The sequence below is a fragment of the Diadema antillarum genome, unplaced genomic scaffold (genome assembly GCF_040938485.1).
Source record: "Diadema antillarum isolate AM-2024a unplaced genomic scaffold, OU_Dant_1.0 seq00000124_RagTag, whole genome shotgun sequence".
Taxonomy (NCBI): Eukaryota; Metazoa; Echinodermata; class Echinoidea; order Diadematoida; family Diadematidae; genus Diadema; species Diadema antillarum.
In genome coordinates, this window is record NW_027271204.1 from 2417532 (window position 1) to 2489620 (window position 72089).

General features: G+C 38.1%; 3 protein-coding genes and 1 pseudogene across 3 annotated transcripts; 1 reads left to right on the top strand and 3 right to left on the bottom strand.

Moving 5' to 3' along the window:
* Positions 1–6680: 6680 nt before the first annotated feature.
* On the bottom strand, positions 6681–8177 carry LOC139727290 (alpha-2,8-sialyltransferase 8B-like). The gene is made up of 2 exons (XM_071638244.1): positions 7759–8177; positions 6681–7116 (listed from the first exon to the last, which is right to left on the bottom strand). The coding sequence occupies exons 1-2, from the start codon at positions 8175–8177 to the stop codon at positions 6681–6683; spliced, it is 855 nt and encodes a 284-aa protein (XP_071494345.1).
* A 25336-nt stretch (positions 8178–33513) lies between these two features.
* On the top strand, positions 33514–35732 carry LOC139727291 (uncharacterized). The gene is made up of 2 exons (XM_071638245.1): positions 33514–33519; positions 34953–35732. Exons 1-2 carry the CDS (start codon positions 33514–33516, stop codon positions 35730–35732), a joined length of 786 nt encoding a protein of 261 aa, XP_071494346.1.
* A 2737-nt stretch (positions 35733–38469) lies between these two features.
* Positions 38470–40106, bottom strand: LOC139727293 (uncharacterized). The gene is made up of 2 exons (XM_071638246.1): positions 40057–40106; positions 38470–39634 (listed from the first exon to the last, which is right to left on the bottom strand). The coding sequence occupies exons 1-2, from the start codon at positions 40104–40106 to the stop codon at positions 38470–38472; spliced, it is 1215 nt and encodes a 404-aa protein (XP_071494347.1).
* A 1205-nt stretch (positions 40107–41311) lies between these two features.
* LOC139727294 (uncharacterized) lies at positions 41312–42326 on the bottom strand (annotated as a pseudogene).
* Between the last annotated feature and the right edge of the window lie 29763 nt (positions 42327–72089).

The following is a 72089-nucleotide window of genomic DNA, read 5'->3' on the forward strand; positions in this document are numbered from 1 at the left end:
AAAAACCGATAAGTCCATTTTTGAAGATTTTGAAGTACGGTCTCTGTCATAAAGTACAAAATAATACCTTTTACATGATATATTGGTCACTACATATAAACGTACATTTTTGAAGTTATGGTCAAAAGAAGCAAGAATTTTCTTATTATTCTCTTTATTTTTCTTGACCTTTAATCGCAAATATTTCCATTTGGAAAATATGGACTTATCGGTTTTTGCAAACAAACTCTTCATATATATATATATATATATATATATACTTGAGTATCAACACTTGAGAAAGGGCGGCGAGACGCTCGAAAATTTGTGTGAAGAAATAAACCGTTGGTGAATACAGCATGATCTTCGTTGCAGCTTTGTTACTTATCTTTTTATAAATATATTATATATATATATATATATATATATATATATATATACTGATTAGCGAACGTTTGGAATTCCTATCATTTTCGGATTAACGAACAGTCGTAATGAGAACCATATTTCATTTTCGAACTAACGGACATTTAAGTGTATCAGAATCTGAGTGTTTTGCAATAAGAACCTTCGGAACAATAAAAGGAACCTTATTTAGTTTCAGATTATTGTATTACAATAACTCAAGTTCCCTCGAAAAACTGTGCGTGACTCACGGAGCGAACACACAGTGATTGAAGCGTTCGCCCATGCAGAGACGCTAAAATTCTTGTTCTGCATTTACGAAAGCGTTCCGCATTTCGTTATAACGGATCACATTTCTTTTGTTTTTCTTTATTGGTGGTTCTCGGAAACGACTTCGTTATAACGAAAATTTTGTTATAACCGTGTTCGTTATAAGCGAATTGTTGACCATAGACTTTAATGGCAATAATTTTGGGACCAGAAGTTTTATTTCGTTATAACGAAATTTCGTTATAACCGTGTTCCTAAGCTGTAACGGGAGTGCACTGTAGATGACAGGTTCGAGTCCCACTGCATGGTTCCTTTTTTCCGACATGTTTATCAATTTACAGATCAGCAGTTGCGATCTTAACAAATTCTCATTTGTAGAGGGAGACAAACTGAAGAAACTCAAACCTGAGCCTTCACCTTTCTGAATAATATCTTTCTTTCATTTATCCTATGCCTTGTCCGCCTTGGACTACTTAACATAACAATGTCGGAATCTCGGAGCTTGGGTATTTGTTCCATGTTCATCGTGTCACAACGGCGTAGCCAGGATTTCATCTTAGGGGGGGCGGTTAGTGTGCGAGGGAGCGAAGCGACCGAGCCCGAGCGAGCGGAGCGAGCGAGGGGGGAAGGGTGTGGGAGGGGAGTGTCCCCCCTCCCACGGTAAGAACTTTTTGCATTTTGATGTTGTAAATGGTGCAATTTGATGCATGTTTTTGCGCGTTTTATCGATGTGAAACAGTCCCACTTGTTTAAAGTAGCAGTTTATTTTGATGTACATTATCATTGAACAATTTGCCTATAAAATGGTATAATTTAAATACACTTCTTGTATTAATTCTCTTCACTGAATATCATGAACGCGACTGAACCCGAGCGAGCGAAGCGAGCGAGGGGGGAGGGGAGGGTGTGGGAGGGGGGTGTCCCCCCTCCCACGGTAAGAGCTTTTTGCATTTTGATGTTGCAAATGGTTCAATTTGATGCATGTTTTTGCGCGTTTTATCGACGTGAAACAGTAAAACTTCATTAAGGTTGCAGTATATTTTAGTGTAGAGGGGAGGGTGTGGGAGGGGGGTGTCCCCCCTCCCACGGTGAGAACTTTTTGCATGTTATTGTTGCAAATGGTGCAATTTGATGCATGTTTTAAGGTAGCAGTATATTTTGATGTAGATTATTATTGAACAATTTGCCTATAAAATGGTATCATTTAGAAAATCTTCTTGTATTCATTCTTTTCACTGAATATCATGAACGCGACTGAACCCGAGCGAGCGGAGCGATCGAGGGGGAAGGGGAGGGTGTGGGAGGGGGGTGTCCCCCCTCCCACGGTAAGAACTTTTTGCATTTTGATGTTGCAAATGGTGCAATTTGATGCATGTTTTTGCGTGTTTTAACGAGTTGAAACAGTCCCACTTGTTTAAGGTTGCTGTATATTTTGATGTAGGTTATCATTGAACAATGTGCCTATAATATGGTATGATTTTAAATACACTTCTTGTATTAACTATTTTCACTGAATATCATGAACGCGACTGAACCCGAGCGAGAGGAGCGAGCGAGGGGGGAGGGGAGGGTGATGCATGTTTTTGCGCGTTTTATCGATGTGAAACAGTCCCACTTGTTTAAGGTAGCAGTTTATTTTGATGTACATTATCATTGAACAATTTGCCTATAAAATGGTATAATTTAAATACACTTCTTGTATTAATTCTCTTCAATGAATATCATGAACGCGACTGAACCCGAGCGAGCGAAGCGAGCGAGGGGGGAGGGGAGGGTGTGGGAGGGAGGGGGGTTGAAACAGCAACACTTGTTTAAGGTTGCAGTATATTTTAGTGTAGATTATTATTGAACAATTTGCCTATAAAATGGTATCATCTAGATAATCTTCTTGTATTAATTCTTACACTGAATATCATGAATGCTGTCTGTTCAGCAATCAAACAGAAAAAGCATGCACACGAGGGTGTAGATAGGGGCATATCCCCTCCCACACGAAGGTGATTTTGCGTTTTCAGACCTGAAAGTCAGCGATCTGGTGTAAATTTTTGGTGCAATACTTTTTCATTGAAGTGTTGAAATCATGGAATTTAGCTCTTATTCCGAATGTGCACCATCTGTATGTATAAAGTCTAATGAGGTAGAGCTTAGGGGGAGGGGGATTCCCCCTCCCGCTCGCGGAGTTTTTGCCTTTTTAGAATTGAAATAAAGCGATCTGGGTATAGCCACAGTCTACTTCTATGCATGGCGGAAGGGGGAGGGGGGGGGGGAGGGGCGGGCGAGCAGGGAGAAGGCGTGGGCGAGTGTTATCTCCACCCTTCCCTTCCGATGGAGCTTTTGCCTTTTTAAGGTAGAAATTGAGATATCTCGTATAGGCATATTTGATGGAACCAACATTTGGGAAATCAAAAAAAAAAAAAAAACTGATGGGGGGGGGACTGAGGGAGGAAAGGGTCGATTAAAAGGGGAAATTCCTCTTATACATGAGGGAACCTTGAGTTTTCGGAATATAAGTGATAAGTCTTGTGCACTCAGAATTTTTCATATTTTTTTTTTGTAAATGTCAAAAGTGTACTAAGCTAGGGAAAGAGGCACAGAGGGGGAGGGTTTGGGAGGGGGATACCCCCTCCCAAGCACGAGAGATTTTGCATATTTTGAATTGAAATTCAACGATCTGGTGCACACTTTGAGTGAAATATTCAAAAAGATATCTAATTTGATGAAAGGTTGCAAAGGAGACCCGCTTCATGTGCATGCATACAGTATACACGCATTTTTTTTCCGCCTCCCAAATCCCCGGTCCAAATCTTAGAGGGGGGGGGGGGGGGGGGGGCGACCGCCCCCATCGCCCCCCCCCCCCCCCCCCCCCCTGGCTACGCCAGTGCCGTGTCACTGCCGGCAACCAGGGACATCCTGGTGGCAGTGTCGCAGCCCGGAAAGCAGTAGATGACAGGTTCGAGTCCCACGGGTTCCTTTTTTCCGACATGTTTGTTAATTTACAGATCAGCAGTTGCGATCTTATCCAATTTTCATTTGTAGAGGGAGACAAACTGAAGAAACTCAAACCTGAAATTCTTTAGTGTTAAGTAACAAATGCTGTTATTTATCTCTGGATTTAATTCATGTTGTTATGACTTCATCATTTTTCTACTCTACTTACACTTTACTTCCAAGTTAGATTACATGCAGAACTTGCTAAAACTGATATCAGACTATAGGTACTGACTTAAAAGTCTGATTATAGATCGCGTTCGAGCGCTCTAGGGCTCACACCTGCAAACAAAATGGAATGTCCCAGACCCCTTCACAAATTCGTACCAAAGATACCAAAATAAATGAAGAAAAAAATTAATTAAAAATCAATGATGTAGTTTGGCAAAAAAATGAATAGCTGGAGATATTGAGTATGAATTCTTCTACAAATTGCATTTTGGTTGGAAGATGAAAGCTTTTCTGACGGAATTTGAGGTGACTATATTTCATTGGGTACGTGTACGGAAAATAAGTGATTTTTGGAGTGACAAGAACTCGTAGTCTGGCTTTGCGGATCCTTGGACAGAATTTGAGCCAAAGAACTCACCCTGGAAATTTGATGGATGAAAGGGTATATCTCACTTATCCAGGTTAGTGAAAATGAAATACCTCATTTCTCCCATCTATTTTACAGAATTTTTTTTGAAATTTGAATTTTAACACACGTCTCTATGGAGAATTATTTACCCGTGTGAGCCTTCTAAAGCGAACCAAAGCGAACTGAACCAAAGCGTACCGTACCAAACTGTACCAGATTTGAAGCGTTCGAGTGCTCTGTGGAGAAAGCGTACCTCACGAGTTATTTTTAGAAAAGGGCACGCATTTACAGAGCAGGTGTAGTGCAATACTGAACCAAATACCTTCTAAAGAGTAAGAGAAGAAATCTCCGAGACATTAAAGCCTTACAATAGTGGCGAGTGGTTTGTGCGGAACGAAGACGAACGCAACACGCTGCCTCCCCCCCCCCCCCCCCACCCCCATTCTGTATCAAAATGTCGTGACACCGAATGAGAATAGCGGCTAGGCGCTGGCTCAGTGGGTGCGCGGTCCGCGAACACACGCTGGACTCTAAATCACCTGACCCAAAATGGCTGTCCGAGCCACGAAAGCTTCCGATCAGTGCCGAATAGACGCACACTCACAGTGCGCATGCGCATGCGCATGAAGAGAGGCCAAAAGAGCCATGCATCTTCTGGCCTCTCTCCTCCAATCACCGCAGCTCGCGTTTACAATGTTTGTGTATGATGCGTACACACACACACACACACACACGTGTCTCCTTGGCAGCACTGTCTCACACGTTTATAGCGCTGCAGTCTGGCATTGCGCAATAAGCCAGGTCGGGGTTTCAGTTTAGAGAAAAAGGTCATTTGTACCAAGAGACGGGTTGGTTTTTAATTTCACTGAGATAAGCATTTGTAATGTTATGATTATTCATGTAATCCTATAAATGGTGCCTGCAAGTACATCCGCCTGACAGCAAGCCTGGTATTTGGCAATGTTATTAGAAAAAGTTTGTTGATTTAATGTATTCAAAATAGCACAATGAAATGGATGCTTCCCAAAGTGTTGATTGACAAACCATTCTGGTCACTTCATCTACTTAGGTTCATTCTTTGTTAGAATACGAGTTCCATATTGCTATGTTGGACAATCTGCTGCATTATGTCGCTTTGAATAGAATGAAGTGCCTATTCAACTGAGAAAAATGAAAGGTCATTTGTACCCATGTGCACATGAGCAATCTCCGAACTGGCTTATTGCACGCACAAATTTCGTTCTTTCGGAAGAGTTACACAATAACGTACCGTTAGGGGTTACGATCGTTCGAGTTTAAGATACCAGTGGAATTTTAGATGTCGTATCGTATAGAGTTACGTGACCCCAATTGTTAAAGACCGTGCACGCCTTGCCGAGCAAGCTACTCGGGCTTGATGTGAGGAGGGATTTTCCAGTACACATGGGAATTTCCCCGGGAGGACAAGAATGTTTGCGAGTTTCGCACTTGTTTCTTAACTACTAGACGCGTGTTAGTTATCTTATACTTGCGTGTATTCCGTGTGACCTGCCTGAGAGCTTTGAAACCGATCCGTTTTCTGTCATGAGCGACTTACAGGTGCTGAGAAGTACCTGCGTTGTAGTTGCCTGAGAGGTGCTGCCGGTAATGGTCTCCTACTGGTGTTCTGCTTGTACCTCTGCAAGAGAACCCGCACGACTCACTAGGAACAAGTTTTGATCATGCTGAAGGTCTTGTCATACCGTATCTAGGGAAGTTTTGCGGTTTGACTTGCGGGGAAACAAATTTGCTACTTTGAGCTCTCCGCAGTTGGTCCGCACCTTACAGTACCTAGCGCGTATCTCGCCTGTAGTTACCCTGAGGTGCTTACGTAAGTCCCATTTAAGCGCAGCCACGTTTTGAGGATGACCAAAACTTTTTCCGGGTGAGTCGCGGGGATACCCGGAGAGGTCCACTCAGAATGCCAGTAAGAGGCCCTTAGCGGCAGCACCTCGCAGGCAACTCCCATGCAGGTACCTCGCAGTCCCTGTATGCAGCCAAGATAATGACATTCTGTGGGACTTCTGCCATTCCTTCAGAGGAATTCCTTCACTGAGTTGTCAGCACCCACGCGACTGGTACACAGGTCACACAGCATACCCACAAGTAGAATTTAAGTAGAACGCGTCCAGCAAGTAAGACACATGCTCTGACTTGTCCAAATCCTCGTCCGTCGTCAGAAATTGTCCGGTATGCTGGAAAATCCCCACACACAACAAGCTCGCGTAGCATGCCCGGAAAGGTGTGACAGGACATAAACATGGTTGCGGGTAAAAAGATTTGCGTGCGCACCTCCAGGCGACGACGAGTGAGATACGTGCTAGGTACTGTCATGCGCGGGTCATCAGCGGGACCTCCGGGTAGTAAAAATTGTGTTCACAAGTCGCACGCAAAAGCTTGCCCGGAAAGGTGTGACACGGCCTTTAAGAAGTTAAGAAGTTTAAGAAGTTAAAGTGTTTCTGTAATGTTGCTTGAGACCAGCTGCTTGATCTGATTTTGATTTCATCCGGGCTCGATTTTGGATCGACCTAGCAAGCTTATAACCATCAAAATCACCCAATTCGTTTCCATTCAAATGCTTGTAGCGCTTGAATCTTTCCCTCAATAAGTCGTTTTTCCATTTTCCGCTACAGTCGTTGACGATTCGGAGGGCGCCCTTCTTGTCCAGTTCGAGGAGGACCCTGTACTCATCCGGAATCTTGTGGCGGTTGGTAGTGTAGTTCATCTTGACGTGTTCGTAGTAATGTGTGAACAAAGTGCGATTCGTCGGGTCTTTGTAGAACGGGAAAAAACCGAAGAGCTGAATTTGACAACAGAAGTGAGTGGCTGCTGCGTAAACCGCCACACCGGTGCTCGGAGAGCTCAATTTCAGAACTCTGCAAACGAAAAAAGAAAATAATACTTTTAAGTGACAAGTATGAATTATAATGTTCATGGTAAGTTACATTTCATTCGAGTGATAGGTCCCTAAGTCTTTTCCCGAATTTATTACATAGGTCAAAGGGTCGCAACGTCCCTGCCTTGTAACACGTAGACAAATACGTATCAAGAATTTTTTTGTCAACATCGTGTGGTCAATTTTGAATTGCTTGGACGAAACTTTTGCCATTCCATCTGTTTGACTTTGTCCTGTCGTTTAAAGTAAACTTCAATAAAACTTAAGTTTTGCTTCACACAAATTGTCCGTATCAACTTCTCTTTCTCGTCCGTAGTGTTTCATCAGTTGACAACAGATCGTTTCGGAGAGGGGGCACAGATGTTATTAGATTCGAATCTCTATTGAGTTTTGTTAGAGAGTGAGTGAATGAAAAGGTATAACGATTCGACTTTAGTAAATGACCCACAGTAAAAATATAGTATGTGAAGTACTTTTTTGTTTAAAGACACACAGTCACTTTATATGTTTCTGGAAAAAAAAATGTAATCAAAAACAAAAAAGCAAAGAACAAAAATAGAACATAATATATCCATGTCGGATTTCACAACCAGCCTTCCCGAAAACTATTCCATCTCCTCACTTTTTCACTTGACCCTTGAGTTCTGCCGGGCTGTAGGCAAAACCAAAGTGGAGGTTGTAAAAATTGCGAAACACCGCCAGCGCTGTTTTCAGACGATTGTTCTGGGCCATAGACCCGAAGTACCAGAGGATGCTGCCGTTCATGCGGCTTAAACTTCTCAGCAGTTTCCAACACACGTGTGGTAACCCGTCGAGAGTGATGTTGCCGTAGTTGTCTGTACAGTACGTCAGGTGCCTGTATTGTTCTGAATTCAACGTCATCAGATTGACTTTCGAACCGACGTCCGAAGCGAACTCGCCTCCAAACAGCGCCAGATTCATTCGGATAATGAGATCGGAGCTGTCGATGAGATGGCCGCATCTGCTATGCAACAGGACACCTGAGTTGCCTATGATAGCACAGGTCCGTTTTTCAGCCATGTTGGTAGTCTGATTGAGCAGCACTATCTCCTTGACGTTACTCGAGAATCGCATATCCATAGGGGGAATACCGGTTTTAAATAACTGAAGGGTTTCTGGCAACGTCCGATGCTTGGAAAACGCTTCTCTGGATAATACGTATCAGGAAAGATTAACGAACATTAACAACAGTCTACAAAAGTGAAAGTTGAAACTGAAACAAAGATAAGCGTGATAACAATATGATGAAGTTTATTGTTCACCTAAATAAAAATTAATCAGTCAACAATATGACATTATACCATGCTAAGATTTAGGTTTCAGACTTTGTCTTCATTACGGTTAAAGTGGCCTTGCAGCAAGAAGGGTTGATGTGTATGATAACATTGACTAGCCTTGAGGATATCGTAACGTCGTGCATTAATTCGCAATTCCTGTTTTTAAGGTATAAACTCGTCCTGCAGGTCTATAAGATAATGCTATTAACATCAAGTTTTGTTGTCGGTTTTTTTTTTTCACTTGAGAAAAACTGAATATGCTCAACGAGAGCACACGGTTTACGGCATGTCAGAGACGTATTGTTGGAATCATTGAGCTATATGTGTTCTCCAAGCGACACTTCAAGTCAACTTTACATTCATACAACTAATTCTACTTAAAGTAGACTTATACACGTCACAAAAAGGGGGAGATCACTGTTCTTTTTAATATACAGTGATAAAGATGTCTCACTTTGCAGGAATGTTCTATGGGACAAGTGGAAGCTTTTTCTTCAAAAAGACACTTTGAATTGATTAATTGATTGATTGATTGATTGATTGATTGATTGATTTTCTGCATTTCTTTTTCGTACATATAAAACGTCACACAAAGTTACGTGAGCAAAGTTATAGTGTTGCTTGGTCATACAACCCCTAACTGAAATAATTTCAGCTTATAATTAGCCTTTACGTGTAGATATTTGGTCTAATTTTGGGGGAGAGAGAGAAAAAAAAGTGATGAACCGAGATATCACAAAACTAAAACATTTATTGTTCCTAAGTCCAGAGGAAATATAAAAATCCCATAATTTTGTTTCTCAATGAAACACAATTTATTTAACATTAATCCTATTTTTTTTTACATTAATCCTATTTATTCAATATTAATCCCTATTTAACATTAATCATTACCCACACCCCTCCTGTGTGAATGCATTACCCGACTGGGGACGAGCATTCAGGGTTGTAATTAAACATTCACATGATTTCCTTTGAAGTTATTGGATCAGCAGACGGCGGCCAACAAACCGCTCCCACAAAACGTTTTATATACCATAATTTTTATTCTTGCGTTCATTGAAGGTTTTATGTCGAACTATCCTGCCTTATTCTTCTTTACGACACAAAGATAAAAGAACTCGCCCACAAAACAAAAAGAACAAACAGAGAAGAAGATGCTTAACCTATACGATCCATCAGCCTATCCGACAGATCCAATCCGACTTTCATTTCCATTAAGTCCTTTATGAAACAAGATGTATTCCTACTGGTAATGTGACAGTTTATTTGTTACAATTTGTCACAAGAATTACCATCATTTTGACGGTGTATTACCCATGTATACTGTTCAGAAATGATAGTAAAACAGGAATGAATGAATTAGTGAAATACTTGATTCTGATAGTAAAATAGCGTATATTTGTTGAATTTGAACTCATTAATGTCGCTATGTTAGATGTAATGGCAACTCTGACCTTTCATGTATGTATAAGAAATAGTTATTATAGAGTAATATATTATGTTAGGTAAATTGCATTTTTTAAAGATATTTTGTATTATGATATCATTTGTTTGTACAGCACAATGAAATTCTTTCCAAGTCTGAAATGCGCTAAAAAGAATGTGTTATTATCATTATTAGTACGAAAGCAGGAGACTCCCGTTTTAACGGATTCCTTCTGACTGACAGTTTTCTTTCGTTATATCCAAACAATACACTCTTAGAGACATACAATGATGATAACTTTGGGACATATATTTATACTTTGCTATAACGAGAATTTCGTTATAACCATATTCGATGTAACGGGAGAGTACTAGTACTGTATTGCAAACGCGTATATTATACACGATGGGTCTTGCGCTTTTTCTGCATTATATTCACCTCAATTTAGCTTTCTCTAGGTCCCAGTTGTCGCGACAAAGCGTCGCCTCCAACTGCTTTGGCAGTGCTCGAAAACCTGGTAACACACACAAGCAAAACATCAAAGAAAAATGCACATGAACAGATGAAAATAGACTGGAATTACAAGACAATATGCTGAATCTAAATTGAGACAAAAGGAACGGCGATTTGTATGTCCTGTGCACAATGAGTCTTACAGGTGAATTATGTGCGTTTTATGAATGAAGACATACGTTTACTCAAGAAGAATAGAAGTGGTCAATGTGTTTGGAAAGGGGTACCTGTGTGAACCAGCATAGAGAAAGTAATTGCAGCCAGAGATATTGAAGTTGGATTCGATGATACCTGCAGATTTCTGTCATGTAGGGCCTACCCACAAGAACGTACTGAAGTAGTACCAAAGGCGATTTTTTTTTATTCATTAATCTAATCATTTGAAGTGCGCATTCGTGGGTAATTTTCATGCGTGAGAACATTTAACTTTTTGTACTATTATATTAATCAGGTGGCATGAAACTTCCTTGATTTCGGAGAAAAAAAAAGAAGAAATAATTTGTGATGACGTATAAGCATGGTTTTAAGATCAGGCTCAACATCTGCTAACGATTTCAATCAAACTTAAGAGGGGGAGGGCTCGGCAAGCATAGGTGCGTGCGGTCCTGCTATAGTCGCGGCATTGAGCATAGCAAATTGAACCTTAGACAAACCTGGGAGTTCGGGGGAGTTTCCCGGAGAGATATAGATGTTTGATTATCCCTAAACTAGTTAATTTTGATGTAAAGACTAAAATCGGAGTTTCAGCCTTTCAACCCATTGATCGCACTAGGCATTTATGTAAGGCGCACATCAAACACTTACTGATTGTTCACGAAATCTTTGTCTACTTCCTTAAGATATATTTCAAATCATTTGTGTTAGTAGTTTCGGAAGACGTTGAAAACCTTTCTTACGTGGAAAATCAGAACACGTAAAAGGCATTTCGTATCTAGATACTCCATGATTTCGAAACCGTTCGATAGGTCTCTAACAATGTACAATATACAGCTGCAGTTCCTTTAAACTTTTAAAATCCTGTCCTTGAAAGAAAGTAAGCTGAAAGTTCAATACAGGGTGGCCCAAAAAGAACGGAACACCCAAGATCTTTGATTACAGCAATTTTATTGCAAATATATCATTATTTTGCATACTCTTGGAAAGACCATTTTTTCCAATACAATGACACCAAGTTCTTTAATTTTGGTTAATGCGTTGTGATTTTAGGACCATGTTTGTGAACCCTTGCAATTTTCAAAAAGTGATCATTTTGCACTCTCAGAGATACCGAAATCAATTTGGCTTGCCATAGAACCAGTAGCGTTCACAATGCGTGGAATGTGGACAACAGCTCTTTACTGCGAATGGAAGAGAGAGTGGGCGGGGCGGACAGTGTGATTGTCATTTTCCGTTGTAGTTGTATATGGGACGACATTTATGTTGGGCTCAATGAAATGCTAAATTTAGCTGGAAAATAGCGAGGTTAATTCCAGGGCATGACTGGTAGTGCTGACGTGAGTTCACGAGTGGTTTAGGAATAAAGCCCGTACTTTTAATTAAAGTATACATTGATAAATAGAGTGAGAATTCAGAATGTTGCTGTGTCGGTTTATGAAAAAATTTATGGAAAAAATGGCGGTGAAAAAAAAGATTGCCCTTCGCGTACTTGAACCCTTGTTCACAGAACCACCTAGGGTGCATTTTATTGAACTTGCTTGTTATGATTCAAGTTTTACTAATCCACTCATAGATTCAGGGATATTCTCACTGTACATGTATTCATCAATGCATACTCACAATTAAAAGTACGGGCATTATTCCTAAACCACTCATGAACTCACGTCAGCACTACCAATCATGCCTTGGAATTAACATCGCTATTTTCAGCTAAATTTAGCATTTCATTGAGCCCAACATAATGTCGTCCCATTCACACTACAACGGACAATGACAATCACACTGTCCGCCCCGCCCACTCTCTCTTCCATTCACAGTAAAGAGCTGTTGTCCACATTCCACGCATTGTCAACGCTACTGGTTCTATGGCAAGCCAAATTGATTTCGGTATCTCTGAGAGTGCAAAATGATCACATTTTGAAAATTGCAAGGGTTCACAAAAATGGATCTACAATCCTAACGCATTACCCTAACCAAAATTAAAGAACTTGGTGTCATTGTATTGGAAAAACGATAGCCTATCCAATAGTATGCAATGACATAATGACGTATTTACAACAATATCGCTGTAATTAAAACTCTTAGGTGTTCCGTTCTTTTTTGGGCCACCCTGTATAGTAGACACTTGAATTGTGATTCAGATGTATGCATTATATGCTTCTAGGTGTGATATAGTCTTTGCTTGTCTTTTAGCAGTGCATGCATATAAAAGTGATGACATTGTGGCTGGAGAGATAAATACTGCATTGGTTTGTATTCTGAGTTCGTAATGAAATCGTGAAGTTAAAAGCCCCTTGATTTTGGGTATGATTGGTATTCTGAGGATGTAAGTGACGAGTGATGTTAAAAGTTCCCCTATAATTATCTTAGGTTCGTCCCATCTATTTGCTCTTCCATCCGCATTCGATAAATCTAATGCGAATAAAGAAAACTGAATGGTCTTAATTCCGATAATCTTGATTAATGACTTTCGATATTCATAAATCAATTCGCTTGTCTCGATATGAATTTCCCTGACTGGATTGAGAATATAAAAGAATATCATCGATCGTTAGACTAAATTCTGATACAATTAAATGACTTTCGACAAATACACAAGTTAATGTGAAACTGAGCGGAAACATGTGTATCATTTTATATACAAATGAGAGCTTACTTTGCTATAGAGCTGCATTCCACGGTCAAATATCAGCCAAAATGAAACTTGGCCACACGATCATCAGGAGAGTACAGCACGAGACGAAACTACGAAACACGCTAACCTTAAGCTACTGCCCTTCTGCATTATTCATTGTATTGCTGATACGTTTTGTTACGCATTGTGAAGACAGTGGAGACAAAACTACTTTAACAACTTACGTGTAGTAGTATGGCTGCAATAATGTGTGTACACATGTAAATGGATATGTGCATTTACAATTATAATGGAGGAACCAATAAATCAAATCAAGTCAAATAAAACAAAATGAAAACTGACTAGCTGTCCTATTTTCAAAAGAAGGGGGCTAGGCATTGTGTATATATATATATATATATATATATATATATATATATGGGTATTTCCACAGTAAAAGGGTACTTTTCAAGGATGTCTCTTTATATTCTGTTTGCAATATGTAGTACCCCCAATACAATCTGATCTTCAAGAACACTTCAATGAGAGATAACTTTGCCCCCAAATTGCTTCAAACAAGCAATCTGTTAAAATGTATGCTACAATGAAAAAGTTTGGGTGATCACGTGTAACGTAGGACAGAAATCTATGCACTAACATAATTTATGAAGGTCCAAATATGAATGCTCATCAAAATTCTGTTGTTTTGCAATTGAATGGTGTAATTTTGATGAGAAAAGATAATAACAGCTGTAAAGTTCTATTGAAGATTGTGCTTTGTATGAAAATTGTGTAACATGGACAGATCATCTTTTTTTTTTATTTGATTTGATTTATTGGTTTCTGTATCATCATTGTACATATACACATTCATGTACAAACATAAATATAATAATATATATAAGTATTTTCTTGTTCATTGCCTGTGTACAATGTACAGCAAAAGTACAACAAAACATACTACAATGAATAATACAGAGGGGCTACAGCATAAGCGTAGCTTGATTTGCGTGCAGCCCCCGTAGCATAACATAATATTATAATGTACATCGGAAGGAGAATAGGAGGGAGGGATGACTTGCATAGAGATAGGATAGTTGAAAGGAGAAAGGGAAGAGATTTAATGTACATCGGAAGGAGAATAGGAGGGAGGGATGACTTGCATAGAGATAGGATAGTTGAAAGGAGAAAGGGAAGAGAGAGGCTTGTCTGCTTTCACTAAAGGTTTATACAAAATAAAATCACCTGTATCACTGATTAGCAAAACATGACAAAATATTTCTTCAACGAGGTACAGGTGGACAGTTGATACAGGTCATGGTCGGTTACATAATCATTATTACATAATGAATTAATTGTGTCGATATTTGTACGAAAGAATTTCGTGTATATAACAATGACAATGGAATTACTGATATTCAGATAACAACATCGTTTTTACAGCCTTCCCAAAAGAATACGTGGACTTTAAACTTCGAATTTCAGAAGGAAGAGAATTCCAAACATCGGGTCCGGTGTGTCTGACAGATTTCAGAGCCATCACTGTTTTGGGATTATACAAGTGAAACTTATCAGATTGTCTTGTTGGATAAGAATGTATTTCCTTATTTAATTGAAATAATGAGTAAAAAGAAGATGGCAACTGATCATTATGTAAGTGAAACATAAAGAGTGAGTTTTGCAAAAAATTAATGTCATTTACCTTAAGTGTTCTTAATTCTGCGAATAAAGGATCTGAATGGTCTCGATAACCTGAGTTGGTGCATATACGTATTGCTTTCTTTTGCAAAAGTAATATACTATCAATGTGGCTTTTTGATGTTGCCCATACAATGTTGCAATAAGAAATGTGCGATAATATCAATGAATTATATAACATAAATAAAATATTCTTAGGGACATAATACTTTAACTTTTGAAGTATACCAACATTACGAGATACTTTATCAGAGATATATTGTACATGAACATTCCATTTCATATTTTCATTTCTATATATTCCGAGGAATTTAATACTCTCTTTTTGTTCCAATAATACACCATCCACCATAATATTTAAATGTTGCATTTCATTGTTGTGCTTCTTGTTATAGAAATACATAAAATTTGTCTTTTTCAGATTAAGTGATAATCTATTACTCTTAAACCACATAGATAATTTCGGTAATTCAGTGTTAAGAGTTCTTAGGAGCGAATGAAAATCAGAATTGGAACAAAATACATTGGTGTCATCAGCAAACATAATATATTGCAGTGACTTAGATGAGTTTGAAATATCATTTACATACACTAGAAATAATAACGGTCCCAATATGGATCCTTGTGGGACTCCACATTGGATAGGTAATACTTCAGAGTTAACAGATTCATAGTACACATATTGCTGTCTATTTAACAAGTAATCTTTAAACCATTCAAGTGGAATGCCACGAACACCATAAGACTGCAATTTACGTATGAGGATAGTGTGGTCAAGAGTGTCGAATGCCTTGCTTAGGTCCATGAAAACACCGATGACATGTTTTTGTTCAGCTAAGGCAGTCGACGCTCTATCGTATAATTGGGCTAGTGCCATATCTGTTGAATGAAATTTCCTGAAACCATACTGGTCTTGGTTAAATATATCATATTGTGTCAAAAAATCATACAATCTGTTATATACAAGCCTTTCTATTACCTTAGAAATACTAGGAAGAATAGAAATAGGACGGTAATTTGATACAAAAGAAGAGTCATCTTTTTTATATATTGGAATAACTTTAGCAATTTTACATGCATTCGGAAATATACCAGTTGAGAGTGATAAATTACAAATGTACACTAAGGGTGTCAGTATACTACCAATAATCTGTTTTAAAAAATACGTACTCATTTCATCATGACCAGTTGCATAACTTGATTTTAATGAGTGAACAATGTCAACAATCTCACCATAATCTGTTGGTTTAAAAAATAATGAATTATCATTTGACGCACCTAAATACTGCGAAAAATCAGTTTGTGTGGGATCTATTTTTGAAGCTTGACTACGACCTATAGCAACAAAATACTCATTGAAACAACATGCTACATCCCTAGGGTTACAGAGTGTTTGACCGTCACGCATAATTTGAAATGTTGACATATTCTTTTGCTTACCAATAACATCATTAATAACTTTCCAAGTGGCTGACATATTTCCAGTAGCATTTTGAAAGGCTTCTGCATAAAACATCCTACGGGAAAGCCTTATAATTTGTGTCAATTTATTTCTATATAATTTATATCGATTAACGTTATCATTATTAGGATACCGTAAACTGCATTTATATAACATATTTCTTTTCTTTACTGATCGGAAAATTCCTTTTGTTATCCATGGATTTTTGATTTTTCTATTACTTTTCCTTTCAATTGCGGGGATATGTTTGTTAAAATAAGAAAGAAATATATTCCAAAACGTATCATAAGCAATATTTGGGTCTGCGCAAAGCAATACATCATCCCATGTCTCCGAGATTAAATCGTCGTTGAGTAATGATATATTTTCTGATGTGAATTTGCGCTTCTTCTTACTTTCTGTTTGCTTGACATGGGAATGTTGTATCTCGTCACAGATAAAAAATATAGGTAAATGATCAGATATATCACTATACAAAAGACCAGATTTCGAATGATCTGTGTCAATATTAGTAACAATATTATCAATCAATGTTGATGAGTTAACCTTCATTCTCGAGGGCTTATCTATAGTGACATTACAGAAATTTGCTTGCAAAATATTGCAAAACTTATTCTTAGCATTACTTCCTTGATTCAAAAGATCAATATTGAAATCACCCATCAAGTAAACATCTTTGTTTTCTTGATTGATCAGCTCTAATAAAACATCCAAGTTTTCCAAAAATAAATTACTGTCTGTATGAGGGGGCCTGCATACAACACAAAGTATTATATTTCTTCTATTACATATATTAATTTCAACACACATGCAATCAAATTCATTTCCGTTGTATATCAAATCAGGTCTTACTTTAAACGATAGCGAGTGTGATAAGAACAAAGCAACTCCGCCCCCTCGTCCGCATTTTCTATCAGACCGGACAACAGAATATCCATCAATGTTATATAAAGGGGGAGATTTGTCGTTAAGCCATGTTTCTGTGACACCAATAACTGAAAATTTCATATTTATCGCAGACAACAATAATTGCATATTTTCAAAATTTCTTTGAAGACTGCGAGCATTAACGTGTAATATACTGAGAAGATATTCATTGCTGGAAAATTCTGAATTAAACTCGTCAGGTAAATAATACCGACATTGGACATTTTTATGTGTACATAGATTTATTTCATCCATATTTTATATAGGGACAACATATTGACCATAACATGATCATAAATATTTGCTTACAAACTACTGAAAGCAGACAAGAAGGGAGCAAGAAGGGAGCATCTTGTAGAAGGGAGCAAGAAGGGAGACAAGAAGCAGACAAGAAGGGAGCAAGAAGGGAGCAAGAAGGGAGCATCTTGTAGCATTTTGGTCTGTCACCACTATTAAAAGTGAACTTCTCTTAATACCTTGTATACCTTATAATATACAAGGTTCGAAGAGATGATCTTTCCACAGGTCCAGGCCCTGGGTATCAGACCTAATAGGAAGGGAACTCTCTGAGTGGATCAATCTGGGCCTAGACTTCAAGCTGTTCCTTTTTTCCGATTTTATGGGTACGATGCCAGACAGCAGGGTAAGGTCTTCCGCATCGGTGGTTTTAAGGCATCCAGTGTCTCACCCAGGCAGCATTTAAGGCAGTGTCTACTTTGGCGGCATTAGCTGATCTACACCAGACGGAAGAAACATACTCAGCGGTTGAGAAGCACAAGGCGAGAGCCGCAGAATGGACTTTTATGGCATCTACTCCCCATGTGGTGTTCGTTAGCTTCCGGAGGATGCTGTTTCTAGAACCCACTTTGACCCTGGTCCTGATTATTATGTTTATTAACACCATACAGTTAATATCACTGTGAAAATTCATTCGGATTTTGAATTAAAATCAAGGCGGTTGGCATTTAATGCATTTCTGTATTGTGACATTACTATATTACTATACATATACATACTTTGAGGAATTTCTTGAACTCTTGCCACAGATTCAGTTTACAAAGAATGATTGATATCACGGAGTTGTATATTTTCAACAAACAAAAAAAGATCTTAAACTTATACTAGTCATTGAGATGAATGAATTCTGTAAATACTAGAAACACATTTAATACTGAGCTACGCACAGTATCAACATTATCATCCTCTAACAATTGATAGTGAAATTACATTGATTAGTTGGTTTTCATTGTTTTCTTTGTCGAGTGGAGAGAAAGGGTTGTTGGGGCCCTCCTCTCTATAACGTAAGCAGTTTGTTAGTCTGTCAAGTGATGGTTCCAATTTTGACACGACGTTGATTTATATTTTTATGGCAGAAAGTTCACACATTGTTTCTTGTATAGAAAAGCAGTGATCCGATCGATTGAGAGGACAACCTTTTCCAATCGTGATGGACTGGATAGCTTTCTCTCTTCCAAAGTCCATAGTAAATTTTAACATGATTCTGATTAGCCAATACCACCTGTCAAACTTGACCATCATGGATACGGGGCATGAATTTTGGGATAGGTCATTGACTTGTTCCGGTCTTTAAAGACGGAGGGGGAGGGGAACATGCCCAGGGTTTTATTGCAAATAAAAGAATGAGGGCAGGAAGGGTTTTGAATCAATTGGATGTACTATGAGAAAGTGAAAGAGTTATGAAGGTATACTTACGGTGCTTGTCTATCTCTATATAGGTATAGTAAGATCAGACTGTGGGATATGTAGCTGGAGGTTGAGAAACTTAATATTGGGGTTTTCAGGTAACGAGAATGTCTATTTCTTTCTCGACCATAATAAATTTCTTATGTCACGTTTTACATGCTAAGTAAAAAAAAAAAAAGCTCATGAGCTCGTCGCAACACCACGTGGTTTAATTTTCGTCGTCTTGAACTCGTGTAAATTTCTGCGTAGTGTCGAACTGGGCCTTTTGCAGTGCCAGGTTAAAATGTCACAAGTAAAAACGTCTGAGGTAAAAATGTCAGAGAGGAAATGTGCGAGGTAAGTATGTCAGAGGTCAAATATTTGGAAATTACAAGTGTTTCATTATTAAGTTTTATTGATGTTTGCCATTTTACTTTGTGATTTCTTTTCCTCCCTTTAATTTCACTTTTGTTTAACTTTTTTTTTCTGTTGTCTCAATACTCCCCTCCAGAAGTCCATGAAACCGGATTCCATCATGGTGGAATCCGATCGTATAGCAGTTCAGAATCTAAGATGTCAGAGATATTCTTAACTTTACTCGAAGCAATCTCCTCCACGCTTGATTTCTTATCTTGCGACCACCACGTATTATAGTAAATTCGCAATTCCAGCATTGTTATATTGACATATTAGTACTGTTCATGGTTTATTGAATTTATTCATTCATTTTCATCACTTTATTTTTTCATTTATTTATTTTCTCATTAATTCCTTTATTCATTTACTATAACTTATTTGATTATCAACATATTTAACGTTACTAGTATCCCCGGGATGAAAAAAAAAGATACTGGAATTTGAATTAAGATAGAAAACGATCAATGTACAATGTAAAACAAATAAACTACATTGGAGAAGAAGGAGGGGTGCTGCGATACTAGAAGCTGCAACCACCCCTCTCCCCTCCCCCCCCCCCCCCCCCCCCATGTGAAAATGGCGACATTAATGCTAGGCATCCGCAATGCAATAGTGAGTAGCAAGAATTTCCCAATACTGATAGTGTAAGTGCCGGAATATCAAATTTATCTCTTTTGTTGTTTTTGTTGTTATTGTTGTTGTTGTTGTTGTTTTTGTTTTTGTTCTTGTTCTTGTTCTTGTTCTTGTTGTTAAAAGGAGGCTCAAAGCATTGTATTACTCGTTTCGTTCTCTGGAAATAAAAAAAAAAACTCCAACAACTTGAAAAGCTGATAATCCGACAAAGTGTTAAGTGTCTCTTGCACTTACGTGGCTAAGACTTTGCTACATGTATTTTTAAAGTCATTTCTGTCATTATTATTCTTCATTCAGCCAAGCAAAGCATCACAATAATAGTTACATATATTATACTTTCACCCATAGAAATGAAATATAGTTAGAGAAGTAGCACATGCCATAGGCTTGGGTTCACAAAAGTCATTATTTTGATATAACCCTTAGGCACGTGAGCCCTCATGCAATACATTCCACCTCATACATAATACATACATGACAATCATAGAAATAAACACATTATCAAAATAGTCCAAAAATAGTGATTACATAACAACACATGAAATAAAATGAAAACAAAAATCACACACACTTATAAAATTTCATAAAACCTACTCAAAGTGCACCTGCATTCCATTCAGATACTCAATTCAAACACTGTAAAGTCATCGATACAAAATTAGAAACTCATACCAAACGGAGTAAATGAGTATTTTATGAGTATGATAGGAAAATAGGCACAGAAAAGAATGCTTCTAGTAATGTGAAAAATTATCTCTCATAGCTTAGGAATGGCGACCACTTGTAGAGATGTTAACTCGCCAGAATACCTGCCAAGTTTAGTGAAAACTTGATCATGCATTTTCATTAAGAATGGCAAATGAGAAAAATTTAACCCAAATTTGAACAAACGTGAAAAGTATACAGTTATATAATCATTATCAACTTACTAATAGCACTAACTTTGCTCTATTAGGCCTACTTCTGGTCTTAGAGATAAAAATTTGTAAATATTCCCTAAGACTACGGGCCCCTCATTTCGTGGCGTTGTGCAAATACAGGTACTATAAAATCATCGAAACAAAAACAGAAACTCATACCAAACGGAGTAAATGAGTATTTTATGAGTATGATAGGAAAATAGGCATAGAAAAGAATGCTTCTAGTAATGTGAAAAATTATCTCTCATAGCTTAGGAATGGCGACCACTTGTAGAGATGTTAACTCGCCAGAATACCTGCCAAGTTTAGTGAAAACTTGATCATGCATTTTCATTAAGAATGGAAAATGAGAAAAATTTAACCCAAATTTGAACAAACGTGAAAAGTATACAGTTATATAATCATTATCAACTTACTAATAGCACTAACTTTGCTCTATTAGGCCTACTTCTGGTCTTAGAGATAAAAATTTGTAAATATTCCCTAAGACTACGGGCCCCTCATTTCGTGGCGTTGTGCAAATACTATAAAATCATCGAAACAAAAACAGAAACTCATACCAAACGGAGTAAATGAGTATTTTATGAGTATGATAAGAAATTAGGCGTGGAAAAGAATGCCTCCAGCAATGTTAAAATTATCTCAGATGGCTTAGGAATGCCTGCCAAGTTTGGTGAAAACTTGGACCGTCATGCGTTTTCAGGAAGAAGAGGAAGGAGAGGAAAATGAGAAAAATTCAACCCAAATTTGAACAAACGGTGCCCCTTTTTAGTTATATATCTACTTAAATACTCATAGCAATAACTTTGCTCTATTAGACCTACTTCTGCTTTTAGAGATGAAGATTCGTAAATATTCCTAAGACGACGCCCCCCCCCCCCCCCCGATTTCGTGGCGTTGTGCCTCTGGGGCTCCAATGTAATGGTGCCCATTTTTACAGATACATACTCTCTATCACCCCGGCGATAATACAAGAAAGATATCAGGGATTTGTAATTCTTTCGATGAGAAAAAAAAAATGATATTCTTAAAATGTCTAAAATGTAAAGCTATCAATTTTTCATCTGGTAAAAATCACGCCGACGTAACACAAGTCTCTTTACCATACCATGAACAGAGCTGTGTGATATATGATTTGGTGGGGGTTGGGGGAATAGCCAGAATGAAATGAAGCAAAATTCTGAGAAATATTTCAATTTTAGGTCTGCCTCAAACAGTGCATGATATTGAATTTATACCAAATAGCAAGTTTTTAGTCATCACGTTCAAAGCGACCTGAAATAGACACGCATATATCAAATATTCTACAAAGATAGAAGGAAGTTATGCGTGTTTCGTCTGATAATAAAGCTTGTTTTCTCAACGTCAGACCCTCTTTAAGATGCACACTTGTTACTACCACCTCCCGGCTCCATGGTGGATCGAGTTCGCTGTATCCGAGACTAATTAGGGTATCACACGGTATACCTAGCGCCCAAACTCAAATCAGACCAAAAGCGCGCTCTGCAACCCGTGCTATAAAATAATTATATATACCTGTATATTATACAGGCTCGCAAAATTCTCCGTATCAGCAGTCAGTTTAGTTATACAATGTATATTTTTTATTATATTTTGGATCAAAAATTTGTCTTCCATTGATTGGTTAAAAGAGCTTCACGTGATTATAGGTATTTTGAACTATTTTAGAGTGTTAGTGTGTTCGACACTCCATGAAGTACTATTTGCAAAATGACGTCACTTTTATGACGACATTTTGCAAATAGTATATACTATTTGCAAAATGATGTCACAATCACCCTTCTTTACAATCAAGTGTACGTGGTCCGTCCACGTCCGGTCCCGAATTCTAGTGTTCAGGTTTGCAGCGGCCATACGAGCGCTTCGATACATGCGACGGGCAACTCTGGCGGTGCCACGGCTGCTACGTTTTTCAATTTCCGGTCTCTCGCACTGCTGCGTATTGCAGGCGCTGCGCTGCCGCCGCAGTGCGGCTAAGCCTAACTGCGACCAGCCCCAACACGCAGTGTTGCAGTGTAACTGTGTACACGGAGCGTCCCGGGGTTTATAGGCTAAGCCTATAATGATTTTCACTTTTTATTCAAATTTTTGATCCAAAATATAAAACAAATATACTTTGCCTAGTTTCGAGTTTCTTGTTAAAGCTATGGGCCTCGGTGACTCCAAACTAGTACTATTCACTTCGGGGCTGCGCCCCTCAGTGAATAGTACTGGGGTGGTATTCTGAGACCGTTTTATCTCTGTTGTAAGTCTGTTGTAACAAATCGGTATTCTGAACACCGTTTTATCTCTGTTGTAACTTCTGTTGTAACTTCTGTTGTAAGTAGTGTTTTATCTTGCGCACTCTTTGCCTGCGCATACCATTGTCTTAGGGTATGCGCACGCGCGTAACAGTGGGCGCAAACCTGAACACCCATTAGATTACACGGTATTCTGAAAACTGTTTTATCTTCTGTTGTAAGTCATGCCCCTTGCAAATTTATGCTTCTGAGATAAAACAGGGTGGAAGGTGTTATAACTCCGTTGTAACTTTCGTTTTAACTTATGTTAGATAGTGAGATTATTCATCAACTCAATATTGTGGTATGCGAGTTCAAAATAAAAAAGATATACAAAAAATAAAAACAATGTATGTACAGAAAGGCAAATGATATAGCAGTTTGACAAAACGTAAACTCATTCCACAATACAAAATTTGGTAACAGTAACATTGCAAGTACATACGCGTAGCATAATTATGCACATAGATAAAAACACAAACACATGAACAGAAAGGTTACCGGCACCGTCGACACTAACTTGTTTTAAGCACTATTCATTTCAAAAATATCTTTCAAAATATTAAATATTTTTTAATATGATTTCACTATCTTCACCAATAAGAATTCATTATCAGTACCTTTGGGTGTTTCAAAATATTTATTGCTGGGGACGGCGCGAATCCTAAGAAAAGTATTAGAAGTCTAAGTTAACAACAACAATAATAATAATAATAATAATAACATGGCATTTCAAGGGCTTAACTTAATTTAGAAGCGTCTAGTTCCCCATAAACCATGAAATTTGGGTTCCTCTTATGAACGCCAGATATCTTCTTATTTTTTAAACAAATTTCAAACAAAAAGACTTAATCTGAGATAGCTTTGCCTTCGGTGACTTCAGTAGCACTATTTTCTTCGGGGCTGCGCCCCTCAGAAAATAGTGCTCCCCGAAGAAAATAGTGCTACTGAAGTCACCTCATGCGCATAGTTTCAACCAGAGCCTCTCAGGCCTGGTATATTTGTATATTATTGAAGCTGCCCGCTCAGACAGTCCATCCGCGCTGTTCCCCACATGCCTGAGATTCGCAGGAAACAGCTTCATTTCAAGTTTTGAATTTCGGCACCCCTTCTCACATCGAGAGCCATGCAAATCGACGAACGACAACAGTTACACTGCATCCAAGCATTATTTTCAACCACTCAAATTCCTTATACGGACAGGCTGATAAATGGCATATTTCCCCATACTGGTATTACTCGTTCGTAATCTTGTGTGTGTGTGTATGTGTGTGTGTCCTGAGGATTGCATGCTTTGAACTACTCTAACATTTTTGCCTTTGTGCCAAAATGTGCCAAAATTTCAATCTTATTTCAATTTTTGTTTTATTTTGCACTTTTATCGCATTTTTAATTTTGATATCTTGTGATGCCGAGAACATCTTGCAATTTCACGGGTAATATAATGTATTAGGTGTGCGGTCGTGTCGGCAAATGTTTTGCTGAAGGTATTTTGTCCTATTACAAAGAATCATGAGGGTTTTTTCACAGCGCAGAATGTTTTTTTTTTTGTATGATGAAACATAATGTTGGAATAAATGACTAAGAGAATAAATGAGTGAATGGATATGTAAAAAAGTGTGAAGGGAATTTATCTATTGATAACTCTGTACAAGCAGTGGCGTATCTAGGGGGGACGGGGCAAGGGGGCACGTGCCCCGGGCCCCACTCCTTGGGGGCGCAATAAAAAAAAAATAAAAAAAAAACGAAGAAGAAGAAGAAAAAAAAAAGAAAAAAAAACGAATAAGAAGAAGAAAAGAAAAAAGAAAAGACGAAGAAGAAGAAGAAAAAAAAAACTCGCCCGGAAGGGGGTAGGGAGAATGGTGTGGGGGGGGGGGGGGGGGGGGGGGTTGCAGAAAACCAAATCAAACAAGATAAAAACAAAACATGATGATGACGCGGAAAAAATGACAATGTTTATTGTGTTCACACAAGAAGTCCATGTTCCGTAAGCTGATATACAAAAATTTTCGGCTCGCTCGCTGCGCTCGCTCGCCAAAGTTTATATAAAAAAGAAAGTAAGAACAAAACGTGATGATGACGCCGACAAAATAACAATGTCTATTGTGTTCACACATGTCCTTTAATATTTAGCAGGCAAAATGTTTCACTGAGCAGCGGCTGCAATTTCTTTCGTTCTGAAGCGATCGCCGATTTACATCAAAAGAGGACGCCAACGGTTTCGAACATATGGGGGGGGGCGCCAAAAAAAGAAAAAAAGATAAGAACAAAACGTAATGATGACGCGGAAATATACAAATTTCGGCTCACTCGCTCGTACTAATTTAGAGTATTTTTTCAAGTCCTCAGTGCGTTGGTATAAATCGTTATCTATAAGGTCGTCACTATATCTTGATTAGAATTGTAAGATTAGATAAGCAAAAAATGACAAGTATTCCATGTTTTGTAAGCTGAAATACAAAAAATTTCGGCTCGCTCGGTGCTCTCGTTCTCCAAAATTTATATGTAATATATATATATGTATATATATATATATATATATGTATATATATAAGAGAGATAAGAACAAAACGTAATGATGACGCAGAAATACAAATTTCGGCTCACTCGCCCGCACTAATTTCGAGTATTTTATAAAAGTCCTCAGTTTGTTGCTATAAATCGTTATCTATAAGGCCGTCACTATATCTTGATTAGAATTGTAAGTTTAGATAAGCAAAAAATGACAAATATTCCATGTTTTGTAAGCTGAAATGAAAAAAAAAAAATCAGCTCGCTCGCTGCGCTCGCTCGCCAAAAATTTATCAAAATTCGCTACATTTAAATCACCCTCAAAAGACCCCTTTTAAGTGCTTGAAAGAGCATATCATGTGGACTTTGTTTAAAGTCCCTATCGGGATGGGGTTGGGGTTGAACACTTTTTCAGAAATTAGTGGCGCAATTTTCGCGCTTGCTCCGGGCGCCGTTTTCCCTAGATACGCCACTGTGTACAAGAGTTAATAAGTTTTCAAATATAGATTGTCATCTATGGTCAACTTCACCAGTATGGGAAAAAAATCGATGACAGAATTCCATTGTTGGAAGTGGTTGGTATTATAGGTCCTGCATGGAATTTACTCACATCTTTCTTATATCGAGATTGTTCATGTTCCAATATTCAGTGATATTCAAAAACCACACGATGGAGAAATTTACCTGCTCAAAGACGAGAAAGTTCCTAAAGGAAGACGCTGTTCCGTTGTTTGTTTGTTTGTTTGGAAGGGTAATTATTATTCAAGGCAGCGAAGGGAATATCCAAAGGTTATGATGTCCACAGCGCTTAATCTTTATTCAAGACGGTGAAGGGAATATCCAAAGCTTATGATACAGTGTATATCCCTTTATCTAAAAAAAAAAAAAAAAAAAAAAAAAAAAAATTCCTCGTGGATTTTGCCGTATTTTTGTCTCGCCCACCGGAGGTGAAGGCGAGACTAAGGGATCCAAATGGCGTCCGTCCGTCGTCCGTCCGTCGTCCGTCCGTCGTCAGTCCGTCGTCCGTCACAAATGTTAAAGTTTACCTGCAAGACTCTCTTACGATGCATAACTTGGCAACTGTTACAGCAATGGCAGCCACACTTGGGTGATAGAAGCACTAGGGGTATCTTCATGTTATGGTGTTGTCGGAGGTCATGTGATGATGTCAAAGGTCATTTGAGGTCATATATTAAAAGAGTATGGGCAAGACTCTCTTTTCTATTTTAAAGTTTACCTGCAAGACTCTCCTTTGACAAATAACTTCACATAAGTTGCTTGGATTACAACCTAACTTGGGTCATAGATGCGCTGGGGGTACCTTCATGTTATGGTGCCGTTGGAGGTCACAGGATAAGGTCAATGGTCATTTGAGGTCATACGTTAAAGTTTACTTGCAAGACTCTCTTATCACACGTAACTCGACACATGTTGCTACAATGGCAATCAAACTTGGGTGATGGATGCACTGGGGGTACCTTCATGTTATGGTGCCGTAAGAGGTCACATGATAAGCTCAAAGGTCATGTGAGGTCATACGTTAAAGTTTACTTGCAAGACTCTCATCACAAGTAACTCAGCACATGTTGCTACAATCGCAATCAAACTTGGGTGATGGTAGATGTCTCTTGGGAAGTTGAAGGTTACCTCAAGTTCAAAGGTCACAGACAGGGGTCAACGAACTTTTAGGGCCCAATGTTAAGTTTTTAGGGCGCATTTCGTTATATGGCTTATAACTTTTGATCCCTTTGTCCGTTAGTGACCAAATTTGGATGGAAGATGTCCCTTGGGAAGGTGAAGGTCGTCACAAGGTCAAACGTCACAGACAGGGGTCAACAAACTTTTTAGGGCCCGATGTTATATTTTTAGGGCGCGTTTTGATGGTGGCTCATAACTTTTGATCCCTATGTCCGTTTGTGACCAAACTTGGACGGTAGATGTCCCTTGGGGAGTTACAGGTCATCACAAGGTCAAAGGTCACAGAAAGGGGTCAACAATTTTTTCGAGCCCAATGTTAAGTTTTTATAGCGTGTTTTGATTATGACTCATTACTTTTGATTTTTGTTAAAACCTGATGTATTTGTTGAGAGGGTAGTATGAAAACAGTATTATCCCTTTTATTAGGAACTCAACAAATACATCAGTTTTAAACAAAAATCACTCTGTTCATTTACAATATAATCTATTATGATAATGTAGGCCTATTGTAGTATACCAGTACATTGTTTTTGCATTATCTCATTGTTGGATGGAAATAAAGCGACATTGGCGTGGTATTAGCGTTTTCACCGTAGTGTTTTCACCGGAAAATGATGAATAATTGAAAAATACGGCAAAATTCACGAGGAATTGTTTTGGTTTTTTTTTTAGATAAAGGGATATACACAGTATCATAAGCTTTGGATATTCCCTTCGCCGTCTTGAATAAAGACTAAGCGCACCGCGTGATAGCTGTGGACATCATAACCCTTTGGATATCCTTCGCTGCCTTGAATAAAGACTAAGCGCACCGCGTTTACAACAGAACACCTGTGGACATACCACCGTCTGTGTTTCTAGTTCGGTGGGACATACAGAAGACAGTGCTCTTCTTTGTATAGCAGTTAGTTTCGATTCAGAAGTATAGGGATATAAAAAGGAAACCAAATTGGTTAAAAATTCATTTATTATGACTAAGCTACTCATTTGGAAATGCTATCATAGCTTGATAAGCATATCTATGCCCGACAAACAAAATGACACCAAAAAGGTTTTGCCACCTCAGGTGGTACCAATAACCCATTTTTCGGGTCTTGGCCCATGGACTAACTGTGGCGTTTGGCGATTTATCGATAGGTTTGGGCGGGTTGGTGCGTTTGAGCAGAATATGCGAAGTTGGCACGCGACTTAACAAATTTAATTTGTAGGGGGAGACAAACTGAAGAAACTCTCACTGAATGTGATGTCTGTTTGGAAATTATGGAGTACATAATTACATGTAGAGCTGTGAGTGAAATCTCTTGTACGGTTCATTGTATAACTTTTATAGTCCTTCGCCCAGACTGATGCCCTACTCGCGGTGGTACCCTCGCAGATTGATGCAAACTAATGTGGTACGGTTAGATCGAGATTTAGAAGTTCTATCTCACTCATCTGAATCTCAAGATGATCAACAAACTATTCACAATTCGCAATTAACTTCATCACATCACACGCACTGCAAAGCCTACAAAGTAACGGTGAATCTCGCGCATATCTCGAGCGCATGTTCCTGTGCACCAGTCAGCCAGTCATGCATATTACACGTCCCCAAAATCTTATATCTCCTTAACTTAATTTCTTACCGTATACTAAAAAAACATTATTTTGTTGGTCCTTTCTAAGTAGTGTGTTAATAAGAAGGAATTATTATTCAAAACACACAAAACTTTGTGCAGGATATTGTATACTTTTACGCCATTTACATGTAGGTATTGTACTTATGTATTGTACAATAACAAAACCGTTTCGGGTATTCAGGTACCTAAATGGTACAACATTATAACTTAATACGCCATTTAGGCTATCTTTTATCTTCAGGTGTGATGCCATTGAGGGATGCATATTTGATTTGCACATTATAGAAATATGTGTCGTGACACGCCATTTAGGGAAAGATGTTAAAAAGCGCGTGGATAGCATGCAGTTATGTTATGTCAGAGCACCACCCCGTCAAATTTCCTGTTCGGAAACACTGGTTCAAATTTGTATGCCTTCGGGTAAATAATTCTTCACATTAGACAGTAACAGGGATAAATCATCAATAATCTAACTGATTGATTATAAAATTGATGTTATGACAATACTTAGAATGTGTTGCGTATAGATATGAACACGAAGACAACCTTAGCGAGTAAGAGGAGTGTGCGAAACAGGACCATATGATGCAATAACGCCGGTATTATCCATTTTGAAGATTGACACAATACTTTCATTTTTTTTCTGTTATGTTGACCCCAAAATCAAGTCAAATGTATGATGTATGAAAAAATGTACATGAAATATTGTATAAAAGTATGTATGGAAATGTGTGTGAAAATATTTCTCCTATAACGATTTTTAAATGGACAAGAAAATCAATACATTTTTGAGTTGTTACATTTGTCAAATCAGACACTTGTATTGTCTATCACTGATACAAAAGCGTCATACCCAGCAAATTATGACATCTTCAAAACGATAGCTGTCTACAGATACGCAATTTTACCAACTCCATCCTGTCAAATTCGATGAATTTTCAGGGTTTTGAAAAATTGTACACACAAATGGCTCCGAGGAATAAATGATAAAAGGAAGTTATCAAAATCAATTAAAGTGAATGATAATCATAAAAAAATGGGGTGATAAACACACAGCTCTTAGTGTGCTTTGTAGACAAAATGAATATCGTTGACCAAAATTTTCTTCGAATAAGCGGCAAGTACAATAAATTCCTCTAAACAAAATCTGTAACACTAAAGAAAGATTCTTTTAAACTTTTATTTTTGGGTTCAATAATGAACGATCTAGATTAATGAAGATTCGTGTGCATGCTAATTAGGGGGTTGTAATAAATTCCATGACATTGACACCTCACAAAATTGCACGATCTTATGTGATTGTTATCTATATCACTGCTTCGTGAAAAGAACTGAAACCCCAGAATTCCTCATACTTATTTAACGTAAATTCTCAATGAATCCTCAGAATTTTTACTCCATGCACTCTTATCAGGGGCTATGTCAAAATTATGTGGAATGCATGCTTGAAATAACCAAAAAAGAAAACACCTTAAAAACGAATGAAATGACTGTTGTACAAGAGAGAGAAAAAAGTTTACTCGATAAATGCTGGTCGAAAAGCATTCTCCCAACAGTCAATTCGTAGGGAAACGGGTTTATATGGTTTTTTTACTTGCCATATTGCTGTAGAAGCCCGATATTGTGGTCCATGAGCATGACTGACGAGAAAATAAAAACCATTGTGAGTCCAAGCAAGGCGATAAAAATCCATCTCTGTTCCATGGTAAATCGTATCCAGTGGCTTCGGGAAAGGATAAGTATCGGTAGACCTCCAAAGAAATTCTCACAACAGCGTCGAACTTGTACTATACAGCTACATAGAATATCATCCTGCCATACCGCTCCACTAGACCGCGACTGAAACTCGACTGAGAATTCCAAGCAACTGTTATACTCGCTACCTTCGTGGTGGATTCTATATTGGTCAATAATGTGTACATGGACTTTTCTCTGGCCTTGACGTGACTGTCGACTTCTCAAACATTATCCCAGTATCTTTAGAGATGTATTTCCTTTGGACATCAGCAATACATGAACGTGAACTTCCTTATGTTTTTTTTTTTTTTTTTCAAATCGTGGACGCCTTACCATCAATGCAACAGTGCGAACGCCGGATTTCCTGATCATCGTCACTATAATGATGGCAGGAAGTAAAAGAGGACGCTTTATTAAAAAAAAAAAATGTCATCTTTTAAAAAAGCGGTATTTCAAAATCAAAAGTGTGGCCAGCTAAAAAAAAGTAAAAAACTAAAAACTAAAAACAAACAAACAAACAAACCAACGAGCCAAAATAGTATTATGCTAGTGAGCGGGCTAATCATGTTAAAGTAGCAAAAAAAAAAAAAGCGGTATTTCAAAATCAAAAGTGTGGCCGGCTAAAAAAAAATAAGAAAACAAACAAACAAACAAACAAACAAACGAGCAAAAATAGTATTATGCTAGTGAGCGGGCTAATCATGTTAAAATAGCCAAAAAATAATGCCAAACCATCTTAGACTCGTAAGTGTCATCCCACGTGCTCGTCACCAACGAGTCATACTGCCCACGATCTAGACAATGAAAAAAAGGGTCCATGAGTCATTCAGCCCATGGGACTTACAACCCAAGAGTGATACAGCTCACGAGTCCCACAGGCCATGAACTCGAGCTCATGGGCCTTATTTGCGTCGTGTCGAGCTGGTGGACCGCATAACTCCTTGGTCTATTTTACTTGGTCGAACTCGTGGACTGTATAACTTGTGGGCTGCATGACTGGTGGGTTGTTTGACTCGTGGGCTGTACCAATCGTAGCTGTATCATGGGTGTCAAACTAATGACGCGCATTCGTCCTGACGATTGAAATTCATTTCCCGACACACTAAAATCACGTAGAGCACTTTCTTCTTTCAACGTTATTCAATTAATTGATACACACGTTTGAATTGATTATGTCTGACATCAGAGTTTTATTTGAAAATGATTATTTCATTTGTACAAGGCTTCTTTATGATTATATCCATATGTGACCCTGCACCTCAAAACAAACAAAAGGTCGCCAGATATGAATTTTTAGTTAAGACCATATTCTGAAAGAACAGACTTTAAGCTTTAAAATGATGTATAACTCAAATCAAATGGACTCTCCTAACCTATCTAAATATTGGAAAGAAATCACAAACTCAGGAAAAGTGTGAACTGAGAAAAGAGGCTCTGAAGTACAGTGTCTATTCAAGCGCTTAATCTTTACCAAACCGTGCTGACTGTGCGATGAATGGGACAAAAAACAGGAAGTAAACCACCAGAGTAACAACAATGAAGGGATTATCAGACTAAACTAAAATTAAGCATGCCTCATTAACACATTCTGTCCATAATTAATGCCAACTTTCAAAGCAGTAGCACTATCCTTTCAAAAGTTATTAGAGTTGAAAGTGAAGAGTGTGGACAAGGTTTTTCAGAAATGAAAAAGGGATTCTAAGACACACCTAATCACACTATTCTACCAAAAACGGTCGAGTTAAACTGCTAAAAAAAACACACTTTCCTGCCCGTTTTATGATACCAGATTTTAACATAATGTAAAAGAAGACCCGCTCTATCAGAAAATATGAAAAAGTCATGTTCGGCTAGGTTGACCCATTTCACTTATTTTCAGTCCTTACGCAAAATCAGTGTGTGCGACTTTATGTTCGTTTTGAGGTGCACGGTCACATATTGTACTTCATTATTGATTATTGATGATCTTTTATTTAATCAGATTTAAAAGAAATTATTATAGACAATTATTTTCTAGGTAATTAAGTATAATTGTGAGGTCCATGCTCATTCACACAGCATGATGCACCTTGCACGATGACAGGCAAAATATTTTCCATCTCTTTTTTCGTTTCCTCTTCTTTTCACTAAACCATTCTCAGGCCACCATCATTTCAAGCAAAGGCTTATGATATGCGGTCTGCTGCATATTTCCTTCTAGTATATTCCTTATTCCTTTTTTTTTTTAAATATATTGATCAGTCGTCGCTGATAACAATTTGCAAGTTCTGTTTACATTGTGTTGTCAGGAATGTTGAAGAATGATCATCAATAATATCATTTTGTATTGAAATGCTGAAAATGCAGAAATCAAACCAAAACAAACCAAAATCAAAAAGAATATAAAATGAAGACGAAAAAGAGGAAGATATTGAAGTGAATAACATAGAATTACATAAAGGGAGATATATCAGTAGGATAGTCAGGCCCTTAACATAGGATTGGCAATGGATGGCTTCAAAATTGGAAATATATTGGACATTATTTCTATTCTAGAATTGATATTAGAAATTCAGCGATTTGCTGTTCACGTTGGTGGTGTATTTGGAAAATGTTCAAGTAAGACATATGTTTAGACTTTATGGTTATTTAACAAGATTGAACAAAATACGGTCGGGGTGGCATCTGACTTCAGGAGTTTTCTAGGTTATAACCAAGGATCTCAGCCTGTTTGTCCATATCAAAACATTGACTCTCAAAATAATTCTCACATAAAACACGATATGGTGGTAAGTTTGCATGCTCAGCTTGGTTGCACCAATATTTCTCAACCATACAGCGCACCCTTCAAAATCCTTTTCTTTTCTTTTTTTTTCTTTTTCTTTTTTTTTTTTTTTTTGGGGGGGGGGGGGGTCTAGGATAAGCCGAAAAATGACTTTCCTGGGCAGTTTTCCCTACGATTTGCGCAGAATATGCCTGCTGCTTGATACAGAGGCAGGTTGAAAGACTGGAAACGCGAAAGTTAACAGGAATCGTATATTGTCTTGTTTTGTTTCTCTCCCTTTCATTGTCATGCCTATCTTTAGTTTTATTTTCTGTCTGTTTTGTCCCTGTTTTCGTTCTTGTCCTTGTCATAGTCCTTTTTTATTTTCTGATTATTTTGCCTGACATCAGGATATCTACATTTTCATACATGGAGTCCTAGACGGATCTTGAGATGCCCTCACCTTCTAGAGTAATTCACAAATTTTACAAACTATGTTTTTTTTCTGTGAATTCCTCCTTTCGATGCAGAGTTATAAATTAAGATTGCATTGCTTACTTGTTTATTCATCCAAACCAGAGTTGATATCATTATAAAGATTCATGTTTTGTTGAAACTTACCTGATTCAAAGTTCCTTTAGATATCATGTACTCATGTAAGCGTTATGCATACTTTGTAATACTTTATATGGAAATAAAATCATTTTGTATTGAATGGAATTGAATTGAATCGTATAAAACGTACCGTAATACCGTACACGCGTACTGGCGTACGAATACACAGTACACGATTGCGCACACACAACACGAAAACAAAATAATTTCCATTGCCTTGAAGTGAAAACATAGTTCTGGTAAGGGATTGAGAACCCGTCTTTTACCATTCCATATTTGCGTGCAGTATATCGAAATGGATGGAAATGAGCTGCTTGGTAGAGATCTGCTCTCTCTGAGTGTTTTTCTAGTTGCATATGTTATATACAGAGTTTCCATCTCTGTAATTCCCTTTATCTTTATTTCTTGCATAATACAATGTATTTGTATTTTTTTTTCAATTTTATTCCGAAATGTAAATGACTTTGAATTGAAAAAAAAAAAAACGATCGATCGATAAATCAATCGATTAATCAAAAGACCACCGTTCTGGAATCGAGATGAAGGTATATTAGAGCAATATCATGACATTCGACGAGTAAGGACGTACAAACGAGTCTTCTCCTCCTCCCCACAAACTTTGATGCAAGTTACGGTAGACATGGCAACAGGTACGCGGATGTCTGCTGCAAGGTCGGTGGTGCCCAAAACCACAGCGCCGAAACCCACGGCAGTGACGAAGAGGCCGAGACCGAATTCACCATGTTCACCCCATAGCCCGGAAGAGTCTATGCCGTCAATCCGTGCCCTTCTTGAAAATCATATTCGGAAGATAGACGGAAAGTTACAAGACTTTGAAAAAAGCTGGAAGACCACGGGAAAGAAATTTCGGAGAGCCTGCAAGAAATCAGAGATTCGTTCAACTACCAAAGTCAGGAAACGGAAGTTTTAAAGGAGAAAGTGGCGGGGATGCAGAAGGAGTTCAAGGAGAAGGACAGAATTATACATGAGGAGATCGACCGACCAGCAACATATGTAGCGCGGGAAAACTTAGTTTTCCTTGGCATTCCACGGACATCGGAGGTGGAGAATGTGGATGAACGTTTGCATGAATTTTACGTCCAGAAGCTGAAAATTCCTCCTGACGTAGCAAGGGGAACTGAACACCAGAGAGCTCATCGGGTTCCCGCAGCGAAACAACTAAACCCCATCAAAGCCAGATATGTGAAATTTGCTGACAAGGTGCTAATTCAAAAACATGCACGGAATCTTAAAGGAAACGGGGACAAGATGTTCATCACAGACGACCTACCCAAACGTGTAAGAGAGGAGCGACAAAGCCAGATTCCAGCCCTGAAAGCAGCGAGAAGCGCGGGGAAATTGGCATATTTCTCACGAAGCGAACCAACCAAGCTCTATGTAGATCGCGTGTTGCCAAGGAAAGAACATCAGGAAAGTTTCATCATGGAAATCACAGGAGAGCCGCGGGCCCGGCAACGAGATCGCGATGAGAGAAAATCACCACCAGAAAGCCGGGAACTGCATTCACCAGCGATGCGGACCCCACCAAGAGGAGGGAATAACTCAAATAGCCCACGTATGATGGATATGGAGACAACAGCAACGGTACAAGAGGTCTCGTGAGTTTGCAGTAGAGCTGTATTAAACACTGATCTAGTTATGGCATATGGAACTTATTATGTTTGTTGCATACATGGTCAGAAGCGAAATCTGCGATGTAGATTTAAAGATATTTATTCACAGAAAATAATGCGATATATTGTGTGCTCATTGACACCAGGTGGAGAGGTTTTTGATGTCTAGTCAGTAAAGGGTTTATACCCTCATATTCCTTCTCATGGAGGACAAGACTGGGGAGGGGGGGGGGGGAGAGAGTGATAACTTCCTGGAAAAGGGGATATTTTGTATAATTATTTTGATTGAAACGAGTTTGTTCAAGGTTCATTGGTATAATTTTGTTCATATTTTGAGAGCAGTTTTGTGTATGTAAGTACGTAGTTGCTCTCTAGAGTTTGTCAAAGCCGTCGAGTCGATATAGATAAGATAGATACACGTGTATATGCAATATGTATGTGCGAGTGCATGGATTGGGGAAATCACTGGTTGCCTGATAAAATGTTCGGAGAAGAAGGGGAAGACTTTCTCAGTTCTGACAATGTCTGACAAAAGGAATTTTTGATGAAAATAATGGAAATAGATTGATATGAATGGCAGAAGTTATAATGCTTCTTACCCTTAGTGAGTCAGTTTTGGTAATAAGAAAATGAATATGATATCAATATTGAGACTATGGATTTAGTTCATTTACTATCTGGTATATTAGATGGGAGAAGAGATTTCATCGCCAAATTGGGAATGAATATGGACAGCAGAAAGTTGGTACTGTAAACGATAAGTAAAATGTGTGTTTTTTCGGGGGGGGGGGGGTTGTGACATCCGAATAGTATCATTATGTTTGTGCTGGGGATATAAAACGTATATCGTTTTAGAGGAGGAGACGGGAAGTGATCTGAGTGTCATTATCATTATAATGAACGCAACAGGGACAGAAACTTTATTTGGATGTTTGGACTTTGCTTGGTTTAACAACATGTTTATTGAAACATAATTTCACACATTTAGGTAGATTTTCTTGATGTTCGGCGCGAAATAAATATATATATATTTGATGTTGAGGATTTGTTTTACGAGTTTGGAAAATATATATACATAAGAAAGAACCTCATAAAAAGAAACGTTAAAAAAATGAAATTTTGTTTAAAATAGTTTTTGGAATGTATGCCTTTTGGGAGACACTACTAACGCTGTCATTGAAAGTGGTTGAAGGTGGCTTATGGTATTGGCGAGGAAATCAAATTTGTTTAAAGCAAATCAGATATAGATGTATCATAGGATTGAATGCATGAATCTGCAATGATGTCATATACTCATTTCTCCGTTTATTCAGTTCATTAGTTTTCTAATGTGATGTTCAGAGTTAGTTTGAGATCGGAAGATATGGACTGTCATTGTGTGTGTTTGTAATCATGATGGCACTAAGCCTGTAATAGAAGTGTGGAGAAATGTGACACGATGTACAATGTGTACATCAACTGTCTGTGATTATAAGATGGAGTTGTTTTGTTGGTGTTGACAGAAGTAATAGGTTTCAGAGTTACAGAGGTTTTCTTTTGATCTATTTGTCATTTTCCTCGTTAACAATCACAGCAATTCCTCGTAACCGAGGTAGGAACATTCTGGTTGGTTGCTTTCACGGCAGCAATTCATACAATTTTTTTTCTTTCTTCCGTTAAAGCAAATCAGATATTAATGTATTATAAGATTGAATGCAGGAAACTTGCAGTGATGTCATTTATGTGCTCGTTTCTCCGTTGATCAGAGTTAGTTTGAGATCGGAAGATATGGACTGACATTGTGTGTGTTTTGTAATCATTATGGCGTTGAGCCTATAATTCCTAAATTATGCGAATAAATGAAGTATAATTGGAATTCTATCAGTAATAATGAAGTACAAGATGAGGAGGGTTGCATATTCCTCGTGCTTTAGGCAGGAGCTTCACACAGGTGGAAGATTCAAAGTCTATTGTCATGATAATGAGTTTGAGTCTTCGAGTGTATATAAAGGAGGTGGATATTCCACGCCTCTCATCTTTCGAAGTGTGAACAAAGGACCTTTCCAACATCACGACTACGTACGTGAAAACAAAGACACCACAGTCATTCAATTCAACAGGCACATGCACTGTGTATTATGTTCGCCCTAAAGGGGCCTTGCGTTTATATGCCATTATCACTCATCAATCACAATCTCAACAGAATGATAAAACAGTTTCCGTGCGGAACAAGGGGAGGGAATAAGACCTGTTGTTATCAATGCTGTGTGTATGCAGCGTGTGGGCGGGACCCTCCTCATCTTGTACTTCATTATTACTGATAGAATTCCAATTATACTTCATTTATTCGCATAATTTAGGAATTCTATCACGTAATACTTCGTACAAGCTTCAGAGGGTTGCATAACAATTCAAAGAGCATCACGGGAACTGTTTTGTATGTCATACAGTACAGATGGCAACTATGAAAGAAAACACAGCTGGCGAAGTAGCATTCATGTGTATTTCTGAGCAGTTTTAATATTCGCACTTTCGTTCGGTGAGAACCACGACCAAAAAATAATAACATCAGTTGACAAGTTGGATAGCAATGCGGCAATACAAGGCTGTTACAATAATCTTGGTAATAACATTAAGTCGCTGTATATATGTCAGAGGTTATACATGAAGGCACTTGTTGTATACAATGTCAAACAGAACACATATCGCCACATTCAAGTTTATACACAAACGTCATTCACGATCGTCTAGGTCCCAAGATTTAGGATAGTGGACGCAAAATTTTGTTCTGTAGAAGGCTTAAAGTAGAACTCCCTAAAGGTTCTAGAGTTTGACCAGTTTGCCCTAGCCATTATTTCATGGATCGAAACACCGTGGCAAAAGGCAGCTGAACTGGCCGCACTACGATAGCTGTGGGCCGAGAAAATTGATGCATCTATCTTTGCTTTGACTAGAACGTTCTTTAACCATCTTGCTATTGTGGCGTTCGACGCCTTGTTGTGTGGTTTCCTCGTCGAAAGAAAAAGCTTTGTCTCCTTATTAGCCTGACGAGCCACTTCCGTTCGTTTGAGATATTCCTTCAGAGTGGACAAAACACAATTTTTTTCATTTGGAGTGTAAGCTGGTAATTCAACCGACTGGGGAGCGATCTTCGCCTTGGGTGACGTTGTCTTTAACAAACCCATAATTTGAAAACTTGCACATTCATCATTTACAGTCATGTACGATGTATCAAGAAGACCTAACGTCTGAACTCTTTGAGCTGAAACAAGAGCAGTAAGAGAAATAAGCTTTTCACTCAATTGGAGTAAATCGAGATTTTCATTAACATCTAAGGAACTTAAATAGTCCAAAACCTTGGAAACTTCCCAAGTGCTCGTGTACCTCGGTTTCGGAGGTTTCTCATTAAATATTCCCTTCATCAATCGTATGACAAGCGGATGTTTTGCAACAGAATAACCATTAATAGGTGGTAGCGCAGATGATAGCGCTGAACGATAACAGTTCACTGTAGAATAGCTCTTCCCCAAACTTTGGGAAGACAAAAAATTAACAACATGAACTATAGTTGGGTTAAACGGATCAAACGATCGTCTATTACACCAATGTAGCCACTGGGACCAAGCAGACTCGTACTGTTTGTTGGTATTTTCCCTCCATGAGCGGGAGAGAAGACGTCTAGCGTCCTCCGAAAAGCCTTCTGCTTCCCACTGTTCGCTGAGATGGTCCAGGCGACTAGCCTGATGTCTGGCAACGTCGTGGGGAGGGGCTCTAGACACCCCCGTGGGAGGAGAATGGGCGGGGCAATTAATGACTCGAGGAGGATGGGGTACCAGGGCTGGGCTCTCCACAATGGAGCGATGAGCAGCGCCATCTGGCAGCTGTCCTGATGTAACTGTCTTGTGCAGGACTCTAGAAAGAATGCAAATAGGTGGAAATAGATATGGGGTTAGCGAACTCCATGGTAAAGAAAATGCGTTAACAGCGCATGAAAGTGGATCGTGTTTCCATGACACGAACATCTGCAATTTGGCATTGTGTCTAGTAGCGAACAAATCAACATCAGGTGTAAATGACCTAGACAGAACCATCGCAAAAATATGTGATCGAAGGCTAAGTTCTTTGTTCATGTCCTTTCGAGACAGAGTGTCCGCCTCGATGTTATGAATGCCTGGTATGTAAGAGGCCGAGAGCCAAACATTCCTACTAAGGCACCACGACCACATTTCCCTTGCGATGCAGTCTAGATTTGGGGTATTTCCTCCCATCTTGTTCACGTAAACCACTGTTGTGTTACTATCCGATTTCACGTGAATGTGTGTATTGGTAGTTACATCACACAGCGCTTGGATTCCTCGATATGCTGCGAGGAGTTCAAGCTCATTAATATGCAAAAGTGATTCGTCTAAGTGCGACCACCTAGCTTGAACAAAGGAGCCGTCATTCTCACAAAAGGCTCCCCAGCCTGAATTATTTGCATCAGTGCTCACTGTCATGGATATGTCGGGCAAAGCTAAGCATGTCTGAAAACTTTCAATAGGCTGAGAAACCCACCAGACTATCTCCCGGAGCTCCTTTTTCCCCAGCTGGACATGAGTGTTGAAATTTCCGTTTGATTTCTTAAGCTCCTTTGTCTTGAACCATTCTAATGTGCGAAAATGCAGCCGCCCCGTAGGGATCGCATCAAAAGTGGAAATAATCAAACCAATAAACTTTGCCAGGTCCCTGATAGTAACTCGGTTTGACGATAACAGAATTCGACCGCAACTCTTTAATTTCACCACTTTTTCGAGAGCTAGACTAACTGTCATTTCAACCGAATTTAGCTGAAGACCCAAATAAATCAAAGCCGTCTTTGGTGTAGTACTTGACTTCTCGAAGTTGACTAGGAACCCTAAGTTTGTCAACAATTCGACGGCACATGTAGTATTTGTGCGCTCTCTTCTTGGGAACGTGCAAAAATGAGAATGTCATCCAAATAAATAACTGCACGAATTCCCTTACATCGAAGGGACGAAATGACAGGTTTCATGACTTTAGTGAAAACACGTGGGGCCGAGCATAGGCCGAAAGGCAAACAATTAAAACAGTAGAATTTTCCATTCCACGAAAAACATAGAAACTTTCGATGCTCATCAGCCATTGGAATTGTGAAAAAAGCGTCTTTCAAATCAATTGTCGTTAAATAATCGAATGGCGATAACAGTTCCTTAACATCTCTGAACGTTTCCATTTTAAAATGTTCATGTTTTACAAAGGCGTTCAGGTTCTTCAGATTGATAATTGGTCGGAGATCTCCTAATTTTTTAGGAACTGTGAATATAGTGGATAAGAAGGCAACATCTCCCTTAGCAATTTCGCTAATTGCACCTTTCTGGCAAAGCAAATTGACTTCTTTTTCGATGGCAGCTTTCTCCTCGTGGGAGAAAGGAAAGGAAAGGGAGTTTCGTGATTGTTTGGGAGTAGAATCAAAATTGATTTTGTAGCCAGTGATGGCATCAATTATCCACTGATTGGATGTTATAGCCGACCAAGCGTGTCTGAAGAACCTGAGTCTTCCTGCCTGGAATTGTTGATGTTTTGAACTTACTAGTTTTTTGAAGAGTCGTCACGGGCATTTCGCTGCTGGCCAGCAGTCTCCCGAAATCTCGGAGGGGGAGGACGAGAGATCGTGGCATGCCGGAACGATCTCTGTGGAGGTCCATGACGGTTGCCTGACCGCGTATCGCGGTAGTTGTCATACGGGCGAAACGCCGGACGTCTGCCATTCGTGAGGTTGCCGAAACGGCGGCGGTATCTTCCTAATGACGGGGCGATCTTCTGCCCCACCAAATAGGTATCTCCCACTGATTTCAATGTCGCCGAAAGGTCACCACCGAAAAGTGTCTGACCCACTGGCACGGTTCGGCTGCAAATTCCCCGATACTTTGGGTTGAAAGATGGCTTTAAATCTTCTCGGCGCTTCATCGAGATTTCATACGTGGCATGTCCCGCCAGCGTTATCCCATCCAGCGCCAATCGTTTGACGCGGCTCACATCAACTGCCCTCTTGTCGGCGGCATCATGAAGTTCTGCCAGGATATGGGCGTAAGGGATCATTCCCCGTACTACGGCTTTTTGAAGTTTTTGGGCTCGAGAGTCGGCCGCTCTAGCTTTGGTAGGAATGGACGCCCATAGCTGTTCATCGACAAAGGGGGGCGCACAGCGCCGGGACGTTTGCAGGCGTTAGATATTGCTTATCCAGTTTTTCGAGACACTCAGTCTTTGGCGGCATGGTCACGGCTTTTGTTAGCCGGGTAGAAAGTGCGTCGAAAACGGGCTTTCCAAGCACCTCGGGGCCATGACCATATAATTCGTCGTCAGAGTCAAAGCCAGTGTTTTTGTTCACTGGTGCATTGGAGAAAATCTCAAGGTCCGCTTCTGGGTCATAGCTGACCTGACGGCTGAGGGACGACACGCCTGATACAACAGACTCTTCCGCAAAGATGCTTAACAAGTCATCTTCATCATCCCGGCTACGCCGAGGATGCCCGCCGGCAGTTTGGGGCACATGCTTCGCATGCTGCCCGGCGGGATGTTGAGCGTCAGATGGTTGGTTGTCCATTAAAGCTGCTAACTGCGTTTTTTAACAGTTCGAAATCCGCCATCGACGGCACAGCAGCTGTGGACGGAACTGGGCCCGTCGACTGTCCCCCGACTTCCGACATATCCATAGTTGAGAAACTGCGTATGATAAGACGAAGACGTAACCTCCTGCCGTTCACACAAGAAAAAGATGAGAGGCGTGGAATATCCACCTCCTTTATATACACTCGAAGACTCAAACTCATTATCATGACAATAGACTTTGAATCTTCCACCTGTGTGAAGCTCCTGCCTAAAGCACGAGGAATATGCAACCCTCTGAAGCTTGTACGAAGTATTACGTGATAGAATAATAAGTATGGGGGAATGTGACACGATGTATAATATGCACATCAACTGTTTGTGACTATAAGATGGAGTCGTTTTGTGGGTGTTGACAGAAGTAATAGGTTTCAGAGTTACAGAGGTTTTCTTTTGATCTATTTGTCATTTTCATTGTCAACAATCACAGCAATTCCTCGTAACCGAGATAGGAACATTCTGGTTGGTTGCTTCATGGCAGCAACTCATACAATTCTTTTTTTTTTCTTCCGTTAAAGCAAATCAGATATTAATGTATTATAAGATTGAATGCAGGAAACTTGCAATGATGTCATTTATATGCTCGTTTCTCCGTTGATCAGAGTTAGTTTGAGATCGGACGATATGGACTGTCATTGTGTGTGTTTTGTAATCATGATGGCGTTGAGGCCTGCGTAATACAAGTGCGGGGGAATGTGACACGATATATAATATGCACATCAAATATTTGTGATTATAACTGGATAATATGGAGCTGTTTTATTTGTTTTGACAGCAGTAATATGAACATGATTTTGAAAGAGGTTTCTGAGTTACAGAGGTTTTTTTTTTCTCCTCTCTCTCTCTCTTGTGATCTAATTGTCAATTTCCTCGTCAAAACCTACCCAAGCAATCACAGCAATTCCTCGTAACCGAGATAGGAATACTTTGTTGGTTGCAGTAACTCATTCATTTTTTTCTTCTTTCCTTCTTCCTCTAACCAATGTTTTTGGACAACAGAGGTTGGGATATCATTTTTTTTTTAAGACATCATTATTCTTCGTTATCAGGTAATAGCATATGCGTTAATTAGGTTCCCCGTAGAATACCTACTTTTGACTACAATCTGTTCTAAATGGAAAAGAACTAATACAAGCGAGTTAGAACAATCTGCGCTTGTCGTTTTTTTTTGTTTGTTCTATAGGAAGACATTGTTACATAACCCATTTGGTGTGTAATGATTGCATGCAGATTGCATGCAGATGGAATCAATGCAAGTATCTATCTCTATGGGTGTGTCCTTCAAAAATAGCTGCACTGTTTCATTTTTGTAAGTTGATTGTTTGGGTAGGTTTTTATAGTCATGACCTCCCAAGGCGTTGCCCTCTCTTTCTTTTCTTTTCTGGCCGTGATGGAAAATAGGAAACTGGGCTAAGGCACGTTATTATGATGGCAGTATTAACGTCTTCTGTCTGGCCCACTAAAAGTTTGAATGGAAAACAAAACTTACAGCAGTGGAATTTTCACTGGCATTACAGCTAGAACCTCCTTTGGTGCGGGGACGTACTTACTATTTGTGGTAAAGTACAATTACGTAAGGCGTGTCCTTCTAAAGAATTCTTTTGCTTTGTTTTGTTTCGTTTTTGTTTTGTCATGCCCGTGGACCGATCTGGTTTCGGGAGTGGTGCGAATCGTTTTTATAATTATGGCCATGGGTCTTTCAAGAGCAATATAAAGCTGATGTACTGATTTGCTTAAGAAGCCAGGTGTTTAGTTATTTGTCGATCAAGAATGCATGTTCGAAGCTCTTTTGTATTGCAACTCTCTTGTAATACCACTGAAAACCCTTTTGTATCATATGTTAGTCAATGACCCCTCTTATTAGTAATCAGTTTAGCATGTTTGTCGCCCTCAAGCGCCGATAATGAGTATAGACACAGATAGATCGTTCTGCATAGTGCAGTAAATGGGATGGCAGGTGGTCAAGCCTTAATGGCTTCTCAGTTCTTTTTCGTACCTTTTGTTTCTTTTTGTTATGTCTCGATTTTTTTTCTCTTCCTTCTTTTCTTTTTGTCATGTCCTAGTTTAATTTGTTTGGTAGTCTGATAATGACTCCTGTCTGGTCGACAGAAATGTTCCTTCGTTTAAGAGAACAGAAGATACTAGATTACAATTATTTTCCCCTTAACACTGTGGTGTCTTTTAGTAGATTGTATATTGAACAGGGCGTATCCCTCTCGAGCTGTCTTCTTTGTCACAGCTATGCACAGTCCGATTTGGTCTCGGAGGTATTACAACTTCGTTAGCCATATCCCAGGGGCACCCAAGAGAGGAACAATACAAGGTCAAGCTGTATAAGTCGGGAGTTTGTTTTATTTTTTCTTCTTCTTGATTATTCTTCTTCATCTTACTCCTTTCTTCTTCCTTCAGATGCTGATCAAGTGTTATGCAGTTGTATAGGTATAGGGGAAATCATTGCCTGCGTCCATTCTTTGTAGTCCATGGGCCAAGAGCCGAAAAATGGGTTGTTGGTACCACCCGAGGTGGCAAAACCTTTTTGGTGTCATTTTCTTTGTCGAACATAGATACGCTTATCAAGCTATGATAGCATTTCCAAATGAGTAGCTTAGTCATAATAAATGAATTTTTAACCAATTTGGTCTCGTTTTTATATCCCTATACTTCTGAATCGAAACTAACCGCTATACAAATACGAGCACTACCTTCTGTATGTCCACAGGTGTTCTGTTGTAAACGCGGTGCGCTTAGTCTTTATTCAAGGCAGCGAAGGGAATATCCAAAGGGTTATGATGTCCACAGCTGTCACGCGGTGCGCTTAGTCTTTATCTAGAACAATGTACCGTTATCATATCTAAAGTTCCTAATAAAAGGGATTATCTATACTGTTTTTATACCACCCTCTCAACAAATACATCAGTTTTAAACAAAAATCACTCTGTTCATTTACAACATTATTAGTTATAATGTATTGTAGTGTACCGGAACACTGTTTTTGCATAATCTTTCATTGTTGGATGGAAATAAAGCGACATTGGCGTGGTATTAACGTTTTCAACGTAGCGTTTTCACCGGAAAATGATAATTAATTGAAAAATACGCTAAAATTCACGAGAAATTGCTTTTTTGTTGTTGTTTTTAGATAAAGGGATATACACTGTATTATAAGCTTTGGATATTCCCTTCGCCGTCTTGAATATTTGACTAAGCGCTGTGGACATCATAACCCTTGGATATTCCCTTCGCTGCCTTGAATAAAGACTAAGCGCACCGCGTTTACAACAGAACACCTGTGGACATACAGGAGACAGTGCTCTTCTTTGTATAGCGGTTAGTTTCGATTCAGAAGTATAGGGATATAACAACGAGACCAAATTGGCTTAAAATTCATTTACTATGACTAAGCTACTCATTTGAAAATGCTATCATAGCTTGATAAGGATATCTATGCCCGACAAACAAAATGACACCAAAAAGGTATTGCCACCTCAGATGGTACCAATATCTGGCCTGGCCCATGGACTATTGTCAGTGCAATGCAGTGGGAGGTTGGGGGGGGGGGGAGGGGAGAGAGACTCGTTTCGTTGGTTATGGAAGTGTACATGGACGTCCTTCAGGACTCCACGAATGTAAGTGTAATTGTGAATGTAATCGGTGTGAGTGAGTGTGTGTATAAGCGGTGTGTTTGTGTGTGTGCAGATGGTAGCTGTGGATGTATCTCGGAGTCAGGTGAATTAACTGTGCTTGTTCTGGCAGTACTCGTCTGTAACTATGGCTTGGGATGATTTAGATATTCGCTGTAATTTCCTTTCGTTGAATGTAAAAGGTATTAGGGATGAAAGGAAAAGAAAGAACATTATTAGCTGGTGTACGTATAAACAAGCAGATGTTGTGTTATTACAAGAGACGTATAGCTCTCCTGAAGTTGAAAAAAAAGTGGAGAGAGGAGTGGGATGGAGTGTCCTATTTTAGTCATGGTACACCACATAGTAAAGGTGTTTGGTTGTTGGTAAATGCAAATTTAAAATTGAATGTTGTGGATACAGATCAAGAAGGTAGATATATTTTGATGAAATGTGTTTTACAATTCAAGGTATGGAAATTGTCATTATAAATGTATATTTTCCAGTGAGGGGTAAAGAAACAGAGAGGAGAGACTTTCTGTCTGAACTTGAAAAGATTCTGCATCCTTTTGTTGATAAAGGAAATTTGATTATTATTGGTGGAGATTTTAATTTGATACGAAATTTTGAATTAGATTATAATGGGAGAGCAATGGTAAAGAAGCATACAAATTTTGATCAGTGTTTTGATAATTTTCTTGAGGAATGTAATTTGATAGATATATGGAGGGTCACCCATAATTTAGATAGACAATATACTTATCGACAGGTATTTCCGTTTATGCAAAGTAGACTTGATTATTGGTTTATTTCGAGTGAGTTGCATGACGTTGTAAAGGAATGCAAGATATTAACTTCTATTGCGCCAGATCATTCAGCAATTTTTTTGCAACTTTTGAATAAACCTAATGATGATAAGGAAAATGATAGGTGTTTTAAGGCGTCATATTGGAAATTTAATAACAGTTTGTGCAAAGATAGTGAATATGTCAGTAAAATGAAAGATGAAATAATAAAGATATTGGGAGAACTTCGGAATGAAATAGAAGATAAAAGGGTTTGGGGGAATTTTTTGAAAATGAAAATTCGTAATTTTACTAGGATATATTCTATAAATTTGGCCAAACAACGTAAGGAAAAAATTCAGAGAATTGAGGAAGAAATTGAGTTTTTACAAAATGATGTATTTTTAAGATTAGATAGTGATAGAATTACGTTGCTGGAAGATAAAAAGAAACAGTTGAAAAAATTTTATGATTACGTGAATGAAGGGATAAAAATTCGTTCAAGGGCTTCGTGGTATGAAGGTGGAGAAGGTGACTCATCTTATTTCAAACAGTTAATGGAATTGAATAAGAGGAAAATGATTGTTAAGAGTGTATGGGTTAATGATGAGGTAGTTTGTGATTCTAAGGAAATAATTAGAGAAATAAAAAGGTTTTGTAGTAACCTTTATTCTGAGAATTTTTATTTTATATTTGGTGATAGTAGACATTTTTTTCAAGATTTGCCAACATTAAGTAGGGATTCTATTCAATCCTGTGAGGGGTATATTTCTAAAAGAGAATGTGAAATTATTTTGAATCAGATAAAGTTAAATAAATCTCCAGGAAATGATGGATTAAGTGTAGAATTTTATATTACATTCTGGTCAGTGATAGGGGATGTGGTGTTGGACAGTTTTAATGAGGCATATAACAGAAGAGAATTGTCTGCTTCTCAAAAACAAGGGGTAATTACTTTGATTCATAAGGAAGGAAAAGATCCTTTATATATAAAGAATTACAGACCTATTTCATTATTGAATGTAGATTATAAGATACTTGCGAAAGTTTTGTCAAACCGTATTAAGCATGTTTTGCATGAAATAATTAATGTTGATCAAGTTAGATATATAGAAGGAAGAAATATTGGAGAGGCTATTCGATTGATTGATGATATGATCTTGTATACATCGAGCTGTGGTTTACCTGGTTATATGTTTGCTATTGATTTTGAGAAAGCTTTTGATTTGATCCGTCATACACTTTTGCAGAAAGTTTTGAATATATTTGGTTTTGGATCAAAGTTATGTAATTGGGTTGAAATACTGTATTTGAATAGCTGTAGTTGTGTTATAAATGGTAAGGAGTCTACTGGTTATTTCCCAGTACAGAAGGGGGTAAGGCAAGGAGATCCTTTATCCCCGTATTTATTCATTATGTGTATTGAAATTTTGGCACAGGCAATAAGGAAGAATTCTAATATTCATGGGTTAATGGTCGATAATGTTGAAATTAAACAAATTCTGTATGCTGATGATTTTACTTTATTTCTTCAGGATCGATATTCTGTTGAGGAGGTTAAAAGATTATTTGTTGTATTTTATCAAATTTCGGGTTTAAAAGTTAATAATGATAAAACGTATGTGTTGTTATTAGGTATTCCGAGGGAGGATTGTGTGTTGCCTTTTGGTAGAGTAGAACATGTGGTAAAAATATTAGGAATATTTTTTTTTTAACCCTGATGTTAAAGAAGTTATGAATTATAAGGAGATTTTGAGTAAGATAAAGAGATTATTATCATGGTGGAAACAGAGAGATTTAACGCTGATGAGGAAAGTTCAATTAGTAAAGGTTTTTGTTTTACCAAAGTTGATTTATATCTCTTCACTCATGGTAACACCTGATTGGGTATTTGAGGAGTTAGATAAGGTGGTGTTTGATTTTATTTGGAGGGGTAGAGATAAAATAAAAAGGAATATTTTGTATTTAGATTATGATAGGGGAGGATTAAAGTTCATTAATTTTCGAGTGTTTGTTAAAGCACAAAGAATTATGTGGATTAAGCGTTTGATTTCTGGGGATCATAATATGAAGTGGAAGTTATGTTTTAAGTTTTTCACTAAATCGGTGGGAGGTATTTTGATTTTTTATAGTAAGGCGATCTTAGGGTTGTTGAGGCTAACTTTACCAGAATTTTATAATGATATGTTGCAGGTTTGAATGGGAAGTAGAAGTTTGATTCTGAAAGAGGATTCAAAAAGGAATGAAATAATTTTTAATAATAAATTTATTTTGATTGATGGACATACAATATTTGGTAAAGAGTTATTTCTTAGGAATGTATATGAAGTCCATCATTTGGTAGATGTAAATGGGGATTATTAAAGGGAGAAGGGAGTTTTTAAGATTAGGATTTAGTGAAGAAATGATTGGAAAAATGTTTGAAATATTTTTAGTTTTACCGTCATCATGGAAGGGTACATTAAAACCAGAAATGAATATGGAGGATACTCAACTGAAAATTGAATTATATTTGCAGAATAAAATATATCATATACAGGATAATAAAAACGTCAAAACTTATTTATAAAGCATTGATGAGGGATGGAATTGAAGCATCATCAGCATATAATAATTTAGTTGGTTTATATAATTTTGAGGAAATAGATATTAGCTCGATTTTTCTAAGGCCTCGGAAGTCTACTCTCGATTGTAAGCTGCGTGAATTTCAATATAAAATGTTGTATGGTTTAATATATACAAAAGCTAAGTTATTTTCTTTTGGTTTTGTAGGAGATAACCAATGTACATTTTGTTATTCTGAGGTTGAGACTTATGAACATTTGGTTTTTTTTTATTGTAGGAAAGTTAATCAGATGTGGAAATTGTGTAGTGAAGTTTTTGTTTTACCCCAGATGCAAAAGTTAGATTGGCAATCTGTTCATGTTGGTATTAAAACTCAGGATATTGGAAAAGGACAACTTATAAACCATTTGATATTATTGATAAAATGGATGATATTTGTATTTTCGAAGGAAAAGAGCAGGCCCCCTTTGATAAGAGAAATTAGAGAAAGAATGTTAGAAAGTCGAGAAGAAGAAAGGAAATTAGCAATGAAACGAGGTACACTGGCCTTGCACAGCAGGAAATGGAATCAATTAATGACACGGTGATACCTATACTCCACATCTTTTGCTACCTTTTTGTGCTTTTTGTTGTTGAGTGTTTGGTGAACAGTTTCGGTGTTTGTGGGCGTGTGTGTGTGTGTGTGTGCGCGCGCAAATATGTGTGTATATCTGTGCTGGAGTGCGGCATACCTGCAGTATGCCTATAATTTAGAGGGGGAAGTGTTGATGAGGTATACGGGTGAGCGATGAAGGGGTAATGTTTATAGGGTTGAATATGTACAGACATTGATCATGATTTGTAATTTTTTTCTATATGTATGTGTGTACATAGGTAATGACTATGTAGGCTTTTTGTTGACCCCTGATACATAGGTATGCAGACTTTTTGTTTGACCCCTTAATAATATTGATTTCATTATTTTATAATCACTGCTGTGACGAGTATACGGACGAAGTCAATGGGTATATTTTGTAATGTGTACTGCACATACATTTGGTTGTGCTGACCCATTCGGCATTATCAAAAATTGATCTTATAATTATTGCGGGGATGATTATATTTGTGAAGTAGTTACTGTGTATTGTATAGTAGAACAATTAGAAATTGACACAATGACAGTCCTACAAATTATTTTGTAATATTTTGATATATGTTTGAAGTGTCACGCAGCAAGCAACACAACTAAATATTGAATTGTAATCAATGATGGATGATGAAATCGAAATAAAATATTGTTTGAAACAACAAAAAAATCCTTTGTGGAATCCCATAGGTATCGATTGTAAGACATTTTTTTTTTCATGGATGTAAGTGATTGTGTATATTCTTGGTCATTGCTCCAGTTTACTTCGTTTGGGGATGATACGAGTATTTTCTTTTCTCATAAACACTTACATACACTGATCACGATACTTAAGATTATGATTATTCAAAGTGTCAACCTGGTTTAAGGGAATACAAACTGTCAAAAATCTGTAACGAAAAATATTTACACAACAAATTCTTTAGTGTTAAGTAACAAATTCTGTTATTAATCTCTGGATTTATTTCATGTTATTATGACCTCATCATTTTTCTACTCTACTTTACTTCCTTTATTCCAAGTTAGACTACATACAGAATTTACTAAAACTGGTATCAGACTAGAGGCACTGACCAAAAAGTCTGATCATGGGGACTACATGTAGTATATGCAATGTTCCTGACTGTCTGGCATGTCTGGCGGCCGACATCAAATAGCTTTCCATCGGAGTGGCATTGCTGCGCCAACAGATCAGATTTTTTTTTTCGATTTCCAATGCTCGATACCAAAATACCAAATATCAAAATCTCTTTCTAATTGTTGCATTTTTGCTTGTATATCCTATTCTTGAAAATGCACAAATGAAATTTGAATTGAAACTGAAACTGAAATAGTATCACTTACGAAAGGGGAAATCATTGCAGACGTCATATTTTTCTAATACCTTTCATCACATCCCGACGTGGGCCTAGGGTAAACATAGAATAGAACGTAATTTCCAAATGACAGTTCACCTTACAAAATAAGCAGGAGGATAAACTGAATTTTCATCTATAGTTTTCATTTCTCTAAAATGGTTACTGAAGAGATCTTTTTACATGCTTATTTATAATTGAATCCCCATGCCCATGCTTATGTCATATAACTGGGGGCAACTGCAAATGGCTCATTTCATCAAAGAGTGTCAAAAAACAAACTCTGCACCAACTTTCAGATATATAATACCTAAGGTACAGTGCAGGTGTAATTCAATACTGAACCACATACCTTCTAAAGAGTAACAGAAGAAATCTTCGAGACATTAGATGACGTATCGTATAGAGTTACGTGACCCCAATTGTTAAAGAAGTTAAGAAGTTTAAGAAGTTTAAGTGTTTCTGTAATGTTGCTTGAGACCAGCTACTTGATCTAATTTTGATTTCATCTGGGCTCGATTTCGGATCGACCTAGCAAGCTTATCATGCTTATATCAAAATCACCCAACTCGTTCCCATTCAAATGCTTGTAGCGCTTGAACCTTTCCCTCAATAAGTCGTTTTTCCATTTCCCGCTACAGTCGTTGACGATTCGGAGGGCGCCCCTCTTGTCCAATTCGAGGAGGACCCTGAACTCATCCGGCATCTTGTGGCGGTTTGTTGTGTAGTTCATCTTGGCGTCTTCGTAGTAATGCGTGAACAGAGTTCGATTCGTCGGGTCTTTGTAGAACGGGAAAAAACCGAAGAGCTGGATTCGACAACAGAAGTGAGTGGCTGCTGCGTAAACCGCCATACCGGTGCTCGGAGAGCTCAAATTCAAAACTCTGCACACGAAGAAAGAAAATAATACTTTTAAGTGACAAGTATGAATTATAGTGTTCATGATAAGTAACATTTCGTTGGTGTGATAGGTCACTAAGTCTTTTCCCGAATTTATTACATAGGTCAAAGGGTCGCAACGTCCCTGCCTTGTAACACGTAGACAAATACGTATCAACAATTTTTTGTCAACATCGTGTGGTCAATTTTGAATTACTTGGACGAAACTTTTGCCATTCCATCTGTTTGACTTTGTCCTGTCATTTAAAGTAAACTTGAGTAAAACTTAAGTTTTGCTTCAAACAAATTGTCCGTATCAACTTCTCTCTCTCGTCCGTAGTGTTTCATCCGATGACAACAGATCGTTTCGGGGAGGGGGCACAGATGTTATTAGATTCGAATCCCTATTGGGTTTTGTTAGAGAGTGAGTGAATGAAAAGGTATAGCGATTCGACTTTAGTGCATGACCCACAGTAAAATGTATGTGAAGTGCTTCTTTGTTTAATGACAAACAGTCACTTTATATGTTTCTGAAAAGAAAAAAATGTAACCAAAGACAAAAAAAAAGCAAAGAACAAAAATAGAGCATGATATATTCATGTCGGATTTCACAACCAGCCTTCCCGAAAACTACTCCATCTCCTCACTTTTTCACTTGACCCTTGAGCTCTGCCGGGCTGTAAGCAAAACCAAAGTGGAGGTTGTAAAAATTGCGCAACACCGCCAGCGCTGTTTTCAGACGATTGTCGTGGGCCACAGACCCGAAGTACCAGAGGATGCTGCCGTTCATGCGGCTTAAGCTTCTCAGCAGTTTCCAACACACGCGTGGTAACTCGTCGAGAGTGATGTTGCCGTAGTTGTCTGTACAGTACGTCAGTTGCCTGTATTGTTCTGAATTCAACGTCATCAGACTGATTTTCGAACCGACGTCCGAAGCGAACTCGCCTCCAAACAGCGCCAGATTCATTCGGATAATGAGATCGGAGCTGTCGATGAGATGGCCGCACCTGCTATTCAACAGCACACCAGAGTTGCCTATGATAGCACAGGTCCGTTTTTTACTCATGTTGATAGTCTGGTTGAGTTCCGCTATCTCCTTGACGTTACTCGAGAATCGCATATCCATTGGAGTAATACCGGTTTTGAATAACTGAAGGGTTTCTCGCAACGTCCGATGCTTGGAAAACGCTTCTCTGGATAATACGTATCAGGAAAGATTAACGAACATTAACAACAGTCTACAAAAGTGAAAGTTGAAACTGAAACAAAGATAAGCGTGATAACAATATGATGAAGTTTATTGTTCACCTAAATAAAAATTAATCAGTCAACAATATGACATTATACCATGCTCAGATTTAGGTTTCAGGCTTTTTCTTCATTACGGTTAAAGTGGCCTTGCAGCAAGAAGGGTTGATGTGTATGATAACATTGACTAGTCTTGAGGATATCGTAACGTCGTGCATTAATTCGCAATTCCTGTTTTTAAGGTATAAACTCGTCCTGCAGGCCTATAAGATAATGCTATAAACATCAAGTTTTCATTGCAACTGATTGACAAATTGCCCTACATCGACGTAAATAAGCACTGAATTGATCAGTGTTTAAAACACTGATCAATTCAGTGCTTAAACACTGATCAATTCAGTGCTTATTTACGTCGATGTAGGGCAATTTGTCAATCAGTTGCAATGAAAACATCTCGACGGAAGAACTTCATAAATTTGAACATCAAGTTTTGTTGTCGGTTTTTTTTTTCACTTGAGAAAAACTAGATATGCTCAACGAGAGCACACGGTTTAGGGCATCTGAGAGACGTACTGTTGGAATCATTGAGCTACATGTGTTCTCCAAGCGATACTTCAAGTCAACTCTACATTCATACAACTAACTCTACTTAGAGTAGACTTATACACGTCACAAAAAGGGGGAGATCACTGTATCTTTTTAATATACAGTGATAAAGATGTCTCACTTTGCAGGAATGTTCTTTGGGACAAGTGGAAGCTTTTCATCCAAAAAGACACTTTGAATTGATTAATTGATTGATTGATTGATTGATTTTCTGCATTTCTTTTTCGTACATATAAAATGTCACACAAAGTTACTGAGCAAAGTTATTGAGTGTTGCTTGGTCAAACAACCCCTAACTGAAATAATTTCATCTCATAATTAGCCTTTACGTAGAAATTTGGTCTAATTTTGGAGAGAGAGAGAGAAAAAAAAAACGATGAACCGAGATATCATCACAAAACTAAAACATTTATTGTTTCTAAGTCCAGAGGAAATATAAAAATCCCACAATTTTGTTTCTCAATGAAACACAATTTATTTAACATTAATCCTATTTTTTTTACATTAATCCTATTTATTTGATATTAATCCCTATTTAACATTAATCATTGGCCACACCCCTCCTGTGTGAATGCATTACCCGACTGGAGACGAGCATTCAGGGTTGAAATTGAACATTCACATGATTTCCTTTGAAGTTATTGGATCAGTAGACGCCGCGGCGGCCAACAAACCGCTCCCACAGAACTTTTCATTATACCATAATTTTTATTCTTGCGTTCATTGAAGGTTTTATGTCGAAATATCCTGCCTTATTCTTCTTTACGACACAAAGATAAAAGAACTTACCCACAAAACAAAAAGAACAAACAGAGAAAAAGATGCTTAACCTATACGACCCATCAGCCTATCCGACAGAGCCAATCCGACTTTCATTTCCATTAAGTCCTTTATGAAACAAGATGTATTCCTACTGATCATGTGACAATTTATTTGTTACAATTTGTTACAAGTGTTACCATCATTTTGACGGGTGTATTACCCATGCATACTGTTCAGAAATGAAAGTAAAGCAGGAATGAATGAATTAGTGAAATACTTGATTCTGATAGTAAAATAGCATATATTTGTTGAATTTGAACTCATTGATGTCGTTATGTCAGATGTATTGGCAACTCTGACCTTGCATGTACTAGGTGTTTCAAAAAACATTTTCCACTTTTGATTCTTAATAATTCATAAACTATATATCACATAACACTGTCATTGATATGAGTGATAGCTGAATAGTGTACAATTGTGTTGGAGGTGGTTTAAATATGAAAGCATAAATCAGTTTCATGAAATCCATGATTAATTTCACAGTTAGGTTCCAGATTTTGCTCTATTTTCAACCCTCTGTACAAAACTTTCACTTTACACAGGGTTCAATGGGTGTGCATGGGAGTGTGTGGTTAACACCCTGACAATGGTCCTGAACAATGGCCAGCGTTTGAATGCTTCATTATTTATTCATGAGAAATTCCACTATCACAACTAGTTTTTATTCAGCCCCTGGCAGTATCTGTGAAAGTCAAACGCCTGCCGATATTGTCGTTAAGTGGCAACAGTAGTGCTCTCCCTACTTCTGAAAAACGAAATTACAATGAATACCTTCTGTTCTGTCGTAAACATGGTGACAGGTAACAATGAAAATCAATTAGAGTATACACTTGTGTATATGGAGTCTTAAATAAATCTACTGGTACTGTCAAACAAATCGCCCCAATGAAAAATGCTGCTGAACTCTTTACCAAAAATGATCTCTTTTATCGAAAAAGCGACAAATTTGTCAGACTATTAGAAGACAGTTGTATTAAAAGGAAGAACTTTAGATAATTTATGCTTATTTATATCCCAGATTTAGTGATACGTGAACCAAAATTTGAAAATGATTGCCAGGTGGAATAAAATGTGGTGTTTGTGAGCACATGGAAGCTCGGCTTACTTTTTCCATGTGCATGCATTTTATCCTTTACCGTGCATGATTTCAGACTAGCAGTGCCCAGGGCAATCCACATGCATTATTGATTAAGCATTCATGTGCCCGGGAGCGCGAGACTGACGCCAAGTCAACAGGTGGTTCAGGCATGTCCATTGTTCAGGGCCATTGTCAGCACACACTCACATACACATCATTGGTTCCTGTGCAAAGTTAATTTTTGTACAGAGGGTTAAAGTTTGACCGAAATCTGAAACCTTACTTCAAAATCAATCTTAGATTTAATGAAACTGCTTCATACTTTCACATCCAAATCACCTTCAGCAAAATTGTACACTATTCAGTTATTACTCATATCAATGACAGATTTATCGGATGAATAGTTTTTAGTCTATTAATGATCAAAAGTGGGAAATGTTTATTGAAACACCTAGTATGTATAAAAAATAGTTATTGTAGAGTAATATATTGTGTTTGATAAATTGCAATTTTTTTTGTTATATTTTGTATAATGGTATAATTTGTTTGTAAAGCGCATTGAAATTCTTCCCAAGTCTGAAATGCGCTAATAAGAATTTGTTATTATTGTTATTAATACGAAAGCAGGAGACTCCCGTTTTAACGGATTCCTTCTGACTGACAGTTTTCTTTCGTTATGTCGAAATTTCGTTATAACCGAACAATAAACGCTATATTAATATATTGCTGATAATTTTGGGACATCGATTTATACTCTGCTATAACGAGAATTTCGTTACAACCATATTCGATATAACGGGAGAGTACTGTATTGCAAACGCGTATATTATACACGGTGGGTCTTGCGCTTTTTTCTGCATTATATTCACCTCATTTTAGCTTTCTCTAGGTCCCAGTTGTCGCGACAAATCGTCGCCTCCAGCTGCTCTGGCAGTGCCCGAAAACCTGGTAACACACACAAGCAAGAATAAAAATAAAAATGCACATGAAAACAAATTGGAGTTAAAAGACAATAATGTAATAATCTAAACTTAGCCAAAAAGAACGGCGATTTGTATGTCCTGTGCACAATGTGTCTTACAAGTGAATTTACCTTATAAATCTATGTGCATTTAATGAATGCAGACATTAATTTACTCAAGACAAATCGAAGTGGTAAATGTGTTTGGGGAGGGGTTCCTAATTTGTGAACCAGCATAGAGAAAGTAATCGCAGTTCGGTAATACCGGCAGATTTTTGTCATGTACCTATTATACCCGTCTTACCTTCGTTATCTTTAAGAACATATATTGAAGTATTATTAAGTCCCAAAGGCGATTTTTAATCAATTAATTAATCTGATCAATCAAAGTGTGCATTTGTGGGTAATTTTCATTTGTGAGAACATTAAACTATTCGGACTTTTGTACTATTATATTAACTAGGTGGCATGAAACTTCTTGATTTCGGAGAAAAAAGCAAATAATTTGTGATGACCTATAAGCATGGTTTGAAGATGAGGCTCAACATCTGCTAACGATTTTAATCAAGCTTGAGGGGGAGGGGGTGCTCAGCTTCAGCGCAAACATAGGTGCGTGCGGCCCTGCTACCCTGTCGGGGCATTGAGCATGGCAAAGTGTACCTTAGACAAACCTGGGAGTTCGGAGAAGTTTCCCTGTGCGATATAAATGTTTGATTACTCCTAAACTAGTAAATTCTGATGTAAAGACAGAAATAGGATTTTCAGCCTTTCAACCCATTGATCGCTGTAGGCATTCAAGCACTTCTGATTGTTCACGAAATCTTTGTCTACTTCTTGGAAATATATTTCAAATTATTTGTGTTTGTAGTTTCGAAAGACGTTGAAAACCTTTCTTAAGTGGAAAATCAGAACACGTAAAAGACGTTTCGTATCTAGATGTCCCATGATTTCGAAACCGTTCGATATGTCTCTAACAATGTACAGTATACAGCTGCAATTACTTTAAACTGTTTAAAATCCTGCACTTGAAAGAAAGTAACCTAGAAGTTCAATATAGTAGACACTTAGATTGTGATTCAGATGCATGCATTATATGCTTCCAGGTGTGCTAATCTCTGCTTGTCTTTTAGTAGTGCATGCATATAAGTGATGACATTGTGGCTGAAGAGGTAAATACTGCATTGGGTGGTATTCTGAGTTGTTCCAATCCTTATGGGATTCATTCAAGAGTTCATTGTATATCTATTGTTGTGTGAAAATGATTTGCTTCAGAATGGTCTCATATTCAAGTAATGTGCAGTTTAATGCTTCCAGGTTAGCGTCCCTGGTCAGTGACGGAGCATTAATCTGCACATTACTTGAATATGAGACCGTTCTGAAGCAAACCATTTTCACACAACAATAGATATACAATGAACTCTTGAATGAATCCCATAAGGATTGGAACAATCATCTCCCAGCATTTCCACTGATTCCCACTGATCAGTTACTAGCCTTCCCCTTTAAGGTGAAACTAAGCGGAAACATGTGTATCATTTTATATACAAATGAGAGCTTACTTTGCTATAGCGCTACATTCCACGGTCAAATATCAACCAAAATGAAACTTGGTCATACGATCACTTATAATCAGAAGAAAACCTTGATGTACTTGTAAGCAAGCAGAACGAGACGAAACTACGAAACACGCTACACTCAAGCTGCAGCCCTTCTGCATTATTCATTGTATTGCTGATACGTTTTGTTACGCATTGTAAAGCCAGTGGAGACAAAAGTACTTTGTTAACAACTTACGTGTAGTAATTATGTGTGGTTCCAACAATGAGTGTGCAATGTACATGGATATGTGCATTTACAACTATAATGGAGGAACCAATAAATCAAATCAAGTCAAATAAGATAGAATGAAAACTGACCAGCTGTCCTATTTTCGAAAGAACGGAGACTAGGCATTGTGTATATACTGACCATTTTCAAAATACGTCTCGGGAATACATGAAGGCTTAAAGATATGATATTAACTCAATAATCTGAATATTAGAGCATGTTGCTATTTATCTGTTTTATTTTTTTCATTTCCATAGTTAAAGTAAGGGCTACGAACTGAACGTATATACAAAACAAACATGAACATTAACACATATTCAGAACTCATTTCCACGCAAACACCTCACATCTTGCACAATGCACAATGTACCGCTGCATTTCCCACTTTTTTCTTCCCTCCCTTTCTCCTTATCGCCACGCGGTGAGTGGTGACTTATACGTTATATTCTTACAATGTCGTATTGTCATATTGTTTATATAGACAATAATTTCTGAGGCAATTGTCCTCGTCAAGCGCTTCCTTATGATGATGGTCTCCTGAATTTCTGTACATCAAGAATTGCCTAATTTGTCTTTGAGCAAGAGATACACTGTAACTTATGTTTGCATAAATGCATGCCCAAAGTTGAATATTTGAATTAATCATTTATTTGTTTTAACTGTCAGATTCAATTTGTATTGTGCTCAATTTGTTTGTTCAATTGACTTTGTATTTCATTTATGTATGAAAAAGAAATTCAGAAATAAAATCAGAATCAGAATCAGAAGGCCAGAAACAAACACAAATAGCGATTTTGTAATTTCTCATTCAAACTAACACTTCACCAACAAATGTCTAAATCGATTATTTTGAAGATCTTGGAAAAACCGAAAGAAAAAGTCCATTGTGTGTGATCGTCAATAGTCTTCTTCTTCTCGAGTCATTCCGCAGCTAGTCTCATAACCGTTCAGACCATCTAGGTATTCATGGGTATAAGGGGTTGGTGGGAGAGGGCAGACTATGAGATGCTCCATCGTCTGTTCCTCATGACATTGGTAACAGGTATCCCCGTCATCTTTATAGCCCCATCTTACAAGATTGGCTTTGCAACGACCAACTGCAGTTCTGAATGGACTCAGGTAGAACAAAAATGGTCATGCATCACTAAAGTTAGTGAGTAGAGTTTCCTTTGGGTTAATGGTCACCGTATATGAGGTTTGACGAGATGACCTTTCCACAGGTCCAGGCCCTGGGTATCAGACCTATCATTAGGAAGGGAACTCTCTGAGTGGATCAATCTGGGCCTAGACTTCAAGCTGTTCCTTTCTTCCGATTTTATAGGTGCGATGCAAGACAGCAGGTTAAGGTCTTCCGCACCGGTGGTTTTAAGGCACCCAGTAATGTCTCACCCAGGCAGCATTTAAAGCAGGTGTCAGGAAAGCAATATATTTGCTCGAGTCTTTATGTAATTATATCTATTGATTTTGTATAAAAGTTCGTTAGGTCAATGACGTCTCTGTTAGGACACCCCAGACAATATACATAAAAGAAAATCAGTTAATGCCGTATTAGATCGCTGTGTTAGGTTCAGGCGAACTCATCCGGCTGTGAAGTTAGGATAATGATATTCAGGAATTCATGCTGGTTAGGTCTTAATTTAGTAAGTAGAGATAGTTTGCTTTGTGAGGATGATTTTCAATGCATACTTCTGTCTGAGCCATATGTTAATTGATTTCGGCTGTTTGTGTATAAGTAAGGACGATTAGGAAATATTAGCAGAGAAACATTTTGGTTAGCACGTAAGACACACATCGGTACGGGGCTTGAACTAACGTCGGCGGGCGGGACTGTCATGCTGAGGCGACTACCGACACGAGCCGAGGGATGAGCGTCGCTAGCTGAGCCACACCTGCTGAGCCACAGCTACTGAGCCACACTTGCTGAGCCACACCCCCTGACGGCCTGCGGTCTACCGGGCACGACGCTGGCGCAGTACCAACTACCAAAAGGGGGGGGGGGGACATGAACCCGATACCTAGAGCAGTATAGCCAAAAGTTACGTGTTTATTTATACTTTGTTTTGCATTTGATATTTTGATATCAAATCTTCGACTTTGTAAACAAAACCAAAGCTTGATTTTTATTATTAAAAACATTGATTTATCTCTACTTGATTTGTTTCGACTTGAATGATTACGTGTCAAAATAGCAGAGGAAATAACAAAAAAAAAAGTTTCTTATGTGACAGCAGGATCTACTTTGCCGGCATTAGCTGATCTACACCAGACAGAAGAAGCATACTCGGCAGTTGAGAAGCACAAGGCGAGAGCCGCAGAATGGACTGTTCTGGCATCTGCTCCCCATTTGGTGTTCGTTAGCTGTTTCTAGAACCCCCCCCCCCCTTTTGCGTTGGTCCTGATTGTGTGGTCCTTGTAAGTGAGGGACCTATCTATAGGATGACACCTAAAGATGGGACCCGAGGTGTGTTGGAGCTGCTTCATACAAGTAGACACGTACATGTAGTTGACGGTCTGCTTGTCTGTTGTTTGGAGTGACACGACATTTGTTCATGCGACAATTGTTCCGGTCTTAATTTTCCAAGGACTTACGGTAGGGTTATGGTTAGGGTTGTTATTATACAAATGATGCACAAGATAGAGTGCGTTATTGAAGGTGCGGCGCACTCGAGAGTATTGACAATGGTGCAACATGCACGAGGCGCATCCTGTGCATCATTTGTTTTATAAAATGGGTCGAAAACTAACACCATTTTTCACGTACCTCCGTGGGTCAATACCAGTCAGCTACATGTAGCACTCGCTCAAGAGTCAAGATGTCCGAAGATGTTCGTCCCAAACATTTACGAACGTCGCACTCGGAAATCCCGCACTATAAGTACTGTCGTATAAGAGTATACGTACGCCACATGTTATGCACAAGAAAGGCCGGCCGGCAGCCCGAACTAGAAGTTGTTGTTTACAGGATTGACAGCGCGTATAGTAGCGCGCGACGCACTTGTAACAACTGATTGAGTGCGCACTGCTAGTGTAAGCATTGTGACATCAGGCCGTGCATGTTAGTGAGAAATTAATGCACGCACACGTGACTCATTTCAGCGCTTCCAATTGGCTACATTCTTGAACCCATTTTATAAACGGCTTTATCTCTGTTGCGCGCGCTAGTAGGATATTAACACCATACTGTTAATGCCACTGTAAAAATTCATAAGCACTTTCATCCCTGACGAAGGGGGAGGCCCCAAAAAATTCGGGGGCCTTTGGAGTTAAAATCAAGGCATTTGGCATTTAGTGCATTCCTCTGTTGTTTTATTATTATTACTATTATATATATATATATATATATATATATATATATATATATAAAGTGGGCTCGGCTTCGTACGTTGTGGGTGCTGCATTATCTTTATATTATTATGGTGTGACGGAGGAATGACTGCTCGCAGACGTTGCAGTATGTTCACTAATAACCTTTAATTCTCCCGGTATTGTATATTTTCAAAAAGATCTTAAACTAACACTTATATCATTGAGATGAACGAATTCTGTAACCATAACTGTACCGTAAGTCCTTGGAAAAATAAGATCGAATTCTGTAAATACTGGAAAATTTGTGATACTGAGCTGCGCACAGATATCAACACTGCCCGGTATTATCCTTTAACGAGTGATAGACAAATTATATTCGTTTGTTGTCATTGTTTTCATTATCGAGTGGCGAGAAAGGGTTATTGGGGTCCCTCCTCTTTAAACTGTAAACACATTAGCCTTTCAGGTGATGGTTTCAGTTTTACACGACATTGATTTATAATATATGCAGGATGATTATCTTTATGGCAGCAAGTTTACACAACAATTCACGTATAGAGAAGCAGTGATTCGATCGATAGAGGCGAGGAATCGAGGAGGACAACCTTTTTCAATCGTGGATTGAATAGTTATCTCTCTTCCAAAGTTCAAAGTGAATTTTAACATACAAATAGCTCTGATTAGCCAACACAACTTGTCAAACTTGACCATCATGCATGACGGATATAAATTTTGGGGATAGGTCATTGACTCGCACTGGTCTTTAAAGACGGAGGGGGAGGGGGACGTGCCCAGTGGTTTTATTGCAAATACATGCATGAGGGCAGGGAGTATTTGGATGTACTTTTAGAAATGGAAAGAGGTATAAAAGTATATCTATGGTGCTTGTCTATCTCTATAAAGGTAGTTAGATCAGACTGTAGATGGGATGTGTGGCTGGAGATGAGGAACTTAATATGGAGATTTCAGCTAACGAGAATGTCTATTATTTTCTTCCTTAACCATAAATTTCTTACGTTCTTAGTTTACGTCGTCTTGAACTGGTGGAACTTTCTGCGTAGTGTCGAACTGGGCCTCTTGCGGTGCCAGATTAAAATGTCACAAGTAAAAACATGTGAGGTAAAAATGTCAGAGATGAAATTTCAGAGGTAAAAATGTCAGAGGTCAAATATTTGGAAATTACAAGTTGTTTCATTATTAAGTATCATTGATGTTTGCCATTTTCCTTTGTGATTTCTTCTCCTCTCTTTAAAAAAGGGGCCCTGAAATCGAAATGCATGTTGATTTGTGTTGATTTATGATATCCTCAAAATCACTTCTGCGGCGGAACGAATGTCTAGAAACATTCCATATATTTTTGACGATTTTTTTTCTTCTATTTTTCTTCAGATTGCTTGGGAACGCCCACAATGAATCCTTCCAAACCAATATTCTTGAGATGACCTCATCTGTCAATCATGTCTTTTGTTAGTCACATTAATATCACAGAAACATGCAAGTTATGCTGAGTTGAGAAAAAGGTGCATTCCAAGGTCTTTGTTAAACATTTCAGTACTTTAGCAATGATTGACAGATGAGGTCATCTCAAGAATATTGGTTTAAAAGGATTTTTTTTGGAGGGGGGGGGGGCGTTCCCAAGTAATTTGAAAAAAAATAGAATAATCTGAAGAAAAATAGAAGAAAATCGTTAAAAATATATGGAATGTTTCTAGATATTCGTTTCAAAGCAAAAGTGATGTTGAGGGTATCATAAATCAATACAAATCAACATGCATTTGGATTTCTGGGCCCCTTTAATTTCTCTTTTGTTTAACTTTTTTTCCGTTGTCTCAATACTCCCCTCCAGAAATCCATGAAATCGGATTCCATCATGGCGGAATCCGATTGTATAGCAGTTCAGAAACTAAGCTGTCAGAGATTTAACTTTACTAGAAGCATTCTTTCCCACGCTTGATTTATTATCTTGTGATCACCACGTATTATAGTCAATTCGCAATTTCAGCATTGTTATGCTGACGTACGTATATCAGTGATTTTCATGTGTTCATTGAATTTATTCATTTATTTTGTTTGTTTATTCATTTGTTAAAGCTTATTTGATTATTAACATATTTAAAGTTATTTCCGGGATGAGAAAATAAATGATACTGATATTTGAATTAAGCTTCGTCTCAAGTTCTGAATTTCGGCACCCCTAACCACACCGAGAGCCATGCAAATTCACGAACGACTACAGTAACACTGCATCCAAACATTATTTTCAACCACTCACACTCCGTACGGACAGGCTGATAAATAAATGTAATGGCATATTTCCTTAAATTGGTATTACTCGTTCGTAATCATTTTCTTTCTTCGTGTGTGTGTCCTGAGGATTGTATGCTTTGAACTACTCTAACATATATATTTTTTGACATTGTTTGTTATGGATCAATGTGCCGAAATAACTCATTACCGCTGCATTTCCCACTTTTTTCTCCCCTCCCTTTCTCCTTATCGCCACGCGGTGAGTGGTGACTTATACGTTATATTCTTACAATGTCGTATTGCCATATTGTTTATATAGACAATAATTTCTGAGGCAATTGTCCTCGTCAAGCGCTTGCTTATGATGATGGTCTCCTGAATTTCTTGCCTAATTTGTCTTTGAGCAAGAGATACACTGTAACTTATGTTTGCATAAATGTTTGCAAAAAGTTGAATATTTGAATTAATCATTTATTTGTTTTAACTGTCAGATTCAATTCATACTGTGCTCAATTAGTTTGTTCAATTGACTTTTTATTTCATTTATGTATGAAAAAGAAATTCAGAAATAAAATCAGAATCAGAATCAGAATCAGAAGACCAGAAACACACACAAATAGCGATTTTGTAATTTCTCATTCAAACTAACACTTCACCAACAAATTTCGATTTGACGTAATTTCTAAAGTAAAATGTCTAAATCGATTATTTTGAAGATCTTGGAAAAATCCGAAAGAAAAAGTCCATTGTGTGCGATCGTCAATAGTCTTCTCCTTCTCGAGTCATTCCGCAGCTAGTCTCATAACTGTTCAGACCATCTAGGTATTCACGGGTATAAGGGGTTGGTGGGAGAGGGCAGACTATGAGATGCTCCATCGTCTGTTCCTCACGACATTGGTAACAGGTATCCCCGTCACTTTATAGCCCCATCTTACAAGATTGGCTTTGCAACGACCAACTGCAGTTCTGAATGGACTCAGGTAGAACAAAAATGGTCATGCATCACTAAAGTTAGTGAGTAGAGTTTCCTTTGGGTTAATGGTCACCGTATATGAGGTTTGACGAGATGACCTTTCCACAGGTCCAGGCCCTGGGTATCAGACCTATCATTAGGAAGGGAACTCTCTGAGTGGATCAATCTGGGCCTAGACTTCAAGCTTTTCCTTTCTTCCGATTTTATGGGTGCGATGCAAGACAGCAGGTTAAGGTCTTCCGCACCGGTGGTTTTAAGGCACCCAGTAATGTCTCACCCAGGCAGCATTTAAAGCAGGTGTCAGGAAAGGAATATATTTGCTCGAGTCTTTATATATATCCATTGATTTTGTATAAAAGTTCGTTAGGTCAATGACGTCTCTGTTAGGACACCCCAGACATATACATAAAAGAAAATCAGTTAATTGGATTCAGTTATGCCGTATTACATCGCTGTGTTAGGTTCAGGCGAGCTCATCCGGCTGTGAAGTTAGGTTAATGATATTCAGGAATATGATTATAGGTGCTGGTTAGGTCTTAATTTAGTAAGTAGAGATAGTTTGCTTTGTGAGGATGATTTTTAATGCATACTTCCGTCTGAGCCCTATGTTAATTGATTTCGGCTGTTTGTGTATAAGTAAGGATGATTAGGAAATATTAGCAGAGAAACATTTTGGTTAGCACGTAAGACACACATCGGTACGGGGCTTGAACTAACGTCGGCGGGCGGGACCGCATGCTGAGGCGACTACCGACACGAGCCGAGGGACGAGCGTCGCTAGCTTAGCCACACCTTCTGAACCACAGCTACTGAGCCACACTTGCTGAGCCACACCCGCTGACGACCTGCGGTCTACCGGGCCCGACGCTGGCGCAGTACCGACTACCAAAAGGGGGACATGAACCCTGTACCCAGAGCAGTATAGCCAAAAGTTACGTGTTTATTTATACTTTGTTTTGTATTTGATATTTTGATATCAAATCTTCGACTTTATAAACAAAACCAAAACTTGATTATTATTATTAAAAACATTGATTTAACTGTACTTGATTTGTTTCGACTTGAATGATTACGTGTCAAAGTAGCAGAGTAAATAACAAAAAAAAAAAGTTGCTTATGTGACAGCAGGGTCTACTTTGGCGGCATTAGCTGATCTACACCAGACAGAAGAAGCATACTCAGCAGTTGAGAAGCACAAGGCGAGAGCCGCAGAATGGACTGTTCTGGCATCTGCTCCCCATTTGGTGTTCGTTAGCTGTTTCTAGAACCCCCCCCCCCCCTTTGTGTTGGTCCTGATTGTGTGGTCCTTGTAAGTGAGGGACCTATCTATAGGATGACACCTAAATAGATGGACTCGAGGTGTGTTGGAGCTGCTTCATACAAGCAGACACGTACATGTAGTTGACGGTCTGCTTGTCTGTTCTTTGGAGTGACACGACATTTGTTCATGAGACAATTGTTCCGATCTTAATTTTTCAAGGACTTACGGTAGGGTTATGGTTAGGGTTGTTATACGGCTTTATCTCTATTGCGCGCGCTAGTAGGATATTAACACCATACTGTTAATGTCACTGTAAAAATTCATAAGCACTTTCATCCCTGACGAAGGGGAAGGCCCCAAAAAATTCGGGGGCCTTTGGAGTTGAAATCAAGGCATTTGGCATTTAGTGCATTCCTCTGTTGTTACATTATTATTACTATTATATATATATACAGTGGGCTCGGCTTCGTACGTTGTGGGTGCGGCATTATCTTTATATTATTATGGTGTGACGGAGGAATGACTGCTCGCAGACGTTGCAGTATGTTCACTAATAGCCTTTAATTCTCCCGGTATTGTATATTTTCAAAAAGATTTTAAACTAACACTTATATCATTGAGATGAACGAATTCTGTAACCATAACTCTACTGTAAGTCCTTGGAAAAATAAGACCGAATTCTGTAAATACTGGAAAAACTTGTGATACTGCACGAGCTGCGCACAGATATCAACATCATTATCCTTTAACGAGTGATAGACAAATTATATTCGTTTGTTGTCATTGTTTTCATTATCGAGTGGCGAGAAAGGGTTATTGGGGTCCCTCCTCTTTAAACTGTAAACACATTAGTCTTTCAGGTGATGGTTTCAGTTTTACACGACGTTGATTTATATGCAGGATGATTATCTTTATGGCAGCAAGTTTACACATCAATTCACGTATAGAGAAGCAGTGATTCGATCGATAGAGGCGAGGAATCGAGGAGGACAACCTTTTTCAATCGTGGATTGAATAGCTTTCTCTCTTCCAAAGTTCAAAGTGAATTTTAACATATAGCTCTGATTAGCCAACACCACCTGTCAAAATTGGCCATCATGGATAACGGGTGTGAATTTTGGGATAGGTTATTGACTCGTTCTGGTCTTTAAAGACGGAGGGGGAGGGGAGACGTGCCCAGTGGTTTTATTGCAAATACATGCATGAGGGCAGGGAGTGTTTGGATGTACTTTTAGAAATGGAAAGAGGTATAAAAGTATATCTATGGTGCTTGTCTATCTCTATGAAGGTAGTTAGATCAGACTGTAGATGGGATGTGTAGCTGGAGATGAGGAACTTAATATGGAGATTTCATCTAACGAGAATGTCTATTATTTTCTTCCTCAACCATAAATTTCTTACGTTCTTAGTTTACGTCGTCTTGAACTCGTGGAACTTTCTGCGTAGTGCCGAACTGGGCCTTTTGCGGTGCCAGGATAAAATGTCACAAGTAAAAACGTCTGAGGTAAAAATGTCAGAGCTGAAATTTCAGAGGTAAAAATGTCAGAGGTCAAATATTTGGAAATTACAAGTGTTTCATTATTAAGTATTATTGATGTTTGCCATTTTCCTTTGTGATTTCTTTTCCTCCCTTTAAAAAAGGGGCCATGAACTCCGAATGCATGTTGATTTGTGTTGATTTGTGATACCCTCAACATCACTTCTGCGGTGAAATAAATATCTAGAAACATTCCATATATTTTTAACAATTTTTTCTTCAGATTGCTTGGGAACGCCCATAATGAATCCTTCCAAACCAATATTCTTGAGATGAGCTCATCTGTCAATCATGTCTTTTGTTAGTCACATTAATATCACAGAAACATGCAAGTCATGCTAAGTGGAGAAAAAGGTGCATTCCAAGGTCTTTTGTTAAACTTCAGTACTTTAGCAATGATTGACAGATGAGGTCATCTCAAGAATATTGGTCTCAAAGAATTTTTTGTGGGCGTTCCAAAGTAATCTGAAGAAAAATAGAAGAAAAAATCGTTAAGAATATATGGAATGTTTTTAGATATTCGTTTCCCCGCAAAAGTGATGTTGAGGGTATCATACATCAATACAAATCAACATGCATTTGGATTTCGGGCCCCTTTAATTTCACTTTTGTTTAACTTTTTTTTTCCGTTGTCTCAATACTCCCCTCCAGAAGTCCATGAAATTGGATTCCATCATGGCGGAATCCGATCGTATAATAGCAGTTCAGAAACTAAGCTGTCAGAGATATTTTTAACTTTACTAGAAGCATTCTTTCCCACGCTTGATTTATTATCTTGTGATCACCACGTATTACAGTCAATTCGCAATTTCAGCATTGTTATGTTGACGTATACGTATATCAGTGATGTTCATGCGTTCATTGAATTTATTCATTTATTTTGTTTGTTTATCCCCTCATTTATTTGTTTATTCATTTGTTATATCTTATTTGATCATTAACATATTCAACGTTATTTCCGGGATGAAAAAAATAAATGATACTGAAATTTGAATTAAGCTTCGTCTCAAGTTCTGAATTTCGGCACCCCTTCGCACTCCAAGAGCCATGCAAATCCACGACCGACTACAGTAACACTGCATCCAAACATTATTTTCAACCACTCAAACTCCGTACGGACAGGCTGATAAATAAATGTAATGGCATATTTCCTTAAATTGGTATACTCGTTCGTAATCATTTTTTTTTTCGTGTGTGTGTGTCCTGAGGATTGTATGCTTGAATTTCTCTAACATTTTTTTTGACATTGTTTGTTATGGATCAATGTGCCGAAATAACTCATTTAGAACTTTTTAAAAATCACATTCTTAATTTTGATTTCTTGTGATTCTGAAAACATATCTTGCAAATTTCACCAGTAATACTAGGTGTTTCCAAAAATATTTCCCACGTTTGATCACTAATGATCCAAAAACTATTTATCCGATAAAACTGTCATTGATATGAGTAATAGCTGAATAGTGTACAATTTTGTTGATTGTGATTTGGATGTGAAAGCATAAATCAGTTTTATTAAATCTAAGATTGATTTTGAAGTAAGGTTTCAGATTTTGGTCAAACTTTAACCCTCTGTACAAAAATGAACTTTGCACAGGAACCAATGATGTGTATGTGAGTGTGTGCTGACAATGGCCCTGAACAATGGACATGCCTGAACCACCTGTTGACTTGGCGTCAGTCTCGAGCTCCCAGGCACATGAATGCTTAATCAATAATTCATGTGGATTGCCCGGACACTGCTAGTCTGAATTCATGCACGGTAAATGCATGCACATGGAAAAAGTAAGCACATGCTTTCATGTGCTTGCAAACAACACATTTCATTCCAGCTGGCAATCATTCTCAAATTTTGCTTCACATATCACTAAATCTGGGATATGAATAAGCATAAATGTTCTAACGTTCTTCATTTTGATACAATTGTCTACTATAATAGTCTGACAAATTTGTCGCTTTTTCGATAAAAAGAGATCATTTTTGGTAAAGAGTTCAGCAGCAGTTTTCATTGGGTCGATTTGTTTCGCAGTAGATTTATTTAAGGCTCCATATACACAAGTGTATAGGCCTACTCTCATTGATTTTCTTTGCTTCCTGTCACCATGTTTACGACAGAACAGAAGGTATTCATTGTAATTTTGTTTTTCAGAAGTAGGGAGAGCACTGTCGCCACTCAACGACAGTATCTGCAGGCGTTTGACTTTACACAGATGCTGCCAGAGGCTGAATAAAGACTAGTTGTATTAGTGGAATTTCTCATGAATAAATAATGAAGCATTCAAACCCTGGCCATTGTTCAGGACCATTGTCAGGGTGTTAACCACACACTCCCATACACACCCATTGACCCCTGTGCAAAGTGAAAGTTTTGTACAGAGGGTTGAAATAGAGCAAAATCTGGAACCTAACTGTGAAATGAATCATGGATTTCATGAAACTGATTTATGCTTTCATATTTAAACTACCTTCAACAAAATTGTACACTATTCAGCTATCACTCACATCAATGACAGTGTTGTCTGATATATAGTTTATGAATTATTAAGAATCAAAAGTGGGAAATGTTTTTGAAACACCTAGTATAATGTATTAGGTGTGCGCTCGTGTCGGCAAATGTTTTGCTGAAGGTATTTTGTCCTGTTACAAAGAATCATGTGGGTTTTTTCACAGCGCAGAATGGTTATTTTTGTATGATAAAACATAATATTCGAATAAATAAATAAGAGAATAAATAAGTAAATGAATATGTAAATAAGTGTGACGGGAATTTATCTATTGATAACTCTGTACAAGAGTTAATAAGTTTTCAAATATATTCTAAAACTATGAACAACTTCACCAGTGATCTTATAATGTCATTGTAATTGTTTTGTATATGAAATACCCTCGTGAAAATATCACCGCTCTGAATTTATTGCGTGATGTTATGTAACCGACCATGACTAGTCACTGTTCACCCGTACCTCGGTGAGAAAATACTTTGCCATACTTTACTTATTCAATGATACAGGTGATCTAACTTTGTGTATTAGCGAAAACAGACAGACCTCTCCTCTCTCCTTTCTTCTATCCTATCTCTCTGCAAGTCATCCCTCCCTCCTATTTTCCTATATGTTATGTATTATTTACGAGGGCTGCATGCAAATCAAGCAATGCTTAAGCTGTAGCTCTTCTGCGTTATTCATTGCATCGCTGATATGTTCTGTTGTACATTGTAAAGGCAATGAAGAAACTGTATTGCCTTATATTCTAAAGGTAATGAAGAAACTTAATTTTTTAACAATTAATGTTTATGTATGTGTATGGCACCATCTGTGTATGTATCTGCATGAGCAATGATATAATGCCGGAACCAATAAAATAAAATGAAATAAAATGTATGTGGAAAAAAATCAATGACAGAATTTCATTGTTGGTATCATAGGTCCTGCATGAAATTTTCTAACATCTTTCTTATATCGAGTTTGTTCATGTTCCATTATTCAATGATATTCAAAAACCACACGATGGAGAAATTTACCTGCTCAAAGACGAGGAAGTTTTTCTAAAGGAAGACGCTGTTCCGTTGTTTGTTTGTTTGTTTGTTTGGAAGGGTGATTGTTATTGGGCTTTTTTTTTGTGCACAGAAAACTAGTCTCCAACTATGAAAGAAGCTTCACTCATGATACCTGTATACTTATGAATCCAGTATGAGTGAGTACATAATTTCATTTTTTTAATGCTCAATGTGTGTCTTTCAGATAATTATGATGTCTATTGGGCAATTATGACCTCGTGTGCGGTTCATAATATAACTGTTATAGTTCTTCGCGCAGACTGATGCCCTACTCGCGATCGTAATACCTACACAGATTGATGCCAACTAATATAGTATGGTTAGATCTAGATTTAGAAGATCTATCTCACTGTGTATCATCGCATACTAGGCACAATTAAAGCTGTTTTAGTTAGTTAGTTTTTTTATTTGAGGTGACTGGACTTGTGCATTGCAGTGGTTAGCAAATGATCT

Excerpts from the sequence above, each read along its gene's own strand:
- LOC139727290 (XM_071638244.1), bottom strand. The coding sequence starts at position 8,177 with ATGGCTGAAAAACGGACCTGTGCTATCATAGGCAACTCAGGTGTCCTG. Across the intron at positions 7,117-7,758 it reads CTCAAGGGTCAAGTGAAAAA|AGTTCTGAAATTGAGCTCTC; the intron begins GTGAGGAGATGG and ends TTTCGTTTGCAG.
- LOC139727293 (XM_071638246.1), bottom strand. The coding sequence starts at position 40,106 with ATGAGCTTGAACTCCTCGCAGCATATCGAGGAATCCAAGCGCTGTGTG. Across the intron at positions 39,635-40,056 it reads GAATCCAAGCGCTGTGTGAT|AGTCCTGCACAAGACAGTTA; the intron begins GTAACTACCAAT and ends CATTCTTTCTAG.